Source organism: Astatotilapia calliptera, chromosome 6 (assembly GCF_900246225.1).
Source record: "Astatotilapia calliptera chromosome 6, fAstCal1.2, whole genome shotgun sequence".
Classification (NCBI taxonomy): domain Eukaryota; kingdom Metazoa; phylum Chordata; class Actinopteri; order Cichliformes; family Cichlidae; genus Astatotilapia; species Astatotilapia calliptera.
In genome coordinates this window covers 32268422-32337916 of record NC_039307.1, presented here as the reverse complement: position 1 = coordinate 32337916, position 69495 = coordinate 32268422, and the positions used below count along the sequence as shown (strand labels likewise).

Sequence of the window (69495 nt, the reverse complement as noted above, 5' to 3'; positions counted from 1 at the left end):
TGTCTTTTACCTTTGCTTTGTCTTTGAGTGACTCTGTGTTGATGAACCACTGTTTGCTGGGTCTGATGACTACAGGTTGCTTTGTCCTCCAGTCATACGGGTAACTATGGACGCACTGCTCCTCCTTCAGCAGAGCATTGCACTGCTTCAGCATTGAAATCACTGAGTGAAGCAAGCATCAGATACATCCATCATCAAACAAGAAACAAACTCATTTTCAAAACATTTTTTTTTATCTTGATTAACAATATTATTAAAAAATTATTTCTTTTTAGCAGCCTGTAGAAACCCCACGTTCTTCCCTCTTTTCCATGTTTTTATACCTTTATCATTTCCTTCTGTCATTACAGAAAGCTTCTGTAGTTCAGGTCCAGCTAATTCATTGAATGTCCCATCTTCATCCACCATACATTCCTTTGGTAGAAGAATAATGTGCACAAATACATCAGGTTTTATCATATACTGTAGCCACATTATTCATCAAACATGGTCCACACTGTTAAATAATAATCTCCTTGCATGTATATTGGCTATACTGATTAATGAAAATCCCTTTTTGTATTTTATTTGCTTTTTACAGATTTCAGCCAACTCACAAAGCTTTCAAAAGTCAAAACCTAAGAAATTATGTCTGTGTGTGTACAAAAAGAATTATTAAAAACATAAATACATTTCCAATTGGATTTTTTATATATTTCTGTATTTTCACCTTAGTTATTTCCCCAGAAATATGTTTTTTTCTGTATTTCTTCCTACTTTTGGCTCATTGGGGCCTCCATATACCCACAAGTTTTTTCTTGACTGTTGGGATTTTTAGTTTTTACACACAGAACACACCACAGGCAGTTTAAACTGCGAGGCCACACTGTAGTCCTCCATCCCATGCGCCGGTGCCGTGTGAACCAATCCAGTTCCCTTCACCATGGTCACGTGATTAGCTGGCAGCAATGGCACTTGTTTGTCAGGAATCGTGGGATGTTTGCAGATCCCACCTTCAAGCAGGGAGCCTAGGAGAGGAAAAAGATGGAGAAACAACTCTGCTCGTCTTCTCAAACTTTGGGGCAGGGTCCACTGATGGGACGCAGAAGGAAAAATACAGAGAAGAATTTCATTTCCCCAAAATTCAACCTGGATTATTTTTGTTAAAAGCTCATTTCTACTGCAGGAAGTATCACGTCTGCACCTGGTAACGTGATGCTTCAGACACTGTGTGTTACCTGTGAAGACGCCTACAGTCTGCAGGTCTGTGCCCAGCAGTGCTGCTATGCTGGCCGTCCGCTCAGTTGCTACTAGAAACTTCTCAGAGTTGTCCGCTCTCTTCACCACAGAATACCTGCAAGCAAGACAGAAAACAACTCACTCAAAACCCCACCACGCTATCCACGTTACTGACATCATAATAATAGTGCCTGGGTTAGACAATGTTTGGTTTAAAACAAACAAACAAACAAATACACTCTATAGTTATGAAATGGAAACGCATCTCTTAGGTTTAGGTAATAAAGTCATGATGACATCTTATAAACTGAAACAAATCGTTTGCTTTTTTCACGACTGTCACATTTTGCAATGAGACCAAGCTGGACGAGTCTCCAGTGTGTGGTGCTGTTCCTTACTGGGCATTTGGCATGTAGCAGACAGCCTGGTTAGCAGGAATGGTCCAAGGCTGGGTGGTCCACACCAACACGGAGACACTTTCCATCCCTGCACAGACACACACAGTCAGGAGATTTCATACCAGGTGAAAAATGACTAAAAGCTTTATCCACATGTGTGCTTCACCTTCTTGTGAAGCGATCTTTGGTGGAAGCGTGACGAGGGGGAATGTGGCATAGACGGCTCTGCTCACATGCTCGGGGTTGTACTCCAGCTCCGCCTCTGCCAGAGCTGTTCTGTAAAAGTTGCAGCAATAGATTCAAGATTAGAAGAAATTATTACAAAGATGTAATAACTGCAATAAACTGCATTACCCGGATGAAGGAGACCAGAAGACAGGCTTGTAGTCCTGGTAAATGAGCCCCTGAAGAACAAAGAGGGACAACCACATTAGACCATACACTGGAAGCTAAAGATATCTCAGTGAGTCCCATTTTGATGTTTAAATTAAATAAACGAATTCAAAAATAAATAAATAAATAAAATGTTCTCTGACTGGGGTTTGGGGGTCTGTTAATCCAGCTGACACAAAGAAAGCCTGGTCATGCTGAACCTGCTTTGTAGGTACATCACTCTACTGTGACACTGCCTGATGCTTAGATCAGATCATCACCCACCTTACTGTGCATCTCTTGGAAGACTTTCAGCTGAGCAGCCTCGTAGGTGCCATCAAAAGTGTAGTAGCACTGATCCCAATCAGCCATCACCCCCCAGCGCTGGAATGCAGCTTTCTGGCGGGCTATTGCTCCCTCTGCAAACTCCCGCGCTGGATGAGACAAACCAAACAGCAGCTGCATAAAATTTGAATAAAAGTCACCAGAAAAAGCCCTCTTTCTACTTCCTCCTTCTTCTTCTCACCTTTCTGTCTGATCTGCAGAGGACTAAGGCCACTCGTCCCCAGGTCTCCCAGAGCCTTCAGCTCAATGGGGAGGCCGTGGCAGTCCCACCCTGGGATGTAGTGCACCTGCCGCCCTCTTAGCATCTCAAAACGGTTACGGATGTCCTTCAGGATCTGAATGGAATAATAATTGAGAAGCTAGTAAATATTTACAAATCATGAGGGCAGGAATAAATACGCCGTTGTTCGCATCCAAAAGTTCCGTCTTATTTGTTACTTTCACTATAGGAGGAAGAGTAGGTGAAATATACTACCGGTACTTCCATGTTACTCTAACCTTCTCAGTCTCAAATTCCTTTGGAAGGTATTTCCTTTTAACTGGGCTCAGACAGAGTTCCTTTAACAGAATAAAGTTGATGTCTTTTGTTGTAAACCAATTATCAAAAAGGATTCTTACTATGCAGAGACATCCAGGAGAAACCTTGGAGTACAAAATGTTATCTTTAACAGTTGATGTTTAAAGGACTAGTATAACTTTTATAATGAACAGTGACCCAATTTTTGGATTTAAAAAGGCTAAAGGTGGGTCAGGGTTGGTTGGCAGATGGTGTTAGCCCTGCAACAGGTAGGTGATCTGTCCAGGGTGTGACAGCTGGGGTAGGCCCCAGCTCAACTACAATGCTGAATTGGATAAGTGAAAGAAAATGAATGGATGGATGTGACCTTATGTACAAAGATGCTTTTGTTTTCCTCGTAAAATGCACTCATTATTATACACGTGTTTTGTGGTATAACATTATATTTGCAAACCAATTTTCATTGGAGGAGGACTTGATGATAGAAAGCTGAAAGGTTTCACTTTTACCTTATTGAGAGCGTGTCCAACATGAGGGTCTCCATTAGCATACGGAGGTCCATCATGAAGGCAGAACTTATTCTTGGCCTTCCTCTCCCGCTGCCATGAGTACAAATCTGCAAAACCACACTCCTGCAAAAAACAAAAATTAATATCTATTAAATCTTGAGTGAGCTTTTCCAATATGTATGAAGGCATGATATAAGTATTTTATCACGTGTGACCAGCTTAGTAATCCCATTCCTGTAACTTTTACTCGTGTGTTAATTTATAATTTTCTCAAGTCAAAATTGTTTTATTTTCTTCTTTTACTTCCTTTGTAAAATTTCTTATACTGTCTTGTGCTAATCACGTTACAGTAATCCCTTTAATATTTCATGAATAGCACTTTAAACTGCCTTGTCGTTGCAATGATCTGCATGTTTCAGCTCAAAATTGAAATCAGGACTAGTTAAAAGTAACAATGATATAGCTGTCAGCCTGAACAGTCATGCCGAATTAAAGACTAAATGCTAAACAAAAGTATAAACTATTCGTCTGTTGTAGTTTATCGAAACCACTTAGTAAGCGACATAAAACAAATAGAATTTAACAATTTTTGAATGAGATTTCGTTAGCCTGCTGTACCTGTTGTATTTGGAGTTCTCGGTCCAGAAGCTTCTGTCCGGTCAGTTTCATCGGGAACTCGGTCTTGGGCAAAAGCACTGAATCCCGGTACAGTGCGTTACCGGAGCCGTTCTCCGCGGGCTGACCATTAACTTCACCCGAACCGGTACCGTGACAGCGGCGGCTGGAGGTGCAAGACCGAGCGCCGTGCAGGAGGAGACCGCCTCCCCGCTGTGACCTCCGTGCCCATCGCACTAGCGTCTGGCTCCCCGCCGAACTCCGGCACAGCAGCCGCAGCATGGACAGACGAATAGCTCTGCGGCCGAGCTGCTAACTCGCAAAAACAGACAGCTTTGTTGTTTCTGCGTGAAGTTTCCGTGTTGTTTTAGTCCGCCCTTCTGTATTAGCGTGCTCTGTTTCCTTCGGAAGAAATACAGGAGAGGACAGCTACGGAAACCCAGCGGGGTCATGGGTGAAGCTTTCGCATTTGTGACAGCGAGATGCCGCCGTGGGCGCTGTTTATTTTGAACCATGACAGCAGAAAGAAAGACATTGCTATAAATTATTACGCGTAAATTACTTTTCATGTATATAGAATATGGAGTGGTGCTCATCACTTATGCCTCACTGGGGTTCAAATCTTGATATTTAGGCCCCTTAAAGACCTTATAGTAACTTTTTACTCCAACAAAGCACTTTGCTCTCAGACTGCTGGGCCCTGTTTCAGGAAGCCGGTTTAGTGGAAAAACTGAGTAAGTATACCCTGAGTTAACGAAAACTCTGGGTTTTCGGTTTCACAAAGCGAGTTCAGCTGCAGCCTGAGTGAGTCACTATGACGACACACGCCGTGAAGCTAACCTGCCCCCTAGCAGGTTTACTACAACTAACCCTGACTGTCTCCGCCCCTTTGTCGGAAACCTGACAGTAGGAAGTGTCAGACATGGCGTGTCCCTTCCTTGAAGAGCCAGTAGATCGTGAAGCCCAAATTCTCCGCAGAGCTCTCCGCCGGGAGAGAGTGATCAGAGCGCGTATGGACATTTTATCATTTCCTGATGATTGTCTGTGCGAACGTTACCGTTTCTCAGCACAATCTATAATTTATTTGGATAACATCCTCAGGCCATATATTACGCATGTGACACATCGCGGACATGCTCTCAGTTCATTGCATATTATTTGTATTGCACTTCGGTTTCTTGCAAACGGGAGCTTTCTGTATAATATTGGTTACGCTGAGCACGTTTCCAAGGCTACCGTCTGTCGGGCAGTCAGGTTGTTACAGTTGCACTGAAACGTCTCCTGTACTCGTCTGTGGTGTTTCCCGGTCACAGACCCACAAGATTCATCAAAGAGGGATGCCACAAAATTGCAGGTATCAGGATGAACAAAACTTAATTTATGATGTGGTGATACTTGGACTACTACTTAAATTGCACATTTATTTTCAGGGTTCCCAGGCGTGATTGGCTGTACAGATGGCACTCACATTCCAATCATTGCTCCTTCAGTAAATGAAGGAGACTATGTGAACAGGAAGTCTTTCCACAGCATTAATGTGCAGGTACATAGTTCCCTGTAGCATTTCAAACTAACAAATTATTTCATCATAGTAATGGATGCTAATTTGTGTTCTCTGCACTGTGAAGATCATATGTGATGCTGCCAACATTATCACAAATGTGGAAGCCAAGTGGCCAGGCTCTGTCCATGACTCACAAATATTCCGTGAATGTACACTGAGCACAAAATTTGGACATGGTGAGTTGAAAATACTTTAAAATATATAAAGACCAATTGCTTCAGGGACATTTGAACTGAAGTGTACCCTTCTGTCTTAGGAGAGTTCACTGGCTACTTGCTTGGTGATAGGGGGTATCCATGTTTACCCTATTTGCTTACCCCTTACCCTGACCCTGAACCGGGCCCACAGCAGCGATATAATCTGGCTAATTGCAGGACAAGAGCCAGAATTGAAATGACTATCGGAATGCTTAAGGCCCGGTTCCAGTGCCTGCAAAGGCTCAGGGTCACCCCAGAAAGGGCATGTGACATTATTGTGGCATGTGTGATTCTTCACAACATTGCCACAATTAGAGGAGAACACTGTCCTTCTGAACCAAACAGCAGTGATCCAAACCATGAACATCCTGACCCTCCCACGGACATACAAGATGGAAGAGCAGTCAGAGACACCATATGTCACAATCATTTCCTTTGACCCATCACCTCAACATGTTGAAAGAAGAATAAACAGATTTTTTGTTCAACTGGCTTTATTGGTCGCCTGTATTTCCTGTACACAAAGTATTAAAAGATGTAAACCTCATAAAGTGTCTCTGTTGCTTCCTCCTCTGTAACAGCTGTCAATGTTTCTTCATTATTTTCCTGTAGTAAAGAAATAAACAACATTGCTGTTCTACTGTAAACTCATATAATCTGTGGAGTATTACTCACAACTGCATGTTGGTCTGGCTCAACAGGAGGCTGCACCAGATGCAGTACACCATCACCATCAACTGATAGAATATGAGGTTTATACAGGTCACTTATAACTTACAAGGGACCAAATGGCAATTAACAAACATACCAATCACCTTACACTTCATTGTCATTATGCTCTCAAAGACAACCAAGACTGAGGGAAGGCAAAATCAGTAGGAAAATAACTTCACTACAAAATAATCCATTATGGTAAAGAGTTTATCAAATGAATGAGTAGCACTGCAAAGGTGACTGTGAAGAAAGGATGTATGCACATCATGTATTATTTTGAATTTACCCCTTATGTAGGCACTTGTGTCTTGCGGGGTTATTGCCTCAGAGGATGTCCCCGCAGAGATGCCTTCGGCCACAGGGCGCCCACTGTTTTGGCTGAGGGCCAACTGCTCAGCCTCTGTGAGTGGTGGTGGTGGAGGACCCCCACCTGTTTTTCGGGCCTCCGCTTTTTTTCTGTTGGCTATAACGGGTCACATTTGAGCATACAGAGTAAGCAAATATGTACTTGTAATGTGCTCAGATAATTTCAATAAGTGCTTACAGACAGAAAATTAATGTAGCCTCTAACTGCAATTGATTTACATGGGACAAACAGACCAAGCACTATGGCTCATAATACAATTACACCTCACCTGTTTGGACTATATTTTTATATTTCATTTTTACTTGCTGCCAGGAACGTTTGGGGCCTGTTGGGTTGCACCTGCGCTCACATCACGTCACAAAATAAAATGTATAAAATAACAAATAAAATAACATATGATAAAATAACGTGTTAAATGGGTGGAAATCCCTAGATCAATGTTTAAATTAACACTCACGCATTGACTCTGTCGGCTATGTTTTGCCATGCATGCTCACTTTCTTTTGCAGCTGTCGCTGTGTTACTTTTTTCCGCGGAATTTGCATGTTATCGGCATATGCTGCCATCAGAATTTCGGCCTCAAGCGCTGTAAAATACATTGACCGCGCCTTCTTTCCCTCCGTCTCCATGGTGACTCGCTTAATCTGTGCTCCACTGATCAGGGCTTTATGTATCCTCGTCCGCGCGCTTCACTTGGGGTTAAAGCAACTCCGCGTTGACTGAACTAATTGTTATCAGCCTTTCTGAAACCGAATATTCCGAGTTGGACAGTTCGGGGTTACTCAACCCTGAGTATCATTTTTCACTCTGAGTTTTCTAAACCGGCTTCCTGAAACAGGGCCCTGGTTTACTTGTGGTTCATAGCATATTTAGACGTAGAATGGGAGGCAGAGGCAGAGATCATGGGGGACTCCCATGATCCATTGAGTGTTTCCACAGCAGTCTTTGTGTTTTCCTTCCCACTGTCACAAAAGTGCTTGTTTATAGGGGTAATCTGATTGTTGTTTTTTCTTTGTTTGTTTTTTCGTATTTTGTAGGGTACTTACATTAAAGCTTGAGGCAACTGTTGGTGTGATTTAGTGCTATATAAATTGAATTGAATTGAATTCAGTCTGGGGCTTTTCTGTGTTGAGTTTGCATGTTCTCCCCATGTCTGGTTCTCTTGTGGTAATCCAGCTTCCTCCCACAGTGCAAAGACATATAGTTAAAGGGGTTAGGTTCATTGGTGATTCTAAGATTGATTATAGGTGTAAATGTCAATGGTCGTCTGTTTCTCTGGGCGAGAAACAGACGACCAGAAGTTAGTCATTGTGAAAAACTGGCGAACCGTCCGGAGTGTACTCTGTCTCTCGTCCTATGACAGCTGGAATAGGCTCCGGATAGATCTATCTGTTTATAGATAGATAGATGTAATTATAATTTGTGTGTCGTATTCACCTTTTCCAGTTGAGTTTAGTACTATGATTAAAAAATAGTCTGTTTTCTGTTACATAAAATGTCTTTTTTAGAGGGTGGCCTCTCAGCAAATCCACTGCTGAACCAAGGCGTTTTAACTCCTCTTTCAAAAGCTACACTTCCTTTACGCCAGCTTTCTATTGATTGACTCCCCCTTGCAAACAGAATGTTTGAACATCAGGCTAGATGACTGGGATGACTATTTTAGTGCTGTTTCCTCTCACAGGAGCTTTGATTATTGCAGTATTATATATTTATGTACATGAGAGAAAACAAGGAAACACAACAAAAGTCCCCCTTTAAAAGGAACCAAGCAGAAACTCACCTTTACAATGTACCTTGTGTGCGCTTGTGTGACATGATGAGTGAAGTGTTTTTCATGCAAGAATACAAAAGTTCTCAGACTTGAGGTCCTCGGATTTGCTCATTCAAAAATTCAAGTAGAATTTGGGAAAACTTACCTACAAACCTAAAGAACCTAAAGTAATTATGAAACTGGGAATCTCTTCAAAATAAATTATAATAAACATACATGACCATAATGACTCCAGAAACAGGAAAGTTACTTTTTGTCAGAATTACGATTCAGCCTCAGTGACAGTCTGCATACTGTATTACTCCCTGATGTTACTGTCAGGGCCTTAGAAACTTGTTTTCATCAAACTGGCTTCTTTTTTTGCTGATGTTTCACAGTGAGACTATAACCTGGCAGGACTCAATGCATCATCAACAGCTTGACTGGCAAATGAACTGAATGTGCAAAACACAGAGTGTTGCCTGTTGCCTTTTCTAAAGCGTGCCTTAGCTACAGCACATAGAAGAGATTTAAACAGCTCTGAAGTACAAAGCATTTATGTTGGAGCTCTGCACGACCTGCTGGTGCCAACTGGCTGTGATTTCTTGGGCCACATGAGGTTTGTTCTACCAGATTAAATTCAATAAGTGATACAATTATGACACATAACTTAAAGATTCAGAATGAGAAGGAAAAACTTGCTTGTACTGCAGTACAAGCAAGTTTTTCTTTCTCATTCTGAATCTCCACGGGTGCTGAACACACTGAACCTTTTAATAATCTGGTTAATAATTGGCTCAAATAATAATCTTGTGTTTATGTTTCATCTTTACACAATGTAATCCCCACATATGAAATGGTATAACCTCTAAATAATGTGTGAGGGATAAATTAGAGTCTGGAAGTGAGACAAAAAAAATTGGTTCTTGTCATTCATCTTCAAACGGAATTTAATTTGACCTGCAAAGATAGAAATGGGGAGCCTGGAGAGCCTTGTTTTAATCACTCTATTGATAAAGCTTTACTGAGCTATTTCATCTGACGCTCTCCACTCAAAGAGAGAACACTGTAAAATCACGATCAATGCATCAAAGACCACATAGAAAACAGGGAATAGTGCAGTATTAGTATGGCAGCTATATCTCTAATTTATTAAATATGCATTAAGTAACTTTGCTATTCATTTGTTTTTATTTCTTATCCGGTTTACTATAACGCAAAATGCATAATTCGTAGCTAAGTAAAAGTAAATAACATTTGTTGCAGAATGATACATAAAGGCAGGTGTTTTGGCGTGGTTGATGACGTCACTGGGAGGTATAAAAAAAGCAAAGGCTTGGTCTCCTGTTCCATTCACGTTTTCTCTACCAAGAAGAACAGAATCCCATCCATCATGAAGAAACTGTGCGTCGCAGTCGTCGGAGTTTTGCTGCTGGCTTTCCATCTCACATCACAGGTCAGTTTGATCCGTGCCTCCTTTTTTTGTTTTGTTTCTTCATACTTTCACCAACCTCATCAACTGTGGCCAACGGAATTTGTTTACGCATGAAACGCTGTAATGGCGCAGATGAGCTAAATGTTCAATTAGGGATCGAGGTTAAAACGTTATGCTTGGAGTGCATCTACGACCTCGTAATTTTAGGGGAAAAGTCATGAATATAAAAATCAGTTTGTCCCCTGCAGAACAGACGGCGGCAATAAGGATACAATGGCAAACTTCTAGAAGTTTCGGGCTAGGTCTTGAACAGAGGCTTTAAAGCGCTTATCTTTTTTTTTTTTTTTTTTTTTTTTTTTTCCCAAATCAAAATGGAAACGAAATGACTGAATTTTGATTAACTTTCTCCCTCGCACGTTAAATCCTAGTTTAAAAATGAAATCACCCGGACTGAATCATCTTAATTAAATACAAATGTGTTTCAGGTGGCCCTGGCGAATAACGCCACGAATCCGGACAACACAAACATCACCACCCCGAGCTCCACGGGGGCTTGTTGTGGGGCTACCGCCGCCTTCATGGTGCTGCTCCCCCCGCTGGCTCTGACCGCTCTTCTCCTCCACCGGTCCTGATTGAGTGGACTGACCGCGCTGGACACAAAAGCCAGCACAGGTTACACTGTGGATCCAGTGCTGGCTTAGTCTAATTACACTAATCTCTCAATCCACCCACCCACCCACTCAAAAACAGCCAAAAACGCGTTTTGGAATTACATTTCAAGCGCTGGGTGGGAAAACTTGTCTTAAAAGGCGACGCTCACTTTCAAGCATTCTGCTCTTTCTCTCCTCTGTACTGGCTCTGCAAGGACTCTGAAAACTTTGGCACCACACCGGCCCTTTTACTCCTGCGTGCAGTGGGAGAACACCTCAGACTCGTGTAGTGACCGTCTTTGATTCTGGTTTCATTCGCCTGAACGTGATTTGTAAATGAGCTAAATTGTGACCACTGTACTTTCAGGGTGTGACTTGAACTGTTTATTTTTATGTAGATTAAATAAAGCTTTAAATTGTGAGACCACATGACTGACCATCTCGTTCCTGCTTTGAGTGTTTAAAGTTTTCAGGGTAGACTGTAGAGCCATCAAATTAACACTGAATAAAGCTGGCGAGGCTGAGAAAGAAGAGAATCAGATCAAGGGTCCACAACTGATGCAGCTCTGCTTCAAACTCCAAGGCTCTTACTTGGTTTTGGATGAAGGGGAAAGAATACGCTGAAGGGGTGTGGCCTAATTCTCAACTGGCTTTAGCTGCGAGTTTATTTCGGTTTGGTTAAAGCACAAATTACATCTGGAGTGTGTGTGGGGTACTGCCATTTCAGAAGTGGTTTTCTTCATCCACCATAATCTGGCAACAGTATCTCACAAAGCAAGACGTTGGTGGCATCTTAATAACTGACCAAGAGCAAGTAAATAAATGAAGGGCTGCCGAGGCCTTCCTCCACCTATTGCAGGGGCTTAGCCATAAAGGAGCCGCCTGCTTATCTGTGAAGGTCGGTGGCTGGATGGAATTCACCTGAGACACCCCCCCCCCCCGATTTGTGTGGGAATTTCCCCCTTTGATCACGAGACAAAGGCCGCATTGTCCAGCTCATTCTCTGCTAAACTCAGATCAGGACCTACTTCAGGTGCTGCAGCTTCAACTGCATAAGCATTTTTCCTTGATCTTCACATTTTCTCATCTTCCTGCTTGATAATCCGAAACCCAAAGAGGCCACATTCACCACTGAGGTATGACCCCTTAAGTCTCTCATCCTCCCGTTTCTTACCATCTGGAACAAAAGCAGAAACCTGAGTTCAGGTAAAGTGTTTGGTCACTTGTGGGAAAGGTGGGTGAGGGTACATGAAAGAAGGGAGAGGGGGAAAGGTGAAGGACAAGTTTCAGAGTTGAGCCACTTCTCCTGTTCCCAGGCTCTTTCTGAGCAGCAATGTGCACTCAAAACTTGAATGATGAAACAAATGGAAACCTTTGAGGCTGAAAAATGACAAAAACGCGTCAGGACTCAAAGTACTGCTGTTCCTTCAACAACCGACTCCAAATGTGAGTCTTTTCCCATAAACCCCCATGTTTAAATGTCCAATTTTAGAGCAGAATTAAACATGCTTACAGCCTGGAACAAAAACAAGGTTTTGGTCTTTGGCTTGTTATATATGATGTTAACATTAATTTGTAACGTATCTTTAAGCATCTTTTGTTTAACTCTGTGTGTTGAATACCAATTGTTGGTAAGGTTTGGAAAAGAGTTACCATCAGGCTGACAAAGAAAAGCAGGAAGTGAAACAGTGCAGATGATATCATCAGTGTGATGGCTGCTCTCTGAAGCATGGATTTACTGTTAAAAGTAAGTGAAATTGATACATGTAGGGCTGTAAGTACTTGGACATTGACTCGATTTTTGTCATTTTTCCCATTTATACCTCCACATTGGATTTAAAATCATGCAATAGGTGATTGAGTAACTGAAAAGATCGGATCAGATCAGCAATTATTGTCTCGCTTGGGAGAAATTTATCTTGGACAAAGAGGGGAAACACGTCATATAAGATAGCACACATACATTCACAGTTTCACCAAAAGCCCGCTCTACTGGTTGGATGTCAGGTTTCTGACTTGGCCATTGAAGAATATCCCATTTCTTTGTACCGAGAAACTCTTGGGTTGCTTTTGCAGCAGGATTTGGGTCATTATCCTTTTTCCCCACGAAGCACTATGAGATAGGTTTTGCACAAAACTTTTTTAATTTTGTGCAACACATTTTAAAAACTGGAATGTTAATGTAATTATGTTAAAAAAAATACACATACTCTGTTCTGGGTGGACTCTGTGATTACTTTCCTTTTACATGCTGTGAGAAGTGACCAGCCTGATGAGTGAAAGTCTTCCTTGTGGAAGTAGGTTTTCCAACCATCTTTTAAACAAGGCATTTCACACCATGATGCAACTGCATTCTGGCAGAGAAAAGCCCCTCAAGCTGCGCCTTAAAAGTGGCAACAGATATGAGAGCTAGAGCCCAGGAACAGAAGGGCTTCACCCACAGTTTGAGCAACCACACAGCCGGCCCAGCTCTTCACCTGAAAAAGAAACCAGCAGAGGGATAATGGTATGATTTGCTATGCAGTTAATTGCACTAATCCAAAACCAAGAAGCTTTTTTTGCTAAATAAAATTCTAGTATTTTATTTGGATGTTACATAGCAATAATTCAGTATAAGAATACTTTATTAATCCCCGAGGAAATTATGTAGTGGTTGTGGTGCTTGTGTGATGCACCCATATTGTGTAAAAATGCAGTTTACTTAAAAAATAGATAGTGCTAGTTGATAACTTAGATTTCCACTCATTATACTAAATGTGGTCACGTCTCTCTTAATAAAGAAAGAAATAATCGTGGCAGCAGCCCAGCAAATTGAGACTTCAAAATGTGAGTCCACAAAACAATTGATGGCCCAGTGGCTAAATCAATGTTTTATATACAGTCTGTTGGTGACTCACCAAGCCACCTTACAATATTGTATTTCTGAATTTGATATTGACCTATAAAAATGTCCCCTCACTACAAATATTAACGAGAAAATAACATACTACACGAAAACCGTAGCCATACAACCTTAAACCACCATTTAACAGCGGTGTGCGATATTTACAGACAGGCAAGCAAGTGCTTCCTCCTCTCACAACCAAATAAGTAAATAAATAATAAAATGAAATAAACTGTTCCTTATATTCTCCAGTCTTTAAAAAGAAAAATTGGTTAGATATTTCCTATATTAGTAGACAATGCCGAGTGGTGGATAATTTTTTTAGAACCACTGCTTTAGCAATAAAACACTATGCAAACACTAGGCCATATGTAAGAATAAGATACCACCCTTTCAACTCATTCATAATAGTGACTGCCACATCTTATTGGACTATTGAACTTCACACGTAATGGGCATGAGACTTTAAAAAAAAGCTTTCTGTCGTGCTTTAGAAGGTTAAAATATGTTTTTATGCATAATTAGTGACATTTGGTAAAGAACAGAAGAGGTACACATATGAAGCGATATTTATTCTTCCTCTGAGCCCCCAGCAGCATTATAAACACCCTCTAGTGTCTGGATGTGGAATACTGCTGTATAATAACCAAAATTTATGATAGTTAAAAAAATTGTTTTTTTGAAAAAAGTCAACTTTGGTTTAATATTTAACTTAATTAATTCGATTATTCTCATTCTAATCTTACGGATAAAACTAGAAACAAAAGTACAGCTCCATTCAGTATTTTCCAATGACACCACAAAAATGGTTTGCCTTTACCATTTGACTCAGGTAAGGTTTCTGTTAAAAAAACAACTAATGGTGTCATCGTGCCCTCTAGTGGTGGCGAGCTTTATAAAACAAAACAAAACAAAATACAGCATGCCTTTTAATATCGCTTTCACACGATGCAAGAGATTACCCTGCAGTATACCCACAATACAAACTTTAGGGGTGCCTGTTTGTATATTTTTTTAATAACCCTAACCCTATTTCCTAATTTATAGTTGGCGAAGATGAACTGATTAAAGATCTTATTTTAAGTCTATTGTTTTCATTATTTGTGTTGTTATTCACATTTTCATTTTAGGATACATGAACCTCATCTAAACAATCTGACAGGTCAAATGTATCATTAAGAGTGTAAAACATTAGCAGAAATGAAAACTTGAAGTTCCAGTCTATAGTATCATTTAAAGTTTAATATTGATCTCCACTATCCCATGTCCAGTTCTGCCTCATTAAAGGATGTAGAAACTTATCTTATACTGTGATTACACATATTTTTGAAGTCTAATCATCATCATAATAAATGTGATATATAAGGTGCAAAGAAAGAGGTCCTGTTTGTGACTCTCCTGTGAATGTACAAAATCCTACCACATGATAACAACACTAACCAACACAGTCACGTGTTCTCAGTTTGCTCAAAGTTAAGTCTCGCCAGAAGAAACTGAAGAAATTATTAAATTAGTCTTAGCCCCGCACTTAAATGAGATTGAAATGATTATAATATTTATTTTCTATTTCCCATTATCTGACGTGCTGTGATGCAGGGGTGATTCTAGGATCAGAGATTTTGGGGGTGCTGAGCACCCAGAGAACTGCCCAGCCAGGCAAGATAAACTTTACTCGTCACGATGAGACTTCTTCCCTGTCTCTGTCAGTCCCTGCATCCTTAAATGTCTCCAGTTGTCCCAAGTTCCCTCTGACTGTCTCCTTGGTGCATTTAAACCCCTGTTCCTCCCTGTCCTCATCGTCTGTTGTCTTCATCTCCGTTATCAGTCATCATAATTTTACCATCTCTATGCAAGTCTGCAAATTTCTTTATTAAATCATAAGATTCTTAAATTCATCAAGTCTCTCTGTGCCTGGGTCCTCGTCACAAAACATGACATCACTGTTTTGTACATTTTAACACAATTTTAATCCCCACATTTGCAAAACACTTTTTTAAAAGTCTGTGACAAAACCATCAAATCAGATAAAGGTTATTTAAATGCTGCAAAAGAAGAATGGATTGGAATTTAAAAAAAAAAAACAAAAACACACACACACACACACACACACACACATCCTAACCTTAATTACTTTACTGGGGGAAAATGATGAATGATGATTATGGTGAGTAAGAAGTAAACTGAGTGCATTTTTTGGACAGAGATTCACTTTTAATGTGTATGTATAATACAATACAGATATATAAAAATACACTCCAAAAATAGAGTCATTGAAATGTACAAAATATTGATAAAAAAATATAAAAATGGAGGCAACTTTGCCTATGGTACAATGTATGAAAATATCTTTACTGCAGATACTACTATGGCTCTGCAGATTTATTTCTTTTATTTTAACCTATGTTGCCTCACCTTGAAGTTGGCAAATCTGTCTATCACTTTTTGGTGGTCAACTCTCTCAAGCAGTTTAGCAGTTCATTTTGCCTGTCACTATTCCCTGTCTGTTTTCCTACCTGGTTCTTCCTGACCTTGCCCTTTCTCCTCACGTTCCCCTCTTTCCTCTCTCCCTCTTTGGACTGACAATCATACACAAATAGATTGTATTCAATTAGATGAAAAAATGACATTAATATGAAAAAAAAATACTATTAAGATCACTAATAAAAAAAAACCTCTCTCAGTGTACTCTCAACCAAAAGGCAACCAAACCATATGTACATCTAATAAAAGATATAAATATTGAAACACTGATCCAACATTATCCTTTATTGACGGATCATTTGTTCTTACACTTTTACCTGGGTTTAATGTCGGCACATATGACAAAATAACCAGCTTCTCTCATTCCATTTAAAACAGGACAGTGGTAACAACTTTAGGCTACGGACAATTTTAAGTTTTAGATTTTAAATATACATTTCAATGGGAGCAACAGGACGGTCAAATGTCGCTGATTTTACTACAGAGCAGGACTGATTGTAGGGTAGAAAACATCGTGGAAAACACGTTTCCAACACTGCAGGTTACCTGGGTGAATCAGCTAAAAAGAAACATGTTCTGACTCCTACCTAACTATATAAAGAGTAACTGAAGGTTAAATGTAGCTAATATGTCCTGTTTTAAGCCAGGCACTTACACCTCTGCTCCGCTGTGTCTCAGCCACCATGCTCTGGCAGCAAGAGCGCTAGAGCCAGAGTAGGGGAGAGTAGTGATGGGTCGTTCGCGAACGAAATGGCTCTTAGAGCCGAATCTTTGACGTGGACGATGCGAGCCGGCTCCTTATCGCGAGCCGTCACGTGGGTTTGTTTTTCTTTCTCTGAGCCTCTCTCTCGCACTTTTTTTCCGCTTCACTCAGCACGTGAGCCTTGTGCTTTACGCTGGGCAGAGCGGGAGCCTGGGATTGTTTAGCTAAACGGCCTAAACCGTTTCCCATTCATTCTCTATGGTAGTGCTAAACCACTACGGATGTAATATATTTTTGGCCACTACGGTCTTCCGGCGCTGTTGGGAGTTTGAGATGCAGCGGCACTTTTAAAAAATCTCCTCTTTTACGTTTCGGGAGAGAAAACAAGTAACTCACCGCTCGCAACACATCCCAACGCTCCTAATTCATTGATCAAAGGTAAGAAACGTCGTTTGAAATAACAGTAAACCAACAGAATACATTTACAGGTGTATATTACAGGTAATAGGCGTGTTGCGATTGCATTTACGAAGCATCCATCGCTCAGTTAAAGACGGTGGGAGTTTGCATCTGCTGTTGTAAAGTGGCACGGTAAAAAATGAATGAACGTGATCCTTAAATAAATTGCGTGTTTCATTGACGTGTTTTGCCATTAAATAAACTTTGTAGGTTTCCGACTGCTGTGACACTGACATTACTATAATGTGGTACAATTAAATAACCGATAAGTGTCTTGTTATGAGATGACATGCTAAATGACTGAACCTGCTTTAAAAGAAAATGTATTGCTTTCATGTTGTAATGGTCAGTCACCTTATCAATGCGAAAATCTGTTTTGATATCTCTAACATGAGCAATGCCCACTCGTGTATGAATAAACACGATGGCTTAAATACATATATGTTGTTAATCTACCAGCAATTCTTATGTGCCATGACTACTAAGCAGTTACCACAAATTTTGCAGATATGCCAATAATCATTCAACCATGAAAGGTTTTTATTTACAGACAGAACAGTTTGTTATACCTGGAGGAAAAAACAATTTTATCCCAAATGTTGTCAATGTTCTTTCAAATTGTGTCTCGTTATTGTTCTCCTGCATCCTGCTGTGTAAACCCAGCAGCAAGATTATAACCTGAAATGTCTTTGTTTGTGTTTGGAATCAATTTTGTTTAATATAATTGTTTATTTTTTCACTGCTTGTCAAGATGCAGAAGAAAGTTGCGCCATATCCAGGGAAAATCTCTGTGGTGTTCCGCAAGGGGCCACTTGGATACCTTCTCCAGGACCCGTCAAAAGAAGCTCGACGGATTAAAAATGACCCCAAACTGCAGGACAAGTCTGCACCTGTGAGGGAGGATGTTTACATCGGAATGCTCTGACTGTCATCTATCAGAGAGGAGGGGATGAGTCTGACATGAAGGAAGTGCAGGGAGAGTACATTCTGCAGTTTGGAAAGCATAAAGGGAAATCTTTCCGGTGGCTTCTGGGGAATGATGTCGGGTACACCATGTACCTGATCAAAGATCTCCAGAAGGAAGAGGCTGCAGGGACCTCTGTGGAAGAAGGGCATGGCAAGGAGAGCTTGCATTCATTTGTACAGTATGCCCTCAGCTTTACAGAGATAAAGACTCTTCTGAACTACAAGACCAGCAGAGTGAGTGTTGCTGCAGAAGCCTCTGAGAATGATCAGCTGGTTGGCTTTGGCTCACGAGCCAAGAGCACCTGGAAGGAGATTCAGGAGTCTCCTTTCTACGAGGCAGAGAGACAAAGATGGGTGGAAGAAAAGAGGAAATAGGGGAGAAACTGTTGATATTGTACATAAGATAGTTTTGTTCTAGTTTTGTAATGTTTATTTTGTTTATATAAATAAAAACTGATTGTAAATATAAAAATGTGAATAAATTGTGTTCTGTAAAAATAGCAGCACAGCTCTCTTCTTTATAACCTCTTAGAGTTCACCTGTATGTTTATATACCTGTGTGTGCTCACCAACAGGTAATCAGTTTTAAAAAGCTGTGAGTGCTGCCCTGAAAGCTTACATATTATTTCTAAATCACTTCATGTAATGATAACAAGCCATCCTTTCTCTAGTGGGGTCTCACAGCTTTTATCTTTATAATCTTTCTGGTTGATTTGTAATATTAGAAACATGACTGCTGTCTTTTATCTGTGTGACTATACAGCCTGTTTCAGACATGACAACCAGACAGTGTCTGAAGTTACCTTTAATACATGCAACACAGCTGGAGATAGTCCAGACACTGTCTCACTTCTGATGATAATATTTTTGGTTTAGGTATTGTTGCTTTCTGGCTTGAAGCTTATCTACAAAAGCAGTTCAATAAGGAGAGATCATGTGGAAAAACTGAACATGATTTATTGAGATACAGAAATAAATGTAACTGTTAGGCAGTTAGACTCCAATGACCCATCATAGAAGAAGAAATCTCAGCAGTGACAGGATTTTGCATAAGCCACACCCCAGAGTCAAAATGCTGGTAGTGATGAAGATGGAGGCTGGGACAGGGTTCTGAGTGACCACAGTGAGGAGGAGAAAGGAGAGGAGGCGGGCTGCATAGCTGAGGATCTGAAACGCAGAATGGTAGAAGCAGAAGAGCAGAGCAACAGATTTAAAGCATGCAGAGTGGAGGCTGGCAAGAGCATGACTAGAATAAAGTAATGATGTCAGTACTGAGTTTGTGCTGGAAAATGAATAGATATAAACTAACAGCCACCAGGAAGCAGACAGATGACTTATTACAGACATGCCTTGTTTAAATTATGTATAAGCTTCATTTTCTATGTCATCAGAATGTATCTGTATTGTAGTTTTAGCTTTAGTCTTTGTATTAAAAGTTGGATGTCTGCATAATTGTAGACTATATGTCTGCTATGTATCATCTCAAGACTGTGATGATACAGTTTAGTCTGAGTTGTGTACTTTGTGACAGTATAGGTACGTAATGCAGAAAAATTGCTCCACAGGCCATAACACTATATAATATAAATAAAATGATAATGAAATAAAAATTAGAAGTGAAAAATAAATGTTAAGTAAATTGAAAATGGTGTTTAACTTTTGATAATGTAACACAACCTTTGTCCCAACCAGGACTCGAACCCGCGCTCAGACAGTTCAGTGTAAAAAAACCCCATTTTTTTCCAATGCCCGAAAAGCTGCGATTTGATTGGCTGTTTCTCCGTTACACCTATACGCGATGGGCCCCCGCGGGGGGAGGGGCGGTAGTTACACTCAGTAGCACAGGAACAGAGCCAGAGAGAGAGAAAGAGAGGCAGGGACAACAACATTAGAAAGGTATAGTAATCATCCACAACTATTTTCGGTTGCAGATGATAAAGGATTCAGAAAGTTTATTCATGCAGGTCCATATGACAGAGAATGTGCATCTTCTGTTTGTTTTCATATTATAATTTATATTTAATTGTGTTGTGGTTTGCAGTGTTTTGTGTTCTTTTCACTTTAAATTTGTAAAAGGAAAAAGCTGAAAATTTAAATAGTTAAAAGTTGAAATGTGAATAGTTGATTTTTGTATTATATGATTTATTTATTACATTTTATATGGAGTGAATAAATAAAAGTATATTTACGGTGGCCCCAAGAGACAAAGCACATACAAACTTCAAATCACGTATGAACTCTGAAGCATGTACAAACTCCAAAACACGTAAAAACATGTACAAACTCCAAAACACGTAAAAACTCCAAAACACGTAAAAACACGTACAAACTCCGAAGCACATAAAAACTCAAAACACGTACAAAAGACAACAGAAGTGCTCCAGGATGCTGGGCGCAGTGTTGAGCCTTTGTTATCTTGTGGCTACATAAGCCAGCAAGTACCAACGACCGGATTTGGTGTGTGGTAGTAACAGGTAAATGAACTTTTTTTTAAATTATTTGAATATATATGAGTGCCTGTGTATAAATACACAAACAATACACACATGCTTTCAATTGTGTAATTTAAGTGATCTAGTAGCTCTGCTTTGGAAGTTCAGTTCATGCTAGAAATGTGTTTTGGAGTTTGTACGTGTTTTGTCTCTAGGGGCCACTGCATATATTTATATATAAACATTAGGGGTGCAACGATACACAAAATTCACGGTTCGGTTCGGTTCGATACTTTGGTGTCACGGTTCAATATTTTTTCGATACAAAAAAATGTTCATGCATTTTTAATTTGTCATTTATTAAAATTATAAATATATATTTTAACTCAAAAGTACAGTTTTTGAATTTAACCCTAACCCTTGTGCGTGTTTTTTATTTTGACAGCGAATGCGCACCGGCGGACCACTTATGTGCAGCCCTGGTTATTTAGCTCATCATATTGCAGCCACAGAAATTCTTTTGTCCATGAAACCATAAAGCTGCACTTTCTTTTTGCCTCATAGTCTGATTTGTCATAACTTCTCCGTTTTGTGGTAATCTTTTCTTTGGCTGTCACTTCTTCACCCTGACCTGTCTTATTTGGCTCAGCAGAACTGAAATGCTTTTACACACTCACTCACATAAGCTCAGCGATTCTCTGCACGATCAACCTCTCACATGTTTAAGCTTGCTGCGGGAGATTTCACTTGTCATGTTTGCATAGTAAGCTAACGATTAATAAGACGATGTCAGAGGAATTGGTGCACAAATTATCATCACTCACAGATCAGTGCTGTCGCTCTCTATACACAGTTCGCACGATTGCAAAGTGAAAGCAAAAAAACAAGCGCAAATTCAAACGCGACTTCAATATGTCACATATTGACAGTGGCTCACCGATGCCAATGACATAATAACCCAGCTACATTTCCGAAAGAATGCAAAAGCATTGACATATATTTTTCCTACAATAGCCCGACGGGCAGGGAAGAGATAGATTTTGGTAGCCCGACTGAAAAAATCGCTAGCTCCGGGACGTCGGGCTAGCGATATTGCAAGCCCTGTATCTGATTGAGGAATCACTCATCTTTGGAAAAGAGAGTTTATTACAGAGAAATGTCTCTTTCCAAAATAAAAGCTATACTATCCGCTTCTTCTGGGCTATATTCTCAGCAGCATAAGGAGAATCATGTGCTAACAGCTGTCTAAATGACTCGGCTAAAGTTAGTAGCATGCTTGCTTTTTTTTGTCTGCTTCCACTTGTCTTTGCACTAGGATGATGTCGGCGTAAATGTGCAGTCATATTCGTCGTGTTCCCGCTAGTGCTTTCAGGTTAATCTCGTTGAAATGACCTTAACGCCACAACACGGCAAATCTCCGTTAACGAGCTACCGCCGATCGCCCCGTGCATGGGGCTAGACGGCCAACACCTAACTGCGCTAACACACTAGTTCACACCAATGTAATTGAGCATTGCATGGCACATTCAACATACTGTTTTACTTTAGTCCATGACTCGCTTACCTTCAGGGTCATACGTCACATGAAAACCAAAATAATTCCAAACGCCAGATCTGAATGACGTTCAATTTGCCTGTTGAAAGGAGAGCTTAACTTCTGTCTCGCTAGCTTGCCCTGCGCTCTTCCTTCTGACTATGCTGTCTGTGTTGAGCGCTCAGTGGATCTGCGCTCGACAGTGCAGCCTAGGCGGAGTAGTCGAACACAGATTCACTGAGCGCTCAACACAGACAGCATCGTCAGAAGGAAAATTGATAAAATAAATTACAAATGTTGTATTGTTCATACATATGCGTACCGAACCGAAAGCACTGTATCGAACGGTTCAATATCGATACGAATATCGTTGCACCCCTAATAAACAAATATAAATAAAACCACTTTTTTTTACGTTAGCAATTCCTTTTGTGCATAATTTTATATTATTGTTAATAATAAATTAATTAAAGCAACAAAACAACCTGAAGAGCCAGTTGGGAGCCGAAAGAGCCTGGTCTTTTTAGTGAGTCGAACCGAAAGAGCCGGATCTCTAAAAAGAGCCGGAAATCCCATCACTAGGGGAGAGGCGAGCTGGAACAAACCATTTTGGGAGGGGGGGGGGGGGGGGGGGAATTATCTATACTTTTGTTGTTAAAATGTTATGTCTCAACCAAATACTGTATGCTTTTTTTTTATTTTTAGTAGTGTGTCACACAAACAACAAATATTGTCAAAACAGTAAGAAATATTGGGGGGTGCTTTGATTCATTTTAGCCCCAAAATGGGCTAAAATCGCTGTGATGTTTTATCTGAAATTGTAAAACATCTGAACAATCATGATCCAAAACGGATAATATTCAAATATTAATTTTGAGGAAACTGCACCATGTTTTAGTTTCTTCTTTTCGTTTTGTCTTTTGATGAAATGGAAATGTTAAGTTTCGTTTTTCATTCGTGACCTATAAAAACAGGAAGTGTGCCGCTCTGACCGTGTCAGTGTTAGGGTCATGGAAGCAGTACCACAAGAGCAACGGAGAAAGCGGAACACCGTAAACATGCGTGTCGGTGAGTATTTTAATACACGTATTACTTTAAAATAACTATACTCATGTGTTTAATGGTGTGACGGTGCCATGATGATAGCTAATGTTAGTGCTGATGTGAGCTTTGATGTTGTGTTTCAGGGACGATCGCTGCTGTTGCAGGGGGAGCAGGTAAGGCTTTGGACGGTCTGTGTGGTCACCGGGGTTCAACCTACCCACGGTATCTCTCTGTTATGTTGATCCACTACCCTGCAGTCAGGAGAAGCGGTCACACAAAGCTGGGTGTCGGCTTGATAAGCTAACCCAGGGCTTGATTGGGGCTGACGCAAGGATGGATTTTGGCAGCATGTAAACAATTTGCCACCAACACGGAAAAGAAAAATGTTAAGGAATAAAGTGAAGTGTAAGAATATAGATTTATTACTGATGCGCATCAGGGAAAGCACTAAAACTTTAGAGTTTTGAAAAACTTTAGTCCGTCCTACTGTCTGCACTCCGAGGTCTGAGGGATTTTCTATGAATAGTGACGCTATTTTCAGAAAACTGAGTAGTTAGCAGGCGTTGTTTCATACCTGCTGATCGGTAATCATAACTTGAACCCTGTGTGCGCCATTGTAATTACAATGGCGCACACAGGGTTATGCTCTGAAATGAAATATAGAGATCGGTATGCATGAAATCACCACCTACTGACCAATACATCATCCAGACAATAGGGTTCATAGAAAGTCCCTCAGACCTCTGTGTGTGGACAGTAGGAGGATCTAATGTTTTTGTGTTCGTTTTTCCCTGATGTCATTAATAAATGTAGATCTTTAGATACAACCTTATTGCTTCCAACAGGAAAAATTACATTATTATTGTTGCAATAATACATGATTGTGAAACAGGACAGAAACTTGTACTTGCTGACCTTGATTATAATCATCTGGTTCTCCTGTGCCTCACAGACAGAACTGTGATATTGAATCTTTTAACTTTTCCTGGCTTCAAATAGGCCAGACTTTATTATTAATGTGTATTTTCCAGTCATGCTGTCCAAAGAGCTTAGAGGGCACAAACATTCATACAGCACTTTTAATACTAAACTACTGTAAAGTACTTTTTTCCCTCTCACACACTCTCACACTCTGCTGTGTTCAGTATCTGTATAATGTTTTTAACCTCTTCATATTTTTTGTATAGTTTTCTCTTTCTTTGTAAAATCAGCCCTTGAGCTGCCAGCACGCTTACACTTCCCAACAGCACCAGCCCTTTTACGTGAGCGAGCAGGGTGAACCCTGGATACACTCAGTTTCTTTGATAACAGCTTCATGTGACCACTTATCTGGATCAAATCCAGATAACTGAAAGATACCAGCAACCTTATTTTAACATGTAAAGTGAGCCCAGGATAAGATGTAATCCTGCCTCGTACCTCAGGCCTCTGCTTATATAAAAACTTTTTACATGGCATATCATTTGTAACAGTCACACTGATGCTGGTGTTCTCGTCCATGTGCAGTCGGTGCAGTGGCCTTGGCTCCTGTTGCTCTGGGGGCCGTAGGTTTCACCTCAGCTGGAATAGCTGCAGGCTCCTACGCTGCAAGCATGATGTCTGCTGCTGCGGTGGCTAATGGAGGTGGAGTGGCAGCAGGAAGTGCAGTGGCTGTTTTACAGTCAGCAGGTAGGCTTGTCTGACTTTACTATAGTCTCATTAATAGTGCTGTACACATTCACTTTATTAGGAACCAAAGCAAAGGTGACCTTTGCTCCTGTTGGTGCTGACCAGTATATGGCTCGTAAAACTCTGGCTACTCAGGGACTGAAATACAAATGACTGATAACATATTTACAAATGATTCAGCTTTAAGTCTATTTACAGACTTAAATGGAGACGGCCTTAGTGTCAATAAGATCAGTTAATTGTTCCAGCCTGTGTTGTGTTACAGGACTAAGCTTGTGGTGCGATTAGACTAAGGACTATAATCCTGCCACACTTTGAACTCTTTTATTATAAAGTGTAGTTTTATTGCCCTTGCACTGAGTATTGTCCACATATACAGACATCACATTTTGGGATGTCTGGACCAAAATACTAAATCTTGCTCTACAAGGGCCTGATATCTGCTTTCGAGGACATTATACTGCCACTGTTCTATCAAAATTTAAAATGAATGTCCTCATATGTGGACATATGTGGATCTCATTTTTCTCAGAAACAAAAATTCGGTAAAAAAAAAAAAAATCTGGTAATTCTTTGTTTTTAAATTCATCAGGTCCCAATCAACCCAAATAGCAAAGAAAAATGAAAAATGCATGCCATGAAGGAGTTCGGGTCTTAGGAGATTAAAAGGGACTTGAACATGAGTGTGCAGCTGGCAGAGCCACAGAAAGGACATGTTGCAGTTATGTCAACACTGACCCAGTTCTGATAAGTTTGCCAATAGTTTTGAATCCATGCCGCAAAGAACTGGGGCTGTTTTGAGAATCAAGAACCGTGTATTAGTGTACAAGCCATAGGACATTGTTTAGTTTATGAAATCTGACACCACTGAGGGGGCAGTGATGCCACAATTAGGTAGCAGTCAGTACAGTTAGTTTGATTCCTGATAAAGTTATTGGCAATCTCAGCTGCTTGACTTGGAATATTTGTCCTCATTCCTCCCAAAGGTGCAGCCGGGCTGTCGGGGGCTGCCACTGCGGCTGTGGGCGGTGTTGGAGCTGCTGCAGGAGCAGGACTGAAATGGCTAGGAGGTCTCATTTTCAAGGACAAAGAAGATGATGAAGACAAAAATAAGTAAAGTAAAAATTTAAATGATCTCACGTGGAAAATTTTAATGATATTTGTTGGCACAAGATATTAAACAAGAGTGAAGAGTTGTCATTTTTAAAGATGTGCTGTACATTTGTCGCTCTTACAGCTTTGCCACTGATCATTTCAGGTGTAGGAATGGAAACTCGCCATACCCGAGGCTCCCTGAACTGTCCTCACACTTTGCCTGAAGGCTGTGGATTCTGATGATGTCATTCTGATCATTCCTTTTGTGCCTCTGGGTGACTTTTTCTGTGCACGCTGGTATAATATTAGTGAACTACATATGACTGAAAAGCATGACTGTTTTTAAGCAAGTGTGGATTTTTTTTTCTCCTACATTTTCTAAAATTTGTATCTCAATCAATGATCTAATTGCAGGAAATCCTAATTCTAAAATTCTGAATGGTGTTGTTGCCACTGTCCTCACTAAGATAAAGCTAAACTTTGGTAAGAAAGTCTGGTTAAATTCTTTTAACATTCAGTTATTTGGATTTCCTAAAACCTTCTACCCATTTCCATAATCCTGCCTGCAGATCAGCTCAGTGCATCAACTATGAGAAAACTTTCTTTGGAAAATATTGTAAACTGTCTAGAAACTCTTCATTTATTTACTTTAGTCTTTAACAAGAGCATTTTGACCAGTTTCAAACATCTTCACCTCTCTGCACTTCTTTCTGGCAGTAGAATTGTTAAATGTTATTACTCACTACAGTTAGCTAACTATTTATTATTAGCTCAAAATGAAGAGTGGTTGAGGTTTTTTTTTTTTTTTAAGAATCATTGTTTTATGTTTAAAATACTTTGCGAACACTTCATTAAACATAAAACTGCATTTATTTTTTGGCAAATTCTATGTAATATATCAAAAATAAAAGTATTTATTCTGCAGTAATCGGTGTTACATGGATCAGTATTACTGCTGCAGGTGATATTGTTAACTATCAGTGTCTACAATGAGATTAAAAATTAATGAAAAATTAACCAAACAGCTGGTTAAATTTTCTACAAGTGATTTCTCAGAGATGTTGGTCTGAAAGTGCTGATGGAGGCTACAGCTGTTCAACTTGCCTGCCTTATGAAGTCATATATGACAGGGGTTCCCCTCTCCATCACAGCTTTTATTACTAATGTGCTAAGTAAAAAAAAAAAAAAGGTTCATATATCACACGTGTTGGTCCAGGTCTTTACGAAGATAAAACTAATTATGATGATAAATAAGGGTACTTGTTTACTTGCTAATGCTAGCTTTGTTTCCACGCAATACACAACTTGTAACTGATCTCAGGGATTTCCACAACATGGATTTATGCACAAACAATCAGCTACAAGCTGCTGTCCTCTTAGCTTGACAAGATCCAGCCATGATTAACTGGGCACAGATGTTGATTAGGACACCTACCATATATTGATTTCAGTAGCTCTATAATCAAGCAGTGTCAAGTCTACTTTCAGAGACAATAGCCAACTGTGGCCATAGGATGGCAGTGATGTAAAGGATGGACGCAGACAGTCATGAGTACAGCTTTATGACAGAATGCTGTTTGCGCTGAAACAAGAGTGATTGCTTTACTTTGGTATACTTTAACTGATGTCTGTTTTTTTACATTTAACTGGACAAACATTGTTTGCCTTGCTTGGCCTGACATAATACCATGAGACTCTCTTCACAAAGCATTTTATTTACCCATCTTCTGCAAATTCTCCAACAAACAACATTTCCCACTCTTAAGATAATTAAAATTTATCTGAATAGATATTTACTGGCATTTGGCAAAGAAGAGGTACACACAAAGCTAGTGTTAGCTTTCGACAGGAAGGTTTATTCTTCCTCAATAAGATTATTCTAATAATGCTGATAAAACTAGAAACAAAAGCACAGCTCTATTCAGTATTTTCCAATGACGAACACATGTACCAAAAAAACAAAAAACTGCTTTATCACTTTATCACAGCACCTGACTCAGGTAAGGTTTCTGATTAACACTGCTCTCAAATGAGATTATGACTATAATGAAATGACTATGATATTTATTTTCCATTATCTGTTGTGCTTTGTTTAAATGTCAAAAATCACTGGGAAAAGCTTTAAATAATTTATCTTTTATATGTGATTTAAAAACAAATCTGAATTGCAAAACATCTGAACAACCATGCAATATACATAAACGGAAAAGTTAAGTTTGTTTTTTCATGTTACCATAGAAATACCGGAAGTGTCTCCGTGGCAGAGTCAGTTGAGACTGTCACTATACGATACGCAAACATAGAAAGCGGAACTCCGTAAACATGCGTGTCGGTGAGTATTTTAATACACGTATTACTTTAAAATAACGATACTCGTGTGTTTAATGGTGTGACGGTGCCATGATGATAGCAAATGTCGGTGCTGATGTGAGCTTTGATGTTGTGTTTCAGGGACGATCGTTGCTGTTGTAGGGGGAGCAGGTAAGGCTTTGGACTGTCTGTATGGTCACCGGGGTTCAACCTACCCACGGTATCTCTCTGTTATGTTGATCCACTACCCTGCAGTCAGGAGAAGCGGTCACACGAAGCTGGCTGTCGGCTTGATAAGCTAACCCTTGATTGGGGGCCTGTTCTTCGTACCGCGCTAAGTGAGTTAGCTGGATGAGATTGTTGACGATTTCGCGTGATCCTGGATCGTTCGGTTCCCCGAAGCCCATCCGGGACTTGCTGTCATAGCAACAGAGCCGTAAGCGTAAACCTGCTGGGGAGCAGGTTTACTTTATGTAAACAGGATTAGATCGCGGCCACGCAGGTATGTCCGCGTCATTCATACGAAAGCAACAGCGATATTCCACCACTGTTTCACCATAAATAAATAACATCAATGTAACTAAAGATAATGCAGTACTTGATCCTTTTATTGATGTCACACAGATACATACAGGTCATTCCCTAAAAAAGGGAAATGTACTATTAACATTCTATTACATGTATGTGATTATTACAGATGTAATTCATATTTCAGAGTAGTAATTGTAAATTACTTCGTGTAATCAAGATGAGAGACCACGGCTATAAAAGCGAAGGTGGATTTGGGAAGTCTGTCGCAGTCATATCCTGTCCGTTTACACGAGCAGCCCATTGCGGAAGGTGCAAGATTGATAAGGAGAGTCCTCAGAATTCAGCATATATTGCGGGACAGACAGGATCCTTTAGCTCAGCGCGACAGTGTGCTCATAGAGAGATATCGATTTTCCCGTGAGGGTATTATTTACTTAACCAACTTGTTGACGAGGGGGTGCAGGACCACCACCTGTCTTTGTTTGCTCTGCCCTTTTCTTGGTTGCTGTTATGAACAAACAAACAGATTATTCCAGGGTCTCTTTCCAAGAGACTAAAAGCAATATAAGTGATAAATATTACCAGTCTGTAGAATATTCTTATATTTCACTTTTACTTGTTCCCATGTTCTAGTGGGTCCTGTTGTGGCTCTAATGTGAAAGGGGATATAATATAACATATTATAATATAATATAATGTAATATAATATTGGATAATATGGTGTGATATGATAAATCTACCCTACCGCCTATTGGTGTTGGCCAGAGGGGCCGATGGCGCAATATGGCAGCCTGGCTTCTGTCAGTCTGCCCCAGGGCAGCTGTGGCTACAACCGTAGCTGCCTCCACCAGTGTGTGAATGTGAGAGTGAATGAATAGTGGCATTGTAAAGCGCTTTGGGTGCCTTGAAAAGCGCTATATAAATCCACTCCATTATTATTGTTATTATTGAATTACTTACGAGTTTGATTTGTCAGCAACTTTCTGCCAGCCCTCTCTCCTTGCTTTTGCAGCCTTTGCAGTGTTCCCTTGCGTTTTAATTAAACTCTGAAACTCCTGAAATCCCTCACTCAAGAGTTCTTGCTCTGCTGCCGAAAAATACCGAGCGCGCTCCTTCGACATTTTCGCCGACCAATCAAAGGGTTGCCGATCAATGTTTCTACTATCGATGCGTAGCCCCTGTTGGGCCACCCAGTGATCTCACATTACTTCATCCAGCTATACTAATCGTCAACAACAGGTGTGTTCGGGGAACCGGAATAGCGAGCTCAGAGTTAGCGCGATGATTTGGTCTTGGATGTGTCATTTGATCTTGGATGTAGTAAGCGACGTACGAAGCACAGGGCCTGGGGCTGACGCTTGACAGGGATTGTTTTTGGCAGCATGTAAACAATTTACCACCAACAGGGAAAAGAAAAATGTTAAGGAATAAAGTGAAGTGTAAGAATATAGATTTATTACTGATGCTCCTCAGGGAAAGCACCAAAACTTTAGAGTCTTTTGAAAAACTTTAGTCCGTCCTACTGTCTGTACACCGAGGTCTGGGGGATCTTCTACGAATAGTGACGCTATTTTCAGAAAACCGATTAGTCAGCAGGCGTTGTTTCATACCTGCTGATCCTTAGTCATAACTTGAACCCTGTGTGCGCCATTGTAACTTATGCTCTCAAATGAAATATAAAGATTATGCATGAAATCACCACCTACTGACCAATACATCATCCAGACAATAGGGTCACTGTTCATAGAAAGTCCCCCAGACCTCTGTGTGTGGACAGTAGGAGGATCTAATGTTTTTGTGTTCGTTTTTCCCTGATGTCATTAATAAATGTAGATCTTTAGATACAACTTTATTACTTTACGTTTTCCTGTTGGAAGCAAATGTTTTACAACATTTTCTTTGTTCTCCAGCAATAATACATGATTGTGAAACAGGACACAAACTTGTACTTGCTGACCTTAATTATAATCATCAGATTCTCCAGTGCCTCAAACACAGAACTGTGATATTGAATCTATAAACTTACACAGCTTTTCTGGCTTCAAATAGGCCAGACTTTATTCATATAATGTGTATTTTCCAGTCATGCTGTCCAAAGTGCTTAGAGGGCACAAACATTCATACAGCACTTTTAATACTAAACTACTGTAAAGTACTTTTTCCTCTCACACTTACACTTGACAACAGCACCAGCCCTTTTACGTGAGCGAGAAGGGTGAACCCTGGATTAACTTAATTTGTTTCATAACAGCTTCATGTGACCACTTATCCAGATTGCCAGTGTTGGGGTAAGTGAATCCAGATAACTGAAAGATACCCTCGATATGCTAAACTTGCTTTAACATTTAAAGCGAGCCCAGGATAAGATGTAATCCTGCCTCGTACCTCAGGCCTCTGCTTATATAAAAACTTTTTACATGGCATATCATTTGTAACAGTCACACTGATGCTGGTGTTCTCGTCCATGTGCAGTAGGTGCAGTGGCCTTGGCTCCTGTTGCTCTGGGGGCCGTAGGTTTCACCTCAGCTGGAATAGCTGCAGGCTCCTACGCTGCAAGCATGATGTCTGCTGCTGCGGTGGCTAATGGAGGCGGAGTGGTAGCTGGAGGCCTGGTGGCTGTTTTACAGTCAGCAGGTAGGCTTGTTGTCTGACTTTACTGTGGTTTCATCAATAGTGCTGTATACATTCACTTTATTAGGAACCTACAGTGGCCCTGAGAGGCAAACGGACCTCAACTTAAGAAAACAGCAGCAATAAGAAAAACGCTGCAAAAGCACACAAAACACAACGGAAATAGGAAAAAACAGATTTCCGAAAGCACAAGGGAAGTGTTTCTGGGGAGACAATAACCCGACGGACGAGTTGCAGGAACCAAAAATATACTAAGAATTGGGCTGGGAGACACTTAAAAGAAGTGGAGCATCTCTCAGTTTTGTGAGGAAAGAAAAGATTAGAGGTAAGTGTGTTAGCCTAACTATTAGCCTAAAAATCCGTCATCAGTATTAGTTTTGTGTGCTTTGTAGAGTTTTTCTTATTGCTAGTGTTTTCTTAAGTTGCAGTCCGTTTGGCCTCTCAGGGCCACCGTAGGAACCAAAGCAAAGGTGACCCTTGCTCCTGTTGGTGGTGACCAGTATATGTATACTCGGGGACTGAATAATTCAATACAAATGACTGATAACACATTTACAAATGTACACACTGATTCAACTTAAATCAGTTGAATCGTCCCCATTTAAGTTTACAGACTTAAATGGGGACGGCCTTAGTGTCCTGTGTTGTGTTACAGGACTAAGCTTGTGGTGTGGGGCGATCGTGCCTCAAGAGTTGGCAGTTTGTCTTGTAATCAGAAGGTTGCCAGTTCGAGCCCCGGCTCCAACAGTCTTGGTCGTTGGGCAAGACACTTCACCAATTGCCTACTGGTGGTCAGAGGGCCCGGTTGCGCCAGTGTCTATGTGTGGCTACAATGTAGCTTGCTATCACCAGTGTGTGAATGGGTGGATGACTGAATGTAGTGTAAAGCGCTTTGGGGTCCATAGGGACTAACTAAAGCGCTATACAAATGCAGGCCATTTACCAGACCCTTAAAATGACTTTAGTGCCTACAACATGAGTGAGGTATTGGTGTATAAGCCATAGGGCATTTTTTAGTTTATGAAATCTGACACCACTAGGGGGCAGTGATGCCACTATTAGGTGGCAGTCAGTTGTTTTGATTCCTGATAAAGTTAGAAGCAAACTCAGCTGCTTGACTTGATGCAACATATTGAAGCTGTGAATATTTTCCCTCCTCCCTCTTGAAGGTGCAGCTGGGCTGCCGGGGGCTGCCACTGCAGCTGTGGGCGGTGTTGGAGCTGCTGCAGGAGCAGGACTGAAATTGCTGGCAGGTGTCATACGGAAATAAAAAATGTAAATAATCTCACATGGCAAATTCTAATGATATTTTGTTGCCACTGCTCTTCCTACTAATGAGCATTGTTGTGATGTCAGAAATATGAGTGATACATTTTTTAACTGTTTCAGTGAATGAGTGAAAGTGTTTCTGCAGTCAGTGTTTCTGTGCACCAAAGAGTAATTCCACAAATTCAGAGTGTTGTAAAAATTTCAGGATTTAACGAAATTTTTTGGTCATACCACGTTACTGAAGTGTTTAAACTAAAGAGTGTTCTAGTGTTTATTCATTCAAGGTTCAAAATAAAGGAAGATATTAAACCAGAGTGAAGAGTTATCATTTTTGAAGATGTGCTGTACATTTGTCGTTCTTACATCTTTGCCACTGATTATTTCAGGTGTAGGAATGGAAACTCACTAAACCCTTTCCTTCCTTCTCTAAGCAATATTTTACTTTGTTGAAAGATCTAAATAAGAGTAACTGAAATTAACTTAATTAAAATGCATTTCAAAGTGTCTGCTGGCTCCAGTGTTTTTAAAATTTGTAATGGTACAAAAGATTATTTAAATATTTAATCCTCACACAATAAACCTCACACAATCTCCCCCCCCCCCCTTTTTTTTAAGGATGTGCAGATGTTCTTTTTAATGTTCTACACTAAAATTTTCATATCAATTGATTACTTTATTGTAGGAAATTGTAGTTCTAAATTTCAGAATGGTGTTAATGCCTTTGTCTTCACTAAGGTGAGTCTGATTTATTTATTTTTTAGCTTTCAGGTGCTCGTGTTTTGATTTCTTAAAGCCTTGCACCCGTTTCCATAATCTTACCTGCAGATGAGCTCAGTGCATGTATTATGAGGAGTCTTTCTGTGGAGATTATTGTAAACTTTCTGGAAACTGAGGCATTCGTGGGCTCTATAACTCATTCTACTTTCTTTGCTTTCCCTGTTTTGTATTTTGCATTTTTGCATAGCACTGGGTGAAGCTGGTATTTGATCCCCTACAACCCAGTCAGAATTTTGGCACATTTTCTGGACTTTTATGGAGTGGTTGATATTTCTGCATTACATTATGATGTTTAAAATAAAAACAACTATGCTTTTATTTTGCATGGATTTTTATTTTCACATTAAATTCAGAAAATTTCTTCGTATCAGTCTTGGGTTCAGATCAAACAGCTTCATGCTCTACAATGATACCTAAAAATGATGCATTCAAAATAGCAGTAATCTTAATCCACCATATATTTAACTTAATTTTCAAATTTTGCTTTAAGCTGAGTGTCTGACGTTTCTAAAATGATGCTTCATTTGAGATCTGTCACATGACTAAACATCTGGTATTTGTTCATAGTGTAAATCTTAACGTGTTCCAGTCTGGTTACAAATGGTTGAGAGCAGCCAACCCACTGTTCCTCCAGCACCAGCAACACCTCCAATGCCAGCTCCCGTCAGACCTCCCATACCTACAGTGAGATTATAGATGCCATCAACTGTTTGTTATTCATGTGTAAAGCTTTTATGCTATTCTTTTTGATGCTTCTCTGTATGATTTGCATTATATCTGTTTTATATATTTAAATATGTAAGCAATTTTCTTTGCAACATCTAAATAATATTGTTTAAATAATTTACTAATTAAATCAAAATATCTGGTTTACCCCAGGACTGCAGGGTTGCTATGAGACCTCCTGCTGCAACTCCTCCTCCATTAGCAACTGCAAAATATGACATCAGTTTGGCAGCAATGGAGCCTGCTGCTATTCCAGCTGGAGTGAACCCAGTGCAGCCAGAATGGCTGGAGCCAGAGCCACAGTGCCAGCACCTCCTGAATATTATTTTACATATATATTGGAAAGATTTTCAAATAAGAAGTAACAAGAACCAACCTTAGTTACAAAAAGTTTATTGTGAAATGTAAATAAAAACAGAAGACAGTGATGTGGTCCTGCCATGAAATTTAAAATGAGCTAATGTTATTTCTTGAAATAGTAACATGTTTTAGTTGTTCAACTGTAAATAAAGTTTATGTTTATAAGACTTGCATTGCATTGTGGGTTGCGTGAAAGCGGTGAATCACGTCATCTGACAGCTTACCTCCGACTATAACGACTCCCTTGAAAGACAAAGAGTGAACAAAATCGCGCATGGAGTAAGAAATTCATTAAATTACACTGCATGAAAAATAATTAATAACATAAACAGTAAAATATGAAGGATTTACATATTCCTTCCCAGCCCATGATCTGTCCACATTCAGATGATACAGAGAGTGTATCCGTAGTTATGCGCAGATATCCACAGTGCAGTGGTATATTTTGTCCAGTGCATCCCCCCCCTGCCTTTTTATAATTATTGATAGAAGTTTCACTTTCATTTCTTAGTAAATGATACTAACTGCCCACACGTGAACAGCAGCACCGGACAAAATACACCACTGCACTGTGTGGGGTCGCAATTTCAAGAGGTTGTGTGAGCAATTCCTCAGGTTAGAAGAAGGTTGATTTCAGCTCCCAAATTCCAATTAAAGTCAAAAATCACAGGAGAAGAGCAGAGGTCTATGCCAGTTGTTTTATTCAACAGTGAAGTTCAGCAAAAAGAAGGAAAAGCAAAAGCTCCCCTAGGGTGTTTGCCGTAGGCGCATGCAGGTTGGGACCAACCCCAATGGACAGACAGCAGGGAAAAGCCCTGATGACTCTTCTGTCCCCTTCTTATGGGCCAGTAACCCCACCTCCTGCTGCTGGGTAACTTTCCACTTGTCCTCCAGCCAAAAACAGCAGAGCAGGGTCAGGTACCGACCAAGATACAGGCAGGGGCCAGTCAGGACTCTGGCTAAGGGCCGTCTGCAGAGGGGCACCCTTTGATTAACCCTTTGCTTTGCCTTATCACAGTTGGTCACATCATGGTCAAAAGTCACACATTAACATACATCAGCAAGTGGCATAATCTTATGACATTACTTCTGACTGCAGACAGGTGTTGATTTTGCTACATGCGAACAAATATCTGATGATGTTTATTGCAGATATGCAGTATACACGTCATTCAAAAAATCCACAACAACTATGCTGCTTCTCGGTAAAAATATTATCATTGTATTAGTATTTAGTTACTTGTATTTTCCTACCATACACAATAGTAGAGACATACATTTGAATAGCCCATAAAGTCCATACAAGCTCTGCATAATAACCTGTCTTTTGTTCATTTATAGTTCAGGCAAAATCACAGAAATACACCACTTAATGTGTGAAAGCATAATAAATGGATGGATGGATGTCAACCCCCTGAGATCCAACCTCAGAATCACTTTCACTTCCCAAGAAACAACAGCTGACCCTCACACTTGTATATAAGGCACAGTCGAGTCTTAGGCTCCTCATCCTGTGTGAGATAATGGGTCTAAGTGAGTACAGCTGCCTTTTTCACATCGTCTATAGCTACATCATATAAGCTCATGATTATAGCGTCACAAAAAATGTCTAAATAATTACAGCTGGGCTGAGGTAAGATGTTTTTTTCTTTCTTTCCTGTGTTTCAGTGACAGCTGTAGCGATCACAGCTGGGGCAGGTAAGACACTTAACCTTACTTTGTTTTTGTTTTTTTAATCACTCAAACTCATAGGAGAAGTCATAGTAGATATCATACATCACTGCTAAATTGCTTTAATAAAATATCCTTTATTCACAAAGTCTAAATTGTGGATGTCCCCCTTTTAATTCTTTGTGAAACAGTAAAGGTAGAAATCTTTGTGTAAATAACATTTACAAGTTACTCAAGTCATTTAAAAGTAACAGACCATAACTGGTAAAACTGGTCCAGAAGGCTACTCAGGACCCATTTGTTTGTTGTTGTTTTTTAATCAGGATGGAGTAAACAACTAGAGGGCTTTTGAGGCAGTTAGAACAGGGTGAGTTACCTTCATCATCGGCTCCATCTAGGCTCTACACTGCGTATTGGATAAGGCCCGAAGGATAAATGACTAGACATTTAAACTAAGAGCTGATCCAGACTTCCTGTATTGGGGTGCTGGTTCCACAGATTGACACACGTCATTATGCTGCAGTGAGGATAAAGCTTTCCCTTCTGTTGGATTCTACCTCAAGGTCAACTAAAACATTTGAATATATATTTGAATATATTTAAATCTACCAGGCGCTCCTGCTGTTTCCTCTCTCTGTTTGTTTTGTTTAAACAAAGAGAGAGAGGAAACAGAAAATATATTACCTGCGAACTACAAGGTTGCTATGACACTCACTGGAACTGCACCTCCGTAAAATATAGCAAAATATGACATCAGTTTGGAAGTACTGGATCCTGCTGCTATTCCACTTGAAAAGAACCTCAGTTCAGCCACAACAGAAGGAGTCAGAGCTAGTTTCCATCTGCAGTCCCCGCGGAGGTCAAAGAGACATAAAAACATGAAATGAATGAATCATGTGGTTAATAATGTCATGTGATGCTTACCTCCTAGGTAAAATGGTCAATTTGTATAGCTTTACTCAGTCCCTAAGGACCCCAAAGCACTTTACAGTCATTCACCCATTGGAAATAGCAAGCTACATTGCAGCCACATCTGCCCTGGGGCGCACTGACAGAGGCGAGGTTGCCGGACACTGGCGCCACCGGACCCTCTGACGACCACCAGTAGGCAAACATGGGGTTAGTATCTTGCCCAAGGATATTTGGCCCAAGGATATTTTAGGAGGCAGCCTGGGATCGAAACACCGACCTTCTGATTAGTGGCTGACCTACTCTGCCACCAGAGCTACAGCCACCCCATGCAGTATTGTAAAAATACAATACTGCAATGTGGTAATTTTGGGTATAATTACTGTCAATTTATTTGTATTTATTTTTTCTTACCATACATAATAGCACAGAAATACATTTGCAATGACCCAAGTGAAGTCCATACAAGCTCTCCATAATGACTTGTTTTTGTTTTTTTAATTTTAGGCAGGGTGACTAAGCAACTTCCTCTGTTGCAAATTCCCTGAAATACTTCACTGTACATGAAAAGCATAACAAAAGTAAAATAAAAATAAATATGTCAAACCCTCTGAGATCCAACCTCAGAATCACTTGTTCCAAAATGACCGAGGAAGCGTTGTTTACTTCACAGACCCAGTGACGCCCACTCTAAGAGTTTCGTTTCCTAGGAATAACAGCTGACCCTCCCACTTGTTTATAAGGCACAATCCAGTCTTAGGCTCCTCATCCTGAGTGGAATAATGGGTCTATGTGAGTACAGCTGCCTTTTTATATTATCTATAACTACATCATATAGGCTTATGATAGTAGCATCACAGAAAATGTCAAAATATTTACAGCTGAGCTGAGGTAAGATGTTTTTTGCTTTCTTTTTTTGTGTTTCAGTGACAGCTATAGCAATCGCAGCTGGAGCAGGTAATACAGCTGTTTGTTTTTTTATTTATTTATTATCACTCAGGCTGGTAGAAGTTGCACATATCATACAAGTATTCATTTCGAAGCATCCTGATGATCAGTAACCAGGTGTTTCTTCCTGTTGTCAGGTGGAGCAGTGGTGTCTGCTCCTATTGTCCTGGGGGCTGTAGGTTTCACCTCAGTTGGTATAGCTGCAGGCTCCTATGCTGCAAGCATGATGTCTGCAGCTGCTGTGGCCAATGGAGGAGGAGTGGCAGCAGGAAGTGTGGTGGCTGTTTTACAGTCAGCAGGTAAAAAAACAAAAACAAAAAACCCTTAGTATGATATACCGGACAGACCTTATAAACAATAACATGTCGCTGTGTTGCAGTGAGGATAAAGCCTCCCCCTCTCCTCTGCAGCTCAGTTACTTCATCTAACTGCTCGATCAGCTGTCTGGTGTTCTGAAGCCTGTTTTCTCTCTGCAGGTATGGCAGGTCTGTCTGGGGCCGCCACCGCAGCCGTGGGCTCTGTTGGAGGGGCTGTGGGATTTTTGGCTACTCTCATCTGAGACCAGGAAATTATGATAATCAGAAAGAAAAATAATAATAACAAAGAAAATAATTACTGTTGTTGGAAACAGTTGCCAAAAGTATCAGCGTCATGCTTCAGTAAAGCTTGGCTGAAATGTGAGTGCTGGTAATGCTGTGGTGTTTTATTACGAAACACATGAACACGGTCAAATTGTGCAACTTAGAATAAAGCCCTAATAATGAAAAGCATTTTAAAGTTGTGTTCACACATGATACAAATTATTTTTTACTTTTCCACAGCATAATTATGCACTGATAACAAAGTGATATCTTATCATCTCAGACATGTTAAAAACGTTGATGGTCTGCCCAAAATGATTTCTGCTATATAAACTGTTGGAAATAAATTGCTGACATTTAATCTGTCAAACACATCTGAAACATGTCTCTCATTAATGACATCTGAGCAGTTTTGTGCCAGAAAGAACATTCCAGTCAAAACACGCTCCAGTTTGTGTTGCTCTCTGTCGCCCTCTGTTGTTCAGCTGTGAACATAAAGTTTTGTTTCTGAGGAAATGAAACCTTGCTTGCTATAAAAACCAGTCCGTTTCAGAGCAGACGCAGAGCAGATAAAGACATGGACCCTGGTGAGCCATTTGTCTTTGATAGAAACCAGCTGAGTTATGGCCCAGTGTTCTTATGTTGTGTTACAGCAGTGGTTACCAATTTTGTTTTGCTAGGACCTCGCTTTGTTTTACAAGAAAATCATCCCCCCGCATAAACACATCCTAAAACCAGTTTTCAAACCTTTTGTAAACAATTAAACAAATAAAAGTTAACTGCAATAAATTACAGGTTGCAATTAAATAAACCACTACCTCCTTTAAAAATCAGAAAAACAAAACATCTTTAATTATTTTACATATAGTTGTTTTTTTTTAATATATACAGGGCTGGACTGGGACAAAAAAGTACATACATATAGATATATTCTATATATCTATATATATCTATATCTATCTATATACATATATATAGATAGATATATCTCTATATATATATCTATATATATCTATATCCATATATATCTATCTATATCTATATATATCTATATATATATACTTTAACATGTGCTATACACAACTCAGATGTTTTTGAATAAAATATGACCTTCTAAATGATATAGTTACAAATTATGTTTCTTCTTTTCAGTAACCGTGTAGATTTACACCACTTTAAAATGCTGAAATTACAAAAACTTTAACACCAGTCTATTTTGAGAACATGACTCTTCTGATTACTGTCTGCATTTGTACCACCGTGGACACAAAGTACCAGAAGCTTTTCTAGTTAGTGAGACAAGAACTTCAAAGCACGCACAGCCATAAGTACTGTAATAAATGGACTCATCTCTCTTGATGCAATAAAATATTTTTTTATGAACGAAAAGAAAAAATTATTTTCAGTGTCTTTAAAGCAAAATGGAAACATCTTTTTCAAGTTCATGTATTTCCATCAGTTATGAGATAATCAGTTCATGACTCTAATGAATAAATTCCCATTCAGTGTTACTTGAGGGCACCGGGCATGTCACTGTGCCAGCCTTCAATGCAGCGTCAGCATGATGCTTCTGGTCATCAAAGAAGACATGAGGCCTGATCTTCTCCAGTGTGGGACCTTTCTCAGTCCGTCCCTCAAACACAATTTCATCAAGCTCCATACCACAGGTGTACAGAGTCTTTAAAGCTCTGTAGATGCCATAGTCCGCCTCTCGAGATGTCACAAGGTAGGTACAAATGGGAAAGTTTGTACCTATCAAATTCGTACCATTTGGATAATTTAGCTGATATCAGTTTATTTTAATGTAATCTATCTGAGATTTCAATGATTAAAAATCACAGAAACCCAACATAACTATATCCATATACACTCAACAAAAATATAAACGCAACACCTTTGTTACTGCTCCCATTCCCCATGGGATGGACATAGAGACCTAAAATTCATTCCAGATACACAATATAACCATCCCTCCCAAACAGTGGTCACAAATCAGTCCAAATGTGTGGTAGTGGGCACATCTGCTATATTGAGATAATCCATCCCACCTCACAGGTGTGCCACATCAGGATGCTGATCTGACATCATGAGTAGTGCACAGGTGTACCTCAGACTGCCCACAACAAAAGGCCACCCTGGAATGTGCAGTTTTGTCTCACAGCAAAATGCCACAGATGCCACAAGCAATGAGGGAGCGTGCAACTGGCATGCTGACAGCAGGAATGTCAACCAGATCTGTCGCCCGTGCATTGAATGTTCATTTCTCAACCATAAGCACGTTGGAGAGGTGTGCGCTTCACGGATGAATCATGGTTCACATTGTTCAGGGCAGATGGCAGCTGAGAATGTCCCAGTTCTTGCATGGCCAGCATACTCACCGGACATGTCACCCATTGAGCATGTTCGGGATGTGCTTGACCGGCATATACGACAGCGTGTACCAGTTCCCACGAATATCCAACAACCTCGCACAGCCATTGAAGTGGAGTGGACCAACATTCCACAGGCCACAATTGACAATCTGATAGACTCCATGCGACGATGTGTTGCACTGCATGAGGCAAATGGTGGTCACACCAGATACTGACCGGTTCTGGGTCCCCAGACCCCCAATAGCGCAAAAAAACTGCACATCACACAGTGAGTCTTCAGAATCAGTTTTAGTAAGAATGAAAGAAATGATTTTTCTTTTAGCTCATAAACACAGTGTGATGATAAGTATTAGGCTGTACAAAAAGCTGCGGCTGGTAATGGACAGATGCGAGGTTATCGATGGTTACATCCTCGTGCAATAAAGAGGATGAATGTTGTATCACAAGACGGCTGATCAATTTGTTTCACTAACTCATCTAAATAAGGAATTTTCTTTAGCGGATATAGCGCATGTGGCAGCTTGTGTTCAAACAGTAATGTCCATATCAACAACTTTTCTGTTGTGGCTCTAATACTCCGTCGTAGGATAAAGCCTCCCTGTCTTCTCTGTAGCTCAGTTACTTCATCTAACTGCTCGATCAGCTGTCTGGTGTTCTGAAACCAGGAAATTATGATAATCAGAAAGAAAAAAAATAGTAATAAATGACATATTTACTGCTGCCAATTGGAAACAGTTGCAATAGTATCAGCGCCATGCTTCAGTAAAGCTTGGCTGAAATGTGAGTGCTGGTAATGCTGTTGTGTTTTTTTTTTTTAGAAAACACATGAACACTGTCAAATTGTGCAACTTTGAATAAAGCCCTAATAATGAAAAGCATTTTAAAGTTGTGTTCTGGTTATTTTTATTATTTTGTTTATATTTTATTATTCTATTTATGTTATCTGAAAATACTAATACATGTATCATTATTTTTATATAATTGAGTACCAAAGCTGACATATTTGGTTTCTATAACTGGCAGAAATAAAGCGATCACCAAAGCTTGAAGTGAAAACACAAAGTCATACACACTGAGTGTCGCACATGATACAAATTCTACTTGTAAGCATAAATTATTTAGATTTTTTTTCACTGCATTTTATCTACTGATAAGAAAGTGATATCTTGCCATCTGGTTATAAATATTTCCGACATTAAAACTGTTGTGAATGACGAACTGGCATTTAATCTGACGCAAATCTCTCATGAAGCTACAGCCACAAAGATACCGGTTTCTTTATTTTATACATGTGACCCTTTCGTAAATACTACTAACACCACCGCATTTACCAATATAAGCAAAGATAAGAAACACAAAAAACAGAAATCACTCTCCAGTTTGTGTTGCTCTCTGTCGCCCTCTGTTGTTCAGCTCTGAACATAAAGTTTTGTTTCCGAGGAAATGAAACCTTGCTTGCTATAAAAATCAGCCCATTTCAGAGCAGACACAGGGCAGATAAAGACATGGACCCCGGTGAGTCATGTCTTGTTTTGATCCCTTCTGGGAGCTGCTGGTTTCACCTCAGCAGGAATAGCTGCAGGCTCCTACGCTGCAGGCATGATGTCGTCTGCTGCAGTTGCTAACGGAGGAGGAGTGGCAGCTGCTTTACAGTCAGCAGGTAAATAAATAATTAGATGTTTCATTAGGATTTTAACTTGCAACAACATGCAAAAAGAAAAAGTTCATCAAAATATCATAATTTTAGATTAGATAATTGCCTCTGTTGTATGCTTTTGACAGCTTCTTTGTGTCATGGTGCTGCAGGTGCAGCTGGTCTGTCAGCTACTGCTGGTGCTGGAGCAGCAGTGGGATGGTTGGTGAGTTTCATCAGCTGAAAATCATGTAGAACTCATATGTTTGCTTTATGCCAAAACTGGAAGTCTTGTTATTCTCTCAAGATTGTTTTTAATCATTGTGTTGTGTTTTCATGATGATAATTTTTATACATTTATATTAAAATTAACTATTATGGTGCAAAGCTTGTGTGTATCATTAGTACAGCTAACTGTGTTCAATACACTTAATCCTTTGTGAAAGAGTAAAGGGATAAATGTGAGTATTAAGTAGTTTTTGTCACGGTTCTGGGTCAGTTTGACCCAGTATTTTGAGGAGTTATGTTTTTGGTGTGTTTTTGCATTTTGGATTCTTTTCTTATTATGATGATAATGATGATTATGACTCTATGTTTCGGTTATTCTTGTTTAGGGATTAGTTCGTAGGTTTTTGTGTTCTCATGTTTATTGCAGGTTTAGTTCAGTGTCTAGTCTGTCTCTCTGTGTCGTGTCTGCGTGTTTGTTTAGTGGTGTCTTGTTTCCTGTTTTACTCTGAAGGTTCATGTTCCCGTCTTATGTCAGTGTTTCTAGCTTTGTTCCTCCTGTCTCATTAGGTCTTATTCCTCCCAGCTGTGTTCCCCTTCTGTCTCTAATTCCTTGATGACTGCCTCAGTGTATTTAAGCCCAGTGTGTCTTTGTGTCAGTGTCAGATCGTCTGTTATCCTCACCTCGTATTTTCGTAGTTTCCCTTGTTGTGACACTGTGTTTCATAGCCTGCTTACCGTATTTCCCGGACTACAAAGCGCACCTAAATATTAGCCGCACAAGCTAAAATCAGGGGAAAATCCTGTTTTGTACATACATTAGCCGCACCTGACTAAAAGCCGCAGGTGTTTCAATGTTGACTTATCATATGTAAGAGAATATGCACAAAGGGAATTGTCAGGAAAGAGATGGCTGTTTGGAGACATCACTTTTATTAATATTTTGAAAAACAAGTTATGGGTACATATTTGCACATGTAGTACATAACAGTAGCCTACAGCACACCAGAAAAATAGATTCGGACTACCTTTTAGGCTCAGGTGCAGTGACACGGCTTTAACAAGAAGAAAAGTCAGTCATTCACCATCTTTCTCTTCTTCCTGCGCACTAAAACCACCAAAGTCCTCTTCTCCAGTGTCGGATACAAACAGGCTCAGGATGGCTTCGTCATCCACTCTCCGCTTCTCTCCTTCGTTGTCACTTTCAAAACCAAAGAAATCCTCATTGTCAGTGTCAGAGTCGAACACCCTCAGAAGGGCCGTGGCGGTGTCCTCCTCTCCATCATGCAGCAGTCCAGCCCTTCAAAATTCGTTGGTGATCGTGGATGTTTTCACACTTTTCCACGCTGTCAGAATCCACCGGTGGAGTTGGGCATAACTTGCTTTTTGGGCATAACTTGCTTTTTGGGCATAACTTGCAAGTTTATCGCCGCTCATCATCCACGCCTCCCGCTGAATGCGTAGCGCTACTTTGAAGTTTGTTTTTCGCGCTACTTCGTACGGCACTACGTTGCCTGGCGGACGGACATGTGACTAACATACCACTCTTGAACCCCGATCCTTCCGCCAGGCAACGTAGTGCCGTACAACAGCGGAACACACAAAACAAATCGTCTTACGATATGACAAAAATCACGGACAATCCATAGAAAAGCCGCACCTGACTAAAAGCCGCAGGGTTCAAAGCTTGTGCAAAAAGTAGCGGCTTATAGCCCGACATTTACGGTAGTTACTCTGTGTTTATAGTTTTTTCCATAGTTCCTTCACAGAGTGTCTTAGCCTTTTTAGTTTACACAGTGTTCTCTGTCTTCTTAGTTTTCCCAGTTTCAGTGTTCCCTAGTGTTTTTGTTATGCCTTCAGCCACAATAAAGGCTTGCCTTATTTTGGAAACCTAGTTCTGTCTCCACTGTGTCTGCTCTTGGGTCTACCTCATTCTTCACACCGGCGCGCCCCGCCGTGACAGTACGATCTGACCATGTCAGACCCAGCGGACAGTCCAGACGAGATTGGGGAGGAGCTGCAACAGATCAGCCGGCTCATGACGCGCATCTGTGGGTGCACGGACCCCAGAGTGGTGTCCACTGGGTTGGCGGCCATTGACGCCATCCTCCAGAAGGCGCCGCAGCTCCGACAGTTTCCCCAGCTTTTTGAGGCGTTCGACTCTCTGGCCCCCCTGAAGGAGGAGCTTCGCGCCCGCATGCTGGCCCAGAGGGTGTTAAACGCCGCCTCCGCACCTACGACTCCGACCCGTAAACGGTTGTCGTTGTCGTCACCGCTGCCTCGCGAGCCGGAGGCAGTCAGAGTAGGGACTCTGAGGCTCACCGCTGCACCGCCATCGACTCACAGTTCGTCTCCGCCACTGTCAAGCTGCACAGCCCAGCGCACCGAGATGGTGGAGGCCACAGATTTCGATGACGATGAGCGACAGCAGGTATTGCTAGCTTTATGGGAGGACGAGCTTCGTTGGAAGCCCTGGCTCATTTCGGAGGAGGAACTCACACCTGTTGCACCGCCTCGGACCAGCCGCTCGCCCTCTCCACCCCGCTCGGACTTTACTTCACCTGCCTCTTTTCTGGCAAGGATGTGGGAGGACGACGAGGAGATCGCCGCCACATCACCCTCTTCTTCGGTGGCTTCAGCATCCATCGTACCCACTTCCAGAAAGAACCGGCGTCAGCGCCGCCGTCAGCGCCACCGTCAGCACCGCGCTACCCCTGGGGGTGAGTGACTGTGTGTCTGTGTCTCATAATCCTTCTATAGAGAGGAGCGAGATGTGCATTGATTCGCCGGGGCCGGACACTATGACTGAATCATGTTCTGAGACTGACAGTACAGTGTTTAGTTGTTTAGAAAGACCTACTACGGAAATCATGGAGTCCGGCCTCTGTGAGCGGCAGCAAGCAGCTTGCACCCACGTAGAGGAGGAGCTCCGGGGAAAGCCGTGGCTCACCCCCGATTGTCAGCACATCTTTCGGGGAACACGCCTGGCTCTCGGGGGGCCCTCGGAGCTGCCAGGGTCTGCCACCCCTCACTTCCCCAACAGCCAATGCTTCAGCCTCAGTGGTTTCTTCAAAGAAGAGGCGACATCCACGTTGCCGCAGCACCACGCAGCAGCTGGAGGTTGGTGGAACTCTCGTTTCCTCTCGGACTCCGTTAATAATAGAGGTTAGTGACAATCTTTCGCCTCAAAGTCTTCCTAAGTTTCTGGAATGTGACTGTCATGAAGGGTTCGCAGACGCTCCAGAGATAAAGACAATTTCTACATGTGCTGGAGGAGCAATAGCGACCCAGTGCTCCTCAACACCACCCATTCTCTTAATAAACGATGAAAGTATTGATCACGAACTCATGTTTGGTGTGAAGGGTGGTGATATAACCTCTGGTCATGAGCGGTGTGACTTAAATAATGACACCCTGTCTGTACCCGGTGATCAACTTGACTGTTCCTCAGCTCATTCATCTTGTGACTCATCTACTTGTTATGAATTGTGTAAACCAGAGGAGAACAATTCAAAGCAACCTCTGAGTGATGCTCTCACTCCTGTACTCAACAAGCACAATTCACCTGAGTTTTGTGTTCCAGGTCAAGAGAACAGTAATGGCAATGTGGTTTATGTTCTGAACTCTAAAAGTGAATTGTGCCCCCCAGAAGAAGATGGGGGACACATGTCTGAACCATGTAGCTCCAGCACCCCTCAGGGCGCAGTGAATGCTGGGGCTGAGATCTGGGCCTCCGATACTATCTCTAATGGTCATGTTTTACCGTCAGTTTGTGTAAATTTGGAATCATGTTCTTTTGTTTCTTCTAAATCATTTCAGGATGGGGTGTTGGTTGGGAGCACTACTGATATAGTAAGCTCAGAGTCTGCACCACCACTGGCAGCCACAGCTCTATTAGACTCTGTGTTAGCTGCACCTCCATTCATAGATGACTCAGAGTCTCTGTCTAAGTCAGCTTCTGGTGGGGGGCTAGCTGGGGAATGCAGGCCTGAGACTGCCAAATACCAGGCCGAGCCGCATGATTCCTGTCAGTCAGAGCGTAATGAGGCTTCAATCCCCTCTGACAGCGTCACTTTTGCTTCGTTTGTGCCTAATGTGTTCTCTGCTAAATCTAATGGCTCTGTCAAACCAATCACAGAAGAGTTTATTCAGACTCTTGGCGTTAACCTAGTGCCAGCCGTCCCATCAGAAGTAAGTGTAACTGCTGTATCTGTAAGCACAGACTCTGATCAGGTTACAAGTCCACCACATGACTGCAAAATGAACGTGAATGAGTCTTCTTTACCCAGTTGTGCCGACTTAATGGATGTCCAGGAACCTAGCCATGAACTGATTAATCATGTTTCTATGAACGGTTCAGTTATACACGCAGCTTATGTGGTTGAACTAGCCCCTTTGGTGACTGAAACCCTGTCACAGGTGAAGACTGTCACAGGACAACAACGTGACGTTTCTTTAGAGGAAATGAACTGTACTGAGAGCCTTGGGGGTCCAACTTTCGAACAGGGTTTTTCCATAACAGTTAACTTGCTTGCTAGGAATGGCGAAACTTCCGCTAGAGCTGATGCAGAGACTGTTACTGACTCTGGGCAATATTATGGGGTTGATGCTGCCTGTGTGTCCAAGATATGTAATTCTGGTGAGGGTGAGGCAGCCAATCTGAGTTTGTGTTTTTCTGCTTCTGAGTTAAAAGAACCAAAGACTGAGAATAAAGACCCTGACTTTATGTTTGTGAAGGAAAATGAAAATATGAATTTGGACAATGACAGGCAGACCTCTGAAGGGAACACACACATAGTACTTGGCTGCGACACCACTTCTTCTCAGACTGCCATGGACATTTCTGTTCTGGGTTCTGAACCAGACGGTGAACAAATGAGTAATGTTTTAATGGGGCGATCTGGTGGGAAATGAATCGTGTGATGTTACATTAAATTTCCCAAAGAGTCAGCGGCATCTTTCTTCTGCCAGAGTAACGGCTCAGCCCCCTGTTCAGCTCTCTGTTTTGCCAGGGGTCTCCATAACTGCTCATCCTGCATCTGTAGCTGGATGCCTGGGTGTGCCACCTCGGCACCTCGCAGCACCCCCGCTGCTTCATGCCTCGTCAGCTGGAGGGCCCGAGGAGCCCGTCCAGCCACCTCTACCACCTGCGGCTCCGTCGCCTGCAGCACCTACGCCGTCGCCTGGTCCAGCTTCTGCTCCGCCTACGCCATCACCTGGTCCAGCTCCGGCTGCCGCTTCCTCTCTGCCTGGTCCAGCTCCGCCTGGTCCAGCTCCGGCTGCCGCGCCACCTCGGGATCGCCGGCCACTTTCCAGGCCGGCCGCCGGACGTCATTGGTGTCGTGGACGGCCTCCTGATCTCTGTTGCCGCAGTCTTCCTCACGGCCGGCCTCCAGACCTGTTTTACTTTGGACTCCTGTGCTGCCGCCCGCATGGTCGTCCCCCAGAACTACTTGCCCGCCACCACCGTTGCCGCCCGCACGGTCGGCCCCCTGAACTTTTTGAGGCTCGTGTTGGCTTTAGTTTGATTTTGTCAGTTTTCCTGGACTCTCCTTGTTTTTTGTTGGTTTGTGTCTTTGTGTCAGTGTCAGATCGTCTGTTATCCTCACCTCGTATTTTCGTAGTTTCCCTTGTTGTGACACTGTTTCATAGCCTGCTTAGTTACTCTGTGTTTATAGTTTTTTCCATAGTTCCTTCACAGAGTGTCTTAGCCTTTTTAGTTTACACAGTGTTCTCTGTCTTCTTAGTTTTCCCAGTTTCAGTGTTCCCTAGTGTTTTTGTTATGCCTTCAGCCACAATAAAGGCTTGCCTTATTTTGGAAACCTAGTTCTGTCTCCACTGTGTCTGCTCTTGGGTCTACCTCATTCTTCACACCGGCGCGCCCGCCGTGACAGTTTTAGTTTAAAAAGCTCATACAGGCTACTCCACCTTCTAATGTTACAGTCCCTTGGTGCCTTCTTTCCAGGCCTCTTAAATCATCCCAGGTGAACAAGTGCAATGATCAAGAGGGGAGCTGCTGCTAACTGGTGTGACTGATAAGATCTGACCTATAGTGCTTCTCAGGGTTTATCATATGAGGGAAAGCAGGGGATACACTTGGACTTCAATAAAAAAGCTGAACCAGACTTCCTGTATAGAGGTGCCCGTCCTGCAGATCAACAATCCAGCCTGTCTTATCAAAGCAAGAAACCTTCAGAGGTTGCAAAGGTACAGACATTCTGTATTTTTCACGAGTTGTCAATGCCGATTTCCATCCTCTATACTCAGTATACTGTTAATGCCTTTGTATCTTTTAATGCCTATTTATGTCTTTATACTAGACACTATAAAGTTGGTGTGAAGGTGGAATTCAGTGAAGGAATCTAAGCATCATCAGCTTAACTTCAAATTCACCTCTATTTCACTTGATGTAACGTAACTCTGATCACAGCCACTGTAATAGACGGGCTTATAGATGGACTTTTTTTTTTAAATCTTAAACTTTAATTTACATTTGACCTTTTGTATTGTCTTTATTGTCTGTTTGGGTAACTGGAGTTCTGTTTATTTAAGCCCTTTCTGTACAGTGCTTTGTGACTGCTTGTCTATGAAAAGTGCTTAATAAATAAACCTTACTTACTCTCTTTTGATTAACAGCACATATTTCAATAATAATACTTTGCATCTTCATCCTGAAATATTGTTTCTGTGTGAGGAAATCCAAGTCTGCTATTGCAGCTCTATCACATAGTACAGACTTTTTTTTTTTTACATAAAATATTTTTTATGAACATAATGTCACAAAAAATGCTTTCATCACTTCTGCCATCCCTTCTGATCTGCTCATTCAGGTGTTGAAGTGGTTTGTTTTTCACTCAACAGTGAAAAGAAAACCATCAGCTGATTTTCACAAACAGCTGATTTACTAAGAAGCATTTGATATAATTCAAAATTTATAAAACATTGATACTGTAGAAAAAAACACAACAGACCACAGATGAGATAAAGATGTTTGTTTGTTAATTTATTTGCATTTATGAAGCATTATGGAAACATACTTTTCAAGTTCACATGTTTCCAGCAGTTATAAAATCCAATCAACAGATTGCTATTTATTGTTAGTTTGGTGAGAGCACCAGACATGCCACTGTGCCGACCTCCAATGCAGCATCAACATGTCTCTGCTGGTCATCAAAGAAGATGTGAGGCTTGATCCTCTGCAGTGTAGGACCTTTGTTAGCCCCTCCCACAAACACAGCTTCATCAAGCTCCACACCCCAGGTGAGCAGAGTGTTTAAAGCTCTGTAGCCGTCATAGCCTGCCCCTCGAGATGTCACCAGGTAGGTACGAATGGGACACTTCTTGTACAGGCCTCTATTATGCAACTTTTTCTGCAGTTTTATTAAAACCTCCAAAAATCCTCTGAATGGTCCCTGAATAAAGAAAAGAGAAGAAGAGCAGAGACTCAACACATGACAATCTGGTCAAAGCAGGAAAGTGCATTTGGATAATTTAGTTGATATCAGTCTATTTGAATGTAATCTAACAGACATTTTCTTTTCTTTGATTAAATATATATTGTTTATGACATCGCAGAAGGACAACATAACTGTAACCATATAGTTAAATTAGCTGTTTTTTTTTGAAAAATATTAAAAGAAGATGGAATGTGTTTCTATCATCTATCTTTCATACCTCATTCATTCGAATTTCAACATTTTGCTTCTCATTCTTCAAGTATTCTTGTAGTCCACCACTCTTGAACACGAGCTCTGACTCATTAGAGAAGAGGACAGCGTCGCCATCAAAGGCAACACGCAGCTGATTCTCAGACTCTGTGATGATGTTTGTTGGGGTGAACATGATAGCAGCTGCTACACCTGATGCAGGGACATTCATTCACAGTAACACACAGAGTCATTAATGTACAACAGCACAGACTGCACTTCATCTTTAAGTTAGCACAACATTTAACACTTTTACCTGCATTCAAAGCTTCCTGAACCTTCAACCCGTTTGGTTCATCAGACAGGTACAGGTGGGTGTTGTTTCTTTTTAACTCATTCACAAGTTGATCTTCAGTCACAGGTAACAGAGTGATAAGTCTATCCAGCCCTGCAAACAAGAAGGAATATATATATATATATAATGTTCTTCCTCTACACCCCCCCCCCCCCCCCCAATTTTTTTGCACATGTCGAGGAGCGTGTCAGGCTACATTTCACTGTGTGTTATACTTGTATAACTATGCATGTGACAAATAAAGAACCTTGAATGAAAAGGCTGCTGGACAATCTGTTTTACCAAAACTGTTTAGATTAATCAGAGTAGTGTTAGCAATAGTGTTACTATTACTTACTTATATCTATTATTTTTGTATTGACTTGTTTTTAGAGTACTTACACTTTCAAGTGTATTCTACTTTATAAGATTCTGTTTTAGTGTTTTTGTTGTCTTATTGTAAGCCTGTCATTAATCTATTTAAAAATTTGAAGGGCATGAAAAGTGCTGTACAAATGAAGCCTGAATGATTTAGAAAAGGTATTGGGGTAAACAAGAGTTGATCAGAATCACTTAGAAGTGGAAAGATTGTCTCAGTCTCAGTCTAATTGTTTCCATTTATCCATTTTCTCAAAATTTAGAGGTTTCCTTATAAGACCCATCTATTTGAATTAATAATAAGTGTGTTTGGAGGTATCATTAACTCACCATGTTCACGGATCCGATTCATGAGAAAGTCTGATGATGAGCTGTCATCGATGAGTTTGACTTTAAAGAGCTCCTCACTCTCAGGATAATGGTTTGTGAGTTCAGCATTGACTGCCTTCAGAGCCTGAGAGCAGGACAAGGAAGATAAATTAAATTTGAGTGAATGTTAAGTAACTGTGTGAGTGCATTATTTGTGTGCAGGTTTCTGTGGTGCTTTGTCTTATGTGGTATATTCTCATCTTTCACATAACCACTACATGCAATTTTGTGTATGTGTTTTTCCCCTCATAATATATGACCTCAACAAATTTGAAGGCAGGGCCATAGCCCTGCTGTTCTTGCTTGAAGAGGAGTCCTGAAGACATGGCAATGGTGACGGGGATCTCTGGTTCAGGCTAAAGGAGAAAAAAATGTTTCCCACAATTCAATAAAGACATTCTTTTGCATAGTTTAAAAATAAATTGTCAACAATTTTCTTATTTGACCTCTGCACTCATACAGTATGTTATGACACTATTTGCACTTCTTGCTTGCTGATTTAATGCTTTATCTGTACTTTTGTAGGAACTTGTTATGAATCAGTTTTTAACCTTAAATCTTTCTCTGTGTAGAAGATCTTCATGAAAATGACTGGATTTTATTCACTGAGTTGCCACAGCTGCCATTCACTTTTGTCTTCTGCTCTTGGGTCTGGTGTGATAACTCTTTATACTCTCCCACTTTCTTTCTGTTTCCCACAATTTTTCCTAACAATCAATCTGAGAATCAATCTGAGTTAGTTAGTGAAAATCATCCTACAGAATTGGTTTTTTAGTGACAAGGAAGGATATGATTTCTGTTCAACACATAAATATATTGTGGTGATGAGTAAGTAAACATCACACTGCATACTTTCATGCTCGTGCTTCCAGCATCTTGTTGTTAACACTCGTTTGCCGTTCACAAACACACATTACCAACAACAACAACACTGCAGGACCTAGTTCAGCTTTTAAGTCGGTGAGGTGTGATTGTGATGGCGCTCAGGTGTGTGCCGCCCCTGTAGTGGCACCACAGACCACGTCCTGCCACAGAGTATAAGGATGTTTAAAAGATGCTGCAGAAAGCTGCATCTGGTCAGACGGAAAAACACACAAACTCGGATGAGTGTGTGGCGGAGGTGTGGTTCCTGGCTCAGCTGCAGGGTAGGTGTGCTGCAGTGTATAAAAGGCCCCAAAGTTCATAGGTGAATTCTATTTGAGCTCTGATACCAGTGTTTGTAAGTTTGTATAAGTTTCTATACTGTTCATGTAGCATTCAACCTTCTGTTAGTTACAGTTACTAACAAGAAAATGTGGTGCGGTCGCGTTAAAATTTTCCAACAAACAGACGGCTGAAGCTGTGTTCAGCTTACCGCACCTTATATCAGATTAAATAAGTAATCTGGGCGCTACAGCTTTACGCAGCTGTGCGCGCTCCTGCGGACGGCAATCACGATCACTGTCTAGCACAACACCTGGAGCTAAGGGGGCAAAACAATCGCATGAGTGCTGCTGTTTGACTGAGGAAGAATAAAGTAGTCGTGGTAAGCCAATCACACGACCACTTTAAGATGACAAAGCAACAAGGTGATATATACCAGTTTTTAAATTGTGTTGATAGGCCACGTAAAACCAGAGTCATGATAAACAATATATATGTGTGTTTTTTCCTCAATAGTTTCGTCATGTTTACTGTCTGAGCACAGCGCTAGCAAGCACTCTCTGCTTATGAGCAAAAAATAAAAAACACAAAACAAAAAACAGCCCGTTCGTGTTGGTGGAAAAATGAACCATGTCAACTAATCAAAAAAAATGGGCAACTTGACATTTGGTTGTTTAGGAAGAGGGGGAAGTTTTAGGAGTGACGGCGAGAGAGGGTGAGAGAGAAAGACAGCAGAAAAAGAGAGAGAGCGAATTTTGAGATGTGAGAGATTTGCGATGTTTAGCATGTTTGGAGTGTGTAGTTAATCTTCTGTAGTTAGCGTGTAGTGTTGGGGATGGTTTTGTCCTGCTGTCAGGCTTGTAATGTTGTCCTTTATAGTGGACAGAAATTATTATTTTGGAGTGGCACAAATAATTTGTGTGGCATCTTATTGAAACTGCAAATAACTTTGTTGTTTGCAAAACTTGTGCATTTGATTTTAAAATTGACAATTTATATTTGCATTTAAAGTTATGAAATATGATTCAATAAACATATTTGTGGTTGTTACAGTAAAAAATATAACTTTTTCTACTCTGATTTTATGTTTTTTGTCTTATTTTAGATCAATTGTGTTAATACAGTATGTCAAAATGAAAACATAACTGTAAATTCAGACACGTGAGGTTGTGCTGAAAAGGATGATACCAAACAAGGCAAAGTAATTAGTTTTTAAAAGTGAAATGTAGAGGAAACATCAAATGTATTAAAAAATGACCAATTATACCCTGGACACCAGAGAGTTAAACAATTTTTTTAAGTAACGCAATAGTTACTTTTCAAGTAATTAATTACTTTTAGAATCTTGTAACTCAGTTACGAACTCACTTACTTTTTTGAAGAAGTAACTAGTAACTATAAATAATTACTTTTTCAAAGTAACTTGCCCAACACTGGGCACTATACAGTTGGTATGAAGGTGGAATTCAGAGAATGAATCTCAGCATCATCAGCAAAAATTCATATGAATCTGTGCTACACTTGATGTAACATAACTGTGACCTTTTAATCCATCACAGTGTAGCAAAATAACCTGTTTATCCTGCAGAGGATTTGCATGCAACGTTTAAATAACTCAGTTAGTGTACCACAGCGTGTTTCACATTATTACTGCAGCAGCTGGCTGCTGCTAAACTAATTTCCCCTTGTGAGACAATAAAGAAATTGAATTGAATTGAATTGGTGTCGGTTACAGGAAGACAATTCACCAGTGGCGGCTCCTGAAAAAAATCTCAGGGGGGGCAATTTTTATGATATCGACTAAAATGACCCATTTAATGAGTACATCAAACAACACAATTTTAATTTAAATTTAAAATGAACAACCATATTCTGGCCATTTGTATAGATTTGTAAAAATGAACAACCATATTCTGGCCATTTGTATAGATTTGTAAAAATGAACATGAACAGATTTTTTTTTTTTTTTTTTTGAATGAATGAAAAATAACTATTGAAAACAACAACTGTAAACTGATTGGGGGGGTGGGCTAAAGAGAGAAAGAGAGAGGGATGGAGAAAGAGAGTAAATATGGTTAAGGGTTCTTATTTGTACAAGAACTTTGCTCGTCTGTCTTTCTGAGTGGCAAATTTCTCGATGACCCTGGTGTTGAAATCAGGAAGTTCTTGTGTGAGTTTTTTCTCTATGGACAGCATAGCCAGAGCGTTGAGCCGATCCTGAGCCATATTGTTTCTCAGGAAAGTTTTTATCCTCTTTAAAGTAGAGAAACACCTCTCCGATTCTGATGTTGTCATTGGTGTGGTGATGAGGATGTTAAGAAGAGTTACAGTTTCGGTGAATGTGTCTTGAAGGTTGTTTTCCATCAGAACCTGATAGAGCGCCAGCGCACCACTACAACTCTGAAACTCCTCGTTGTCGTAGATCAGGGACAGTTCTGTTTTAAGTCTGGCTTTGTCCAATGAGGGATAGGCTTCCACTGTGGTTTGTAGTGCTGCATCTGGAAAATTTTTGCTGTGTTGTTGGAACAAGTCTCCTTGCAACAGAGTGGCGCTGACAAGGTGCTTGGTGAAAGAAAACCTCTCCTTGGCATGGCTCATAATGGTGTCGCACACCTATCCAATAATATATAATTGGTAAGAGTTAGATTCAGTGGTAAGACTTTGGCACATGTCTCATGTTAATCATTATTCTGAAAAAAAAAATCTGTCCATAACAAAACAAAACAGTCATGACCACTATATCAAATGACATCTGACAGCATCGTCATTAGATTTTATCTGATGATCCGATTTAAATCAGACCAAGCAGCTAGTGCTTACCTCCAGTGCCAAATGGTGTTGCCTGTCTTCCCCCAATGTTCTCCGTCTCTTTGTGGGTGGGTCTTGAACAGGTCCCCTGTACTCCTCATCCACAACCAGATTAGGAAGTGCCTCCCTGATCCAATACATAAGTTTCATTAATGGCTTCTGAAAACTGAATAGGGATATATTAACCAAACACAAACCAAACAAAGGTTGTGTTCTAATTACCGGGAATTACCGGATTTAATTAATAACCGGACCTGGTTTAATGGCTGGGGGAAAACCAGTGCAAGTAAATAAAGGCCCTGGCCATAATTTCAAGAAATAGCCTATGGTATAGGCTACATCAAATCATTACTGGGAATATACTTCATCAAATATACTTAAACAACCCCTGGAGGGTCCTAGAAAAATGCATACACTATTGGTCTTAGAGCCACAAATCGACCACGCCCAAAAAAGCGCTATAAAAAATTTATATATTAATATTTTTTTCCACTTTAAATTAGCCAATCTTTTAGACCTACTTCTCCTTGAAATATTCATGTCAAGTTTTAATTACATTTCGCGGATTTTAACCCTTTATATCCCGGTTTCGTCACATGAGCGCACTGCTTTTTTTGCCCCAAAAAACAAAAAACTTGAATATTTTCCAAAAAAAACATTTGAGGTAATATTCAATTGTTATTATAATTAGGCCTTTGGATGGACTAAAGATTGGCACCAAGAGTCATTTCGATCGCCTTTTATTTTTTTTCCAGGAGCGCATTTCATAAAATGCACACTATCGACCACGCCCAAAAAGTGCAATAAAAATATTAAATATTAATTTTTTTTTTTCACTTTAAATTGGTCAGTCTTTTAAAACTACTTCTCCCTGAAATATTCATATAAAGTTTTAATTATATTTTCGTTGTTTTAACCCTTTAAATTACAAAAAAACTAAAAAAAAAACTAAAAAACTAAATATTTTCCCAAAAAAACATTTGAAGTAATATTTGATTGTTATTATAATTAGGCCTTTAGATGGACTAAAGATTGGCACAAACAGTCATTTCGATCGCCTTTTATTTTTTTTTTCAGGACCAGAAAATGGTCTCCAGGCGGCAAATGCTCCTCCTCTAGGCCGAAATAAGTGCATGTTGCCGGGCTAAGTCGCGACGATCACCGGGGCACGATCACCGGGGACTGCTTTTTCCAGCCCACACATCCGATACCACGTGACAACAAATACGTCATTTCCTGTTGACTAAAAAAAAAAAAAGCACCCTCTCATGGTCCTAGGGACCCAAAAATGCTCCCGCACGATCAGCGGGCGAAGCCGCTGCAGCACGCCGGAAAAGAGGCGTCATTTCCCGCAGGTCTCTTTAAGCAGCCCGCTGTTTTCCAGCCCCGGGTCAAATGTGGAGCAAGGGCACCACCCGGTGGACAAATAAAAAAATTACAATTCTAAGGCCTCTTCTCCAAAACAAAAACGAAACCTAAGCCATCACCCAGATGTTAACGGTATAAATCCTGCAGTGAAAAATAGCGTTTATAAAGGGTTTCAATGGGGCACAAATCGACCCTAGGATTAATAGCGTAAGTTTATCGCTAGCTTAGCCACTGAAGCTAATTTCCGGAAGTCATACTGAAATTTTAACAGTAAATGTGACCAAACTTTTTTTTGCAGACTTTCGCTATATTCCATTCAACACTGTGCAAATGGCATGTAATCGAAATTTGAAAATAGCCACAAATCGACCCAAGACCCTCCAGGGGTTTTAATCAAATATTTTTCATAAAATTACTTCAAAGGCTGATATAAATCAAAATTATCTGAATTCCATTAAACATTTAAGTCACAGAACACAGAATATATGCAGAGAATTTGATAGAATCTATGCATAGATAATTAACATTTATTCTAGGTTACATATTTATGCTTTTATGCCTACCTGATAGCCTGCATGCGGCAGATGAATGTCTGGGTGATCCCTGCGATGGTGACAGAATCGATGTTTCTCTTCTGTAGGTGGTTATACAGCATGTCTACATGTGGCATTATCTTGTGAAACAAGGCCAGGAAAAAACAGAAAGCTTCGTCTTCCAGCATTCTCACGAAACCACCGGCATCTCTCTTTGTAGGGGCATCAAATCCTTCACTGTTACGGATGGTCTGAAAACACCTCACCAGATCGTCTTTATGTTCATACACTGTATTCACAGCACGACTGTTGAAGTTCCAACGGGTTGCCGATGCACTTGGAAGTCGGTGCGCCACCACCTCGTCAAGCACTGCAGTCCTCTTGCTCGATTTAGTAAAAAAAGAAGCGAATCCTGCTATGTCGGAAAAAAAGTGACTGATTTGAGGGATGTGGGAGGTTGCTTGTTGCATTACCAGGTTTAACTGATGGGCATAACAATGTACGTAGTGAGCGTTAGCATAAATGTCCTGTATCTTACGCTGCACTCCTCCAGTGGTACCCCTCATTACAGCGGCCCCATCGTAGGCCTGGGCGATCAACTTTCTCTCTTGTCCCTGGGGGAGGATGAAGCGCAGCCTCTCCGATAAGGCACTGGCTATTGCATCTGCACAAGCATTGGGTAGCTTGATGAATTCAAAAAAACGCTCTTGAATACGGTTTCGTTGGTCAATGTATCTTAGCACCATGACTAACTGACAGTGTGTAGAAATGTCAGTGGTTTCATCAGCTTGAATGGCTAAAAACTTCGCTGCCTTTACTTCTTCCACGATCCTTTCTCTCAGAACTGCCAACATGCAATCCAGGATCTCGTTCTGGACTGTTTTCGAGGTGCCTTTAAATACAGTAGCATTTTCAAGGTGTTGCCTCAAGTCGTGATCAATTGATGCCATCAAGTCGACTAAACCTCTAAAAATCCCTGGATTGTCTGAGGAATCACTTTCATCATGTCCCCGCATTGCTAGCTCAAAAGCACCACAAAACTTAATACAATCGATGATTTTAGATAAAATATGACGGTTTTTATCTACCTCTTCGTTGTGCCTTCTTAAAGCAATCCGATGTCCATCATCTAGCTGCGCCGCTATGCTAGTTTTCCCTAGCACAGCTAGCTTTACACTGTTGTCCATATGAACTCGTGAGCTTTCATGTTTCTTGATTCGTTCGGAGAGGTGCTTTAAGTCGGTTTGTCCAGATTGTGTCCACGTCAAATCACACTTGTCACTTTTGAACAGTATGCACGGGAAACAAAAAAGTGCATTAGCTGTTCCACAGCCTGTCAGCCACGACTTGCGCTGGAACCAACTCCGACAAAAAGTCCTGTTGTATGCTTTTGACTTCTCCTTCGTTGCCTGGGTTAGTTGAATTTCGGGCTTGTCAGGTCCCAACTCTTTAACTTGCAGTTTTTCTGCCATTGTCCTTCTGGCAAAAGGGTAGGTTAGAAGCGATCTAACCGAATTTGGGGGAGGCTGTGCCTCAACCGTTAACAATACCGCTGCCATCGTCTCTCTCTGACCTTATAGCTCACTTAGGCTACTGACTGAGGTAAAATTCTAGAACAGCAAATCTTCGCGCGTTTTCTGCAGGGGCGCAATTTTAAGCGCCCCCAAACCATTTAATTCAGCGACGCTGATAGGTCAAATATTTATTATTTTCCCCTGGCAACCATTTAATGATAGGCTATTTCGCTGCATATCAAGGGCGCTTTGACGAGCGCCCCAGAAGAAGAAAAACACCGTTTGTTGGTTGAACTTTAATGAGTCAGCTGGTGAAAATGTTAAAATACGCCTGGCTGTATATGGGCACACACATAGTAAAACTATCATTGATGAATTTTTTAAAAATATATATTTTTACTCCTCCACATTTGGGGGGGCGGAGCCCGAGCGCCCCCTATGGGCCAGCCGCCACTGCAATTCACTGACTCTCTTCATAACTGTATATCTTTTTTATTATTCTTGATTACTTAACACAATTTTATACCTTATTTCAAAAGATGACGAAGTTATAGAAATATTCATTAAAACTGCTATAACAGACATATTTTCTTGTTAATAGTGCACAGCTTTCTGACATAGTGAAAAGAAAATCACAAAGGATGGCACACCATCATCCACCAGCAGAGCATATATCTTTCACTAAGTTGTTAAAACTACTACATAATTGCCACACACCAGCATATATTAATACATTAAAAACTGACTTACTGTAGAAGTTCTGCACTCACTCATCGTGCTTCTTAAAGATAGAAATAAACTTGAATTTCCTCTGTTTGCTGACTGCAGAACTGCTGTTCTTCCTTTTTATTCTAACTAGAAAAGCTACGTCATGATGCAGAACCTGTGGAGCCTTTGGACCCTGTTGCCATGCCATTTGTATTGATTAGTGATGTTCGATTCGTAAACGAATCGTTCAATACTCGAGAATCACTTTACTGACTCGTGAATCATGATTCACAAGCGCAACTGACTCACTGACTCATCCCTGTTGCTGTTAGCAAACTAATTCCATTAGTAGAAATATATCTATCTTATAATTAAAATTGTGGGGGGAAAAAACAACAGCCAGTTTCTTAACAAAAACATTTCTGCTCTGAACTAGAAGAAAAAACCCTGAGTAGAAGCTCACATCAAGACAATAGCTCCTCAGTTCACAGTAGCATCGCTTAGCTAGCATGCTAACAGCACATTTGAGTTACTCACCCCCTCCCCTGCTGTGCTGAATCATAGCATAAGGCGAATCACTCACTCACTCACTCACCCCCTCCCTCCTGGCTCACAGCTCATACGAGTTGAACGAATCACTGACTTACTCATCCCCTCCCTTGCTAGGCTGAATCATAGGGTAAGGCAAATCACTCACTCACTCATCCCCTCCTTTGCTGTGCTGAATCACTCACCCCCTCCCTCCTGGCTCACAGCTCAAACGAGTTGAACGAATCACTGGCTGTATCCCAATTCAGGGTTTGCAGCCTTAAAGTACGCAGCCTCAACGGTCCTCAAGGGCCGCGTACTCAAAGACCGCTAAGGCCGGAAGTGCGAGGCTTGTGAAATGGGACGGTCTAGCCTCCGTCGCGCTGCCCAGGTTGTCTAGCAACCATGATAGCTGGAAACGTGTGGTTGACAGAAATGAAGGAGAACATATTTTGTTTGTTAGTTTGTTTCTACATGAGCTCTGTGTGATTTAATAAGTATCTAAGGCTGAGACCACAGGACTGTAAAACATGATTGTTGGGCTTCATTTCTGTACTGAACAGTCATTTAAGATTAGCTAGTAAATAACAATTAGTTAATGTTGTTCATGAGACTAAAGTCAGTGTAAATATAATATGGCCAATATCATAGTTATTATATTAATCATTATACGTTATTACAGCAGTGAGTTTGAACTCTCAAATCAAATCACTTCTATTGTCACATCACATGTGCAGGTGCACTGGTACAGTGAATTCAGGGAAATGAAGGATGCATTTGATTCATTATTAATTCATATTTATTATAAATAATTCTAATTATACATCTTGCTTCCATATTTGTATCTTGTGTCACTAAAAATACATTTTATTTTAGTTTTATACATCGATTAATGACCTGCAGAATCTCCTTATCATATTAAGTGATTCATAATTGTCACTTTATGCTTTCTCCATCTCTAAAGTGATTACATCCTTGCATTACATGCTTTAGGTTCATTTTCTGCAGGCAGGTTTCTGACAGAGAACAGGCAGATTTACACTATAACATGCAGCGTTCTATAGATGGACACATAAAGAAATGAAAAATTACATGTGTGTGCAAACTTTCTAAACACTTTGTTACATTTATGATAAAGTAGATTAAACACATTTATGTCGGCCTTGACTCATAGTTCTTGTCTTTAAATGAACTTTGTCTGTGTTTCAGGTCCTGCACTCTCAAAGACTGAATGAACCAGCATTGCAGCCATGGGTCACTGTGAGCATCATAGGGAAGGTTGAAGCCGCCCACTGCACCTGTAAGGCCGGAGTCGCGGAGACCTGTACCCACGTCATTGCTCTTCTGTTTAATGTAGAAGCAGCAGTGTTGATCGTGGCACAAGGACTGTTACAGATGAACCTGCATACTGGGTTTTGCTGGGTAATGTGACCAAGATACAGTCAGTGGTTGGCCATAAGATAGACTTCTCCTCTTCAGCTGCCCAAAAAAAGGCTCTTGATCAAAACATAAACAGACCATCCATATTGAAAGGAGCCGTCCTCAAAAAAGAAAAATCCCACCTGCTACTGTGGAGGAGTTGTCACTGCTATAATGCCATAATGTTTTATCTAGGGGTCTAGATTTATGCCTGTAGTGCACTGCCGTGTACCCTGAATTGGGATACAGCCACTGACTCACTCATCCCCTCCCTTCCTGTTACGAATCACTGACTCACTCACCCCCTCCCTTCCTGTTACGAATCACTCACTGGACCTTTCTCAGTTCTAAGTAAGCAAGTACATACTCGCGTTCTCGGCGAGACTGGACTTGCCGAGACCGCACGGGAGTACAATTGGAACACCAGCGTACTTGATGATGTCACAGGTCCGGAGTTTTTACTGTAGTGATGGGATTTCCGGCTCTTTTTAGAGAACCGGCTCTTTCGGCTCGACTCACTAAAAAGAGCCGGCTCTTTCGGCTCCGAACCGGCTCTTCAGGTTGTTTTGTTGCTTTAATTAATTTATTATTAACAATAATAGAAAATTATGCACAAAAGGAATTACTAATGTAAAAAAAAGTGGTTTTATTTATATATGTTTATATATAAATATATGCGGTGGCACCTAGAGACAAAGCACATACAAACTCCAAAAAGCACGTACAAATTCCAAAGCTCGTACAAACTCCAAAACATATTTCTAGCGTTAACTGAACTTCCAAAACAGAGCTACCTAGATCACTTAAATTACACAATTGAAAGCATATGTGTATGGTTTGTGTATTTATACACAAGCACTCATATATATTCAAATAAAAAAAAAAAAGTTCATTTACCTGTTACTACCACACACCAAATCCGGTCATTGGTACTTCCTGGCTTGTGTAGCCACTAGGTAACAAAAGCTCAACACTGCGCCTAGCATCCTGGAGCACTTCTGTTGTGTTTTGTACGTGTTTTGGAGTTTTTACATGCTTCTAAGTTTTTACGTGTTTTGGAGTTTGTACGTGCTTCGGGTTTGTACGTGTTTTGGAGTTTGTACGTGTCTTGGAGTTTTACGTGTTTTGGAGTTTGTACGTGCTCGGGTTGTACGTGTCTTGGAGTTTTTACATGTTTTGGAGTTTTTACGTGGTTCGGGGTTTGTACGTGCTTTCTCTCTAGGGGCCACCGTAAATATACTTTTATTTATTCACTACACATAAAATGTAATAAATAAATCATATTTTACAAAAACCAACTATTCACAGTTCAGCTTTTAACTATTTAAATTTTCAGGTTTTTCTTTTTAAATAAATTTAAAGTGAAACAACACAAAACACTGCAAACCACAACACAATTAAATATAAATTAAAATATGAAAAAAAAGAACATGCATATTCTCTGTCATATGGGCCTGCATGAATAAACTTTCTGAATCCTATATCTTCGGCAACTGAAAATAGTTGTGGATGAGTACTATGTGGAAGTAAGCATCAACGACACAGAGCTCTCAGTTCTCACTCCTTTATTCCTCTCCAACATCAACTGCACATATCGCGCCACAAAACACAGGAACACACTTCCTTAACACTGGGTGTGAGTGGAGCCCTCTAGTGGTCCACCACACATGCCCCCCCCCCCCCCCTCGAACACCCAGCAGAACTAGTCCAGGACCCAGGGCTTAAGCAAACGGCCGGAACGGCTGAACCGGGGCGGGTGGGGAACTGACAGAGGGCAACCCAGCCCGGGAGCGAGGCTGGCACCGGCAGTCAGAAAAACTGCAGACGACTCGGACTCCGTTGATTGTGGGTCAGCCCGGTGGCAGGTGGGCGGCCACGGCGAGGGGCCTGGGCCGGGACCACCTGATCCTCTTGCCTCTTGCATAACATGTGCAGGCTTAAGGCTGTCAACAGAGACAACCTCCTGCCGACCGCCAAAGTCCAAAATGAAATGTTTGTTGCCTGGTTTAAGAACCCTGTATGGCCCGTCATATGGTGGACGCAGCGGAGTCCTATGGGCATTGTGCCTGACGAAAACGAAACGAGCAGAGTCCAACGAACTCGGAACAAAAGTGTCAGGCAGGCAGTGGTGCACAGGAACAGGAAATGAGTCTCTTGGGGGGCGAAAAGGCAACAAAGATGTATCGAAACATGGGGGAGGGCTCTCAGGTAAGAATTCCCCAGGGACCCGGAGGGGCTGGCCGATAATATATTATCATGCTTTTTACAACAACGTGAATGTACTATTGCTGTGTGATTTATTACTATTACTGAAGGTCCGCGACTCCGAACTGTAGTAAAGGGACCTCTGACTAATACGGCGGGGTCCCTGTCGGCTCGTAGCCGAAAAATAGCTTTACTTTGTTGTGTGGGTCAACTTTTCTTGACAGAGAGAGGCGTTGAAAGACTGCTCCAACGGAACTTATTGTTTTCGGAGGAAAACACGAACACAGTGTACAGTCGAGTCTTAATAGCTTACTTACAACTGGGCTCGTCAGGCACTCTTCTTGGCTTAAGTGGTTATTATTATATTTACATGCTTCCAGCTCCCGTTTTTCCTCGATGACAACTCGTACCTTTCCACTCCCCTTTTTCTCCCTCCTCGCGCTCACAGACCCATAACGTGTATGGCAGTTCATTCTCCCTGAAACACGGACTACACTGCCCATGATGCTACATTCCTTAGAGCTATGCTTGTAGCATTCTGCCTGTTAGCTTAGCACAACAACAACAACGAAAAGGCGCTCTCTCACCCAGGAAACACACAGTCGCAGAGAGAGAGAGAGAGCGTCGCCCTGTAACCATGGCAACCGTAACGCTGCCGCCTGGAACAACAGAACGTAGCTGTCAAACAAAACCCAAACAGTCCTGACCCGCGACAAAATGAAACAGGAAAGTACCGCAGTGTAATCCATTTATTTCAACAAAGTAACTGTATTCTGAATACCACCTTTTTAAATGGTAACTGTAACGGAATACAGTTACTCATATTTTGTATTTTAAATACGTAACGGCGGTACATGTATTCCGTTACTCCCCAACACTGTGTAGAAAGCAATAATAAATAAATTCTAACAACAGCTTATCAAGCTTAAACGTGCTGCTGTTGTTCAGCCGCTGGTTTCCTCTTTCTGGCGTGAAGTGGGCCAAAAACAAACAAGAGAGACGGACTCGCGACAGAAAAGCCGATCAGCTGATCATTAAGCAGTTTCATGATTGAAGTAGCAGCAAAAAGAGGCAGTCGCTTGTTAAGCTTAACGCAGGAATGCTTTACAAACATTCAGAGATGGACTTACACACTTGCTTTACTTCTCTCGGGGATAACTTTGTCGGAGATGAAATGCGGGGTTGCTAGCGAAGCTCCACATGCTATCCAGACCACCGACAGGTCCCGCATGCCACAGCGGCTCTATCACGTGATGCATACTGCTCCGACGTGCTAACGTTCTGAAGCGAGTTACGGCGTGTTGCAAGTTTTGTGAGGTGCTTTCGTGATATTTAATGGATCGGATTACATTTTTTTTTTTTCTCCGATATCCAATCCAGTAATTTAGGTCAGTATCGGACCGATACGTAATATCGGATCGGTCCATCTCTAGTGGAAACATCGCAAAGAAGGTGCGGGCCGCCGTCCCACACAGGGGTGTCCTCCAGCACGAGGCCCGTTTTCGTTGACTGAAGGGCAAGGACGTCAGCGACGTGATTGGACTTACCAGCCACTTACCAGTCTGTGGTAAACTCTGAAAAGGCCGCCAACTGGCGCTGCTGGCATGCGCTCCATGGGTCAGAGACCTTGGACATCGCAAACGTCAAAGGTTTGTGGTCAACGTACTCAGTAAAGTTGCGACCCTCAAGGAAAAAATGAAAATGTCGTGTCGCGAGGTGCAGGGCCAGCAATTCCCTGTCAAAAACACTGTACTTGCGTTCAGCATCCCGGAGCGTACGACTGAAAAAGGCGAGCGGTTGCCAGAAACCTGAAACCCGCTGTTCCAACACCCCACCCACTGCCACGTCAGACGCGTCGGTGGTCAACGCGATCTCAGTCGACGGAAGCGGGTGGGCCAGCAGGGCGGCGTCAGCCAGCGCAGACTTGGCTGTGGAAAACGCATGGACGCGTTCCGGCAGCCAGTCAACCAGATCTTTGGCTGTTTTACCTTTTAAGGCAGCATAGAGTGGCTGTAGCAGGTGGGTAGCTCTGGGGAGAAAGCGGCTGTAAAAATTTATCATCCCCATGAACTCCTGCAACGCTTTAACCGAGGTGGGACGCGGAAAAGCCGAAACGGCCTGGACTCTGTCGGGCAACGGAACCACACCTTCAGCGGAAATGCGGTGCCCGAGGAAATCCAGAACAGGCAACCCAAACTGGCACATGGAAGGGTTGATGATCAGGCCGTGTGCTGCCAAACGCTGGAAAACCTGGCACAGATGGGATTCGTGCTGCCTCGCTGAGCAGCTGGCCACCAATATATCGTCCAGATAAACAAAAATGAACGGCAGCCCAGGCAAAACGGAGTCCATCAGCCGCTGAAAGGTCTGGGCGGCACCTTTCAGGCCAGACGGCATGCGCAAAAACTTGAACAAGCCGAAGGGGGTAATGACTAGGGATGGGTATCGAAACCCGGTTCTTGTTGAGAACCGGTTCCCACTGTTTCAATTCCTTGGAATCGTTTGCCATTTTTGCAAACGATTCCCTTATCGATTCCAGTCGCCCCGAATGACGTCACCACGTTGCGGAGCGTCATTTACCTGGCAGGAAACACGGCGCCTAAGCGGCTCAAATGCTCAAAAGCTTGGTTATACTTTACGAGAACGGATGACAACAGGGCAACTTGCAATACTTGCAAAGTAGATATTTCATTTAAGGGAGGAAACACTACAAATATGCAAAAGCATTTGCTCACAAAACTCGTGATAACCTTAAATGAATGTCGTGTTTTTAATTCCGCTCCGGACTCGTGAATCTCAACCGAGCAGCAGCGGTAACATTTGCACGTCCTCTCCCGTTAATGCGGCAGGTAAATAATCAACTAACAGTGCATATTATGTTAGCGCGATCTGCCTTATTACAAAACCTGCCATTACTGTGCATTTACACAGCAAATCCAGCATGTCCAAATTAACACTGTCGGATTTGATTTCAACACTATTAAAGTGTCTATATGGGTCCACACCAGAGAGTGTTAATTTTAGAGATGGCACGATACCACTTTTTTATGTCCGATACTGATACCGATATCATAAATTTGGATATCTGCCGATACCGATATGAATCCGATATAGTGTTTTTTAATCAACAAAACTGTTTTTTAAAATATCTTGCTGCATTTTGCAAGTCTGCAAGTTCATACTCAAGTTTAAAACAACAACTACACTAAAGCTATTCTGTTATACCTGTATACAAAAAAAATATTTCATAGTTCAGCAATACTGATCAATCTAATAAACTTAGACCTACACCATCCTCCCTATTCTGGTATTTTAAAGAGTACTTAGCGTAAATATTAAGCAACCTAACTAATAGGGTTCCAACTCCCAGCAACAACAAAAATAAATAAATAAAAAATAGGGAACCACCCCTCACGCGCCACCTCATGATGCTTAATCGACGTAATCAACCTTAATTTGATGCAGTGTGAAAAAAAAATGCACAGAAATCAATTATTTTTCAAGAAATATTAAATAGATTCAACATCTTTCTTCAACAAAATTGCAGACTGCACAGATGGTACCTTCCCAAAGGAAAAAGTACTATAGCTTACTAGGGTATATATATTAGACTTAATAGTCACTATATACAGTAATTGACTTCTATTCATTTTACATCAAATTAAAACTTTGTGTGTCAGATAATTATTTATTAAAAGCTAGACATTTTAAATGAGAATAAGAAAGAAAAGTATGTCTTTGTGCCCCCTTTTCCCAGTTAATGCCCTATCGGCCCCCCTGGCTAAACTTTGCTAGATCCGCCCCTGCACAGTTACCAGCGTCAGCTACGTAGAAAAAGATCCTGGTGTAGAAAGTAATATTAAATAAATTCTAACAACAGCTTATCAAGCTTAAACGTGCTGCTGTTGTTCAGCCGCTGGTTTCCTCTTTCTGGTGCAAAGTGGGCCAAAAACAAAGACGGACTCGCGACAGAAAAGCCGATCAGCTGATCATTTAAGCAGTTTCACGATTGAAGTAGCAGCCGGAGAGTAGAGATGGCACGATACCACTTTTTTATGTCCGATACCGATACCGATATCATAAATTTGGATATCTGCCGATACCGATATGAATCCGATATAGTGTTTTTTAATCAACAAAACTGTTTTTTTTTTAATATCTTGCTGCATTTTGTACAAGTTCATACTCAAGTTTAAAACAACAACTACACTAAAGCTATTCTGTTATACCTGTATGCAAAAAAAATATTTCATAGTTCAGCAATACTGATCAATCTAATAAACTTAAACCTACACCATCCTCCCTATTCTGGTATTTTAAAGAGTACTTAGCATAAATATTAAGCAACCTAACTAATAGGGTTCCAACTCCCAGCAACAACAAAAATAAATAAATAAAAAATAAGGAACCACCCCTCACACTCCACCTCATGATGCTTAATCGACGTAATCAACCTTAATTTGATGCAGTGTGAAAAAAATGCACAGAAATCAATTATTTTCAAGAAATATTAAATAGATTCAACATCTTTCTTCAACAAAATTGCAGACTGCACAGATGGTACCTTCCCAAAGGAAAAAGTACTATAGCTTACTAGGGTATATATATTAGACTTAATAGTCACTATATACAGTAATTGACTTCTATTCATTTTACATCAAATTAAAACTTTGTGTGTCAGATAATTATTTATTAAAAGCTAGACATTTTAAATGAGAATAAGAAAGAAAAGTATGTCTTTGTGCCCCCTTTTCCCAGTTAATGCCCTATCGGCCCCCCTGGCTAAACTTTGCTAGATCCGCCCCTGCACAGTTACCAGCGTCAGCTACGTAGAAAAAGATCCTGGTGTAGAAAGTAATATTAAATAAATTCTAACAACAGCTTATCAAGCTTAAACGTGCTGCTGTTGTTCAGCCGCTGGTTTCCTCTTTCTGGTGCAAAGTGGGCCAAAAACAAAGACGGACTCGCGACAGAAAAGCCGATCAGCTGATCATTTAAGCAGTTTCACGATTGAAGTAGCAGCCGGAGAGTAGAGATGGCACGATACCACTTTTTTATGTCCGATACCGATACCGATATCATAAATTTGGATATCTGCCGATACCGATATGAATCCGATATAGTGTTTTTTAATCAACAAAACTGTTTTTTTTTAAAATATCTTGCTGCATTTTGTACAAGTTCATACTCAAGTTTAAAACAACAACTACACTAAAGCTATTCTGTTATACCTGTATGCAAAAAAAATATTTCATAGTTCAGCAATACTGATCAATCTAATAAACTTAAACCTACACCATCCTCCCTATTCTGGTATTTTAAAGAGTACTTAGCATAAATATTAAGCAACCTAACTAATAGGGTTCCAACTCCCAGCAACAACAAAAATAAATAAATAAAAAATAAGGAACCACCCCTCACACTCCACCTCATGATGCTTAATCGACGTAATCAACCTTAATTTGATGCAGTGTGAAAAAAATGCACAGAAATCAATTATTTTCAAGAAATATTAAATAGATTCAACATCTTTCTTCAACAAAATTGCAGACTGCACAGATGGTACCTTCCCAAAGGAAAAAGTACTATAGCTTACTAGGGTATATATATTAGACTTAATAGTTACTATATACAGTAATTGACTTCTATTCATTTTACATCAAATTAAAACTTTGAGTGTAA

The 69495-nt window shown here is 40.9% G+C and overlaps 7 protein-coding genes, 1 long non-coding RNA gene and 1 pseudogene across 13 annotated transcripts in view; 5 read left to right on the top strand and 4 right to left on the bottom strand.

Annotated features, from left to right (window-relative positions):
* Window positions 1-4455, bottom strand: part of LOC113024598 (isoleucine--tRNA ligase, mitochondrial-like) — a 12815-nt gene extending 8360 nt beyond the window's left edge. Inside the window, exons 1-11 of one of the 2 annotated variants that reach the window (XM_026171779.1) lie at window positions 3978-4455; window positions 3360-3482; window positions 2515-2668; window positions 2274-2422; window positions 1971-2020; window positions 1783-1892; window positions 1617-1704; window positions 1218-1333; window positions 838-1007; window positions 324-414; window positions 11-162 (exon numbers count right to left, since the gene is read on the bottom strand). In XM_026171779.1, the coding sequence (XP_026027564.1) occupies window positions 11-162; window positions 324-414; window positions 838-1007; window positions 1218-1333; window positions 1617-1704; window positions 1783-1892; window positions 1971-2020; window positions 2274-2422; window positions 2515-2668; window positions 3360-3482; window positions 3978-4256 (1482 nt within the window). In that variant the 5' untranslated portion in view covers window positions 4257-4455. The remainder of the gene's footprint in view (window positions 1-10; window positions 163-323; window positions 415-837; window positions 1008-1217; window positions 1334-1616; window positions 1705-1782; window positions 1893-1970; window positions 2021-2273; window positions 2423-2514; window positions 2669-3359; window positions 3483-3977) is intronic. The other variant, XM_026171778.1, reaches the window with a different exon arrangement.
* Window positions 4456-4896: 441 nt separating this feature from the next.
* On the top strand, window positions 4897-6066 carry LOC113024840 (putative nuclease HARBI1; annotated as a pseudogene).
* Window positions 6067-9903: 3837 nt separating this feature from the next.
* Window positions 9904-11076, top strand: LOC113023337 (uncharacterized). Its single transcript, XR_003272549.1, has 2 exons — window positions 9904-10022; window positions 10487-11076. It is a non-coding gene; the product is annotated as an uncharacterized LOC113023337 (long non-coding RNA).
* An 8940-nt stretch (window positions 11077-20016) lies between these two features.
* On the top strand, window positions 20017-26698 carry LOC113024593 (interferon alpha-inducible protein 27-like protein 2A). Its single transcript, XM_026171773.1, has 6 exons — window positions 20017-20040; window positions 23085-23178; window positions 23298-23327; window positions 24661-24822; window positions 25809-25935; window positions 26060-26698. Exons 2-6 carry the CDS (start codon window positions 23121-23123, stop codon window positions 26139-26141), a joined length of 459 nt encoding a protein of 152 aa, XP_026027558.1. The 5' UTR covers window positions 20017-20040; window positions 23085-23120; the 3' UTR covers window positions 26142-26698.
* A 1387-nt stretch (window positions 26699-28085) lies between these two features.
* Window positions 28086-32972, top strand: LOC113024595 (interferon alpha-inducible protein 27-like protein 2A). Its single transcript, XM_026171775.1, has 4 exons — window positions 28086-28249; window positions 28369-28398; window positions 31231-31392; window positions 32559-32972. The coding sequence occupies exons 1-4, from the start codon at window positions 28240-28242 to the stop codon at window positions 32657-32659; spliced, it is 303 nt and encodes a 100-aa protein (XP_026027560.1). The 5' UTR covers window positions 28086-28239; the 3' UTR covers window positions 32660-32972.
* Window positions 32973-33186: 214 nt separating this feature from the next.
* On the bottom strand, window positions 33187-34981 carry LOC113024594 (interferon alpha-inducible protein 27-like protein 2A). Its single transcript, XM_026171774.1, has 4 exons — window positions 34873-34981; window positions 34746-34764; window positions 34310-34476; window positions 33187-34114 (listed from the first exon to the last, which is right to left on the bottom strand). The coding sequence occupies exons 1-4, from the start codon at window positions 34889-34891 to the stop codon at window positions 34011-34013; spliced, it is 309 nt and encodes a 102-aa protein (XP_026027559.1). The 5' UTR covers window positions 34892-34981; the 3' UTR covers window positions 33187-34010.
* Window positions 34982-34986: 5 nt separating this feature from the next.
* LOC113024596 (interferon alpha-inducible protein 27-like protein 2A) lies at window positions 34987-39011 on the top strand. Of its 2 annotated transcripts, XM_026171776.1 has the most exons (7): window positions 34987-36054; window positions 36190-36219; window positions 36516-36559; window positions 37775-37893; window positions 38029-38058; window positions 38187-38348; window positions 38526-39011. In XM_026171776.1, the coding sequence occupies exons 4-7, from the start codon at window positions 37884-37886 to the stop codon at window positions 38606-38608; spliced, it is 285 nt and encodes a 94-aa protein (XP_026027561.1). In that variant the 5' UTR covers window positions 34987-36054; window positions 36190-36219; window positions 36516-36559; window positions 37775-37883; the 3' UTR covers window positions 38609-39011. The 2 variants fall into 2 exon arrangements, with proteins under 2 accessions (XP_026027561.1, XP_026027562.1); XM_026171777.1 differs by lacking the exons at window positions 34987-36054; window positions 36190-36219; window positions 36516-36559 and adding an exon at window positions 37599-37682.
* Window positions 39012-49855: 10844 nt separating this feature from the next.
* Window positions 49856-69495, bottom strand: part of LOC113024575 (cytosolic 5'-nucleotidase 1A-like) — a 20104-nt gene continuing 464 nt past the window's right edge. The window contains exons 1-6 of one of the 4 annotated variants that reach the window (XM_026171759.1): window positions 64944-64966; window positions 51848-51943; window positions 51549-51672; window positions 50823-50954; window positions 50535-50719; window positions 49856-50272 (exon numbers count right to left, since the gene is read on the bottom strand). In XM_026171759.1, coding sequence (XP_026027544.1) covers window positions 49958-50272; window positions 50535-50719; window positions 50823-50954; window positions 51549-51672; window positions 51848-51913 — 822 coding nt within the window. In that variant the 5' untranslated portion in view covers window positions 51914-51943; window positions 64944-64966 and the 3' untranslated portion in view covers window positions 49856-49957. Of the gene's footprint in view, window positions 50273-50534; window positions 50720-50822; window positions 50955-51548; window positions 51673-51847; window positions 51944-59703; window positions 59951-60256; window positions 60358-64943; window positions 64967-69495 lie in introns of those variants that run through there. The other 3 variants (XM_026171760.1, XM_026171758.1, XM_026171761.1) reach the window with 3 other exon arrangements.
* Window positions 54756-59693, bottom strand: LOC113024573 (zinc finger MYM-type protein 1-like). The gene is made up of 3 exons (XM_026171756.1): window positions 57470-59693; window positions 55551-55665; window positions 54756-55343 (listed from the first exon to the last, which is right to left on the bottom strand). The coding sequence occupies exons 1-3, from the start codon at window positions 58996-58998 to the stop codon at window positions 54816-54818; spliced, it is 2172 nt and encodes a 723-aa protein (XP_026027541.1). The 5' UTR covers window positions 58999-59693; the 3' UTR covers window positions 54756-54815.

Coding starts and splice junctions, on each gene's coding strand:
- LOC113024596 (XM_026171776.1), top strand. Junction 38,059..38,186: donor AGCAATCGCAGCTGGAGCAG/GTAATACAGCTG, acceptor TCCTGTTGTCAG/GTGGAGCAGTGGTGTCTGCT. Junction 38,349..38,525: donor GGCTGTTTTACAGTCAGCAG/GTAAAAAAACAA, acceptor TTCTCTCTGCAG/GTATGGCAGGTCTGTCTGGG.
- LOC113024595 (XM_026171775.1), top strand. Junction 28,399..31,230: donor TGCTGTTGTAGGGGGAGCAG/GTAAGGCTTTGG, acceptor GTCCATGTGCAG/TAGGTGCAGTGGCCTTGGCT. Junction 31,393..32,558: donor GGCTGTTTTACAGTCAGCAG/GTAGGCTTGTTG, acceptor TCCCTCTTGAAG/GTGCAGCTGGGCTGCCGGGG.
- LOC113024573 (XM_026171756.1), bottom strand. CDS start 58,998: ATGGCAGCGGTATTGTTAACGGTTGAGGCACAGCCTCCCCCAAATTCG. Junction 55,666..57,469: donor TGCCGCATGCAGGCTATCAG/GTAGGCATAAAA, acceptor GTATTGGATCAG/GGAGGCACTTCCTAATCTGG. Junction 55,344..55,550: donor AACACCATTTGGCACTGGAG/GTAAGCACTAGC, acceptor ATTATTGGATAG/GTGTGCGACACCATTATGAG.
- LOC113024594 (XM_026171774.1), bottom strand. Junction 34,115..34,309: donor AGCAACCCTGCAGTCCTGGG/GTAAACCAGATA, acceptor ATCTCACTGTAG/GTATGGGAGGTCTGACGGGA.
- LOC113024593 (XM_026171773.1), top strand. CDS start 23,121: ATGGAAGCAGTACCACAAGAGCAACGGAGAAAGCGGAACACCGTAAAC. Junction 23,328..24,660: donor TGCTGTTGCAGGGGGAGCAG/GTAAGGCTTTGG, acceptor GTCCATGTGCAG/TCGGTGCAGTGGCCTTGGCT. Junction 25,936..26,059: donor GATGATGAAGACAAAAATAA/GTAAAGTAAAAA, acceptor TCGCTCTTACAG/CTTTGCCACTGATCATTTCA.